At 41.2% G+C, this 72,089-nt stretch overlaps 1 long non-coding RNA gene across 1 annotated transcript; it reads left to right on the top strand.

The window, feature by feature from the left end:
• Positions 1 to 42,322: 42,322 nt before the first annotated feature.
• LOC148000975 (uncharacterized) lies at positions 42,323 to 54,081 on the top strand. Its single transcript, XR_015639125.1, has 5 exons — positions 42,323 to 42,512; positions 42,930 to 42,982; positions 47,325 to 47,449; positions 48,834 to 48,956; positions 51,656 to 54,081. It is a non-coding gene; the product is annotated as an uncharacterized LOC148000975 (long non-coding RNA).
• The last annotated feature ends 18,008 nt before the right edge of the window (positions 54,082 to 72,089 follow it).

The raw sequence follows: 72,089 nt of genomic DNA, 5'->3' as shown, positions 1-72,089 counted from the left end.
GGCACTCTACAGATCCGATTGTGAAAGGTTAAACTGTCAGGTGAATGGGACATGCCGAGATGGCTGGACTCTGTCCAAGAGTACCTGGAGCAGCTGTCAACCCAATTAAGCCAGATGTGCGTTCAATGTAAACGGACCTCCCAGGGGGAATAATAACAGATTTCAGTCTCTGGCAAAGGACTAAAGGTGGGGGTAGGGATGGATTTGAGAAAGGGGAAATTAAGATCTGTGGAATGTTTCTCATGTCAATGTCATTCTTAACAAGTCCTTAGTGGCACCTTGACTGAACCTGGTTGAAACAGTCCTACAGGTAGACGATGGATGTCTCTCTGTGTAAGTGAAGTCTGGCTTAGTTTTCATGTTCAGTAATGTGGAATATCTGCTAAAACTCTTTCATCTTGCCTACAGACATACACACAGTTTATAGCTAGTGCACACACACACACACACACACACACACACACACACACACTCACATAACCTTAGTCTGACTTTAAGTCCTGAGTTATTTAAAAAATGGCATTTAAGTCATGCCAACTTTAACAGACCTCAAGTGAGCATGCAAACTACCAACCAAGAAAAGGACATCATTTGGACGTCCTCAGATCATACGCCACTCATAGCTAAAGGCATGGCTGTCCTAACATTACTGTTTAGCACAACCACTTTGCAAACTGAAAGGTGCAATGCACAACAGTAAGTGTTATGTTAAACATACACACATGCACATTGCACAATGCACACATATACACGTACATGTACAATACACACACACACACACACACACACACACACACACACACACACACACACACACTCCCAGGCAGTTTTTTTCCACCCGTGCTATAAAATGTCATACCTCCAAAACAGACGTGTCCGAGAGGCAGACCTTTAAGCTCAGCCAGGAAAATGCTTCTCAGAGATTTTTCCTTCATGTTGCTGAATTTAGAAACTATCTTGACGAAACCAGTCTGAAGTTGCCACATCTGTATGAAAATCAGAAGAAACAATCTCTACCCTTTGGGCTCTTGACAGATACAGAAAAATCCCTCAGTTCTGATTAACATGAAGAACTATTTATTTAACGACTGTGAAGAAAGAATTAATTTTGAACAGGAGTGCTTGGAGTACCTTATAAATAACAATTTACTGACTGCTCATAACAACACTGTGCTGTAGGTGGCCTGGGTACCTTTATTTTTCAAAGGAAGAAATACAAATCCAGAATGTTAACTGTTTGCTAAATCCAGACAGCGACAGTCTTAGCGTTCAGAAGTATCTGGTCTATAAGGTTCATCTCTTATAAGAGAAGTCAGACAAAAAAGTGAGTTGAGAGATGTTAAGGTGTGGGTTTAACCAGAAACGGTGGACTCCTATCCCAGTGGCTATAGTGGGTGGTATGGTCAGACAAGGTCTTCTGGGGACTTCACAAATGAATGATCCAAAAGAACGCCCAGTGCAATGAACATCGGTTTTGTGAAAAACAGAAGACTGGGAGATTGAGTCTGAATCTTAAATTTCTCTCAAATAAAGTAGGAGTCAATTAAAGTACTTATGTAAATATTAAGACTAAAACTGGTCCCATTTAGCAGTTAGTGAGGGAGGGCCTCCACATGCTCATGTGACCCTCCAAGTACTGGACACTCAGAGCTGTTGGGACTGCAAAGATGGATTGGTACATTGTAGTCATGAAATGTTTCTCTCCCTCCCTCCCTCCCTCCCTCCCTCCCTCCCTCCCTCCCTCCCTTCCTTCCTTCCTTCCTTCCTTCCTTCCTTCCAGTAGTGTTTGTTTTCACCCTGGACCTCCAGGATATTGAGTCTCTGGGTCATAGTTACTTTAGCAGTATCTGGTATGGGCTTCTTCTCATGGCATGAGCCTTAGGTTGAACCAAACATTGATCGGCAACTCCCACAAGTTCTGTGCCATCATTGTTCTAGCACATTTTGCAGACAGGACAGATTGTAGGTCAAAGGTTTTGTGGCTGGGTTGGTGTTCACACTTCTCTTCCTGTGGAGAACTTTTCCTGCACCAAAGACACTAGAGCACAGGGGCGAAGTCTTCACAGGGGCGAAGGCTCCATATAGGCTCCAGTCCCACTGCTCCACTTTCAATGAGTCGTGTGGGTGTTGTCTTTGACCATTCCACATTCTACCCCCTCCCCCCACAGTTTGCACAGAGCAACCCTTTGTTTTAGCATCAGACTGGGCTGTTTGGGGATTTCAGGGGATCCCTTTGGCCAACAACTCAACTGAATGCTGAATGTTATGTAGTCCAGCCACTGGAAGCCTCTCCTGGCAATAAGAGAAGACCAGTTGGGATTCCATATTCCCAATACTAGGAGTCTTCATTAGGATCACCTTCAGAGATTTCAGGCAGTTTCCTTTGTACTGTTTCTATACCATCCCCCCTAAAGCACCCCAATTCTAGCCACATCTACTCTCACTCTCTCCTTCTACCTCACCTCCGCAACTATGACCCAGAGACTCTCTTCCTGCTCCTGTCCCCACCAGCTTCTAGTCCACCATAAAATCTATTTTATTTCCTCTACATTTGTTTCCCAGATCCCTTCTATTTACCTAATCTTTCTTGTCTGTGGATTATAGCTTGCTTAACATTTACTTAATGGGGTGTGTGTGTGTGTGAAGGGATGACTCAGTTAAGAGCATGACTGCTCTTCCAGAGGTCCTCTGAGTTCAATTCCCAGCAACCACATGGTAGCTCACAATCATCTGTAATGGGATCTGATTGCTCTCTTCTGGTGTGTCTGAAGACAGCTACAGCAAACTCATAATAAATAAATAAATAAATAAATAAATAAATAAATAAATAAATAAATCTTTAAAGAAAAAAATTTGGGAAGAATCCAAGGAGTTGGAAGATGCCATGGGTTTTGGTTTTTTGACTAAACTGCTTTTGTTAACATGTCCAATAAAGAGCTGAACCTGTAAAAAAAAAAATAAAAGAAAAAACATTTACTTAATGGTTAATATCCACTTAGAATTGGATACCCATCATATTTATCTTTCTGGATCTAGGTTACCTCACTCAAGATGTTTTTTTCTAGTTCCATCCATTTACCTGCAAATTTCATGTTATTTTTTTTAACAGCTGAGTACTATTCCATTCTGTAAATGTATTTTCTTTATCCTTTCATCTGTTGAGGGGCATCTAGGTTGTTTTGACTTTCTGACCACTATTAATAAAGACACAGTGAACATGGTTGAGTAAGTGTTCTTATGGTAGGGTAAGATTTCTTTTGGGTTTATGCCCAAGAGTGATATAGTTGTCTCTTGAGGTAGATAAGCTCCCAACTTTCTGAGGAACCACCTTATTGATTGCCATAGTTTCTGTGCAAGTTTGTACTCCCACCAGTAATGGAGTAGTGTTAACCTTGCTCCACATAATTGTCAGCATGAGCTGTCACTTGTATTATTGTTCTTAGCCATTCTGCCAAGTGCACTGGATGAAACTCCCAAATAATAAAAATATTATGCTGAGAGTAAAAGGATGGAATCTCAAAGTAGTTCTGATTTGCATTTCCCTGAAGGATCAGGATATTCAACATTTCTTTAAGTATTTCTCAATTATTTTAGGTTTTTTCTCTTGAGAATTTTCTAATTTAGATCTATATTTCATTTTATTGGATTTTTTGATATTTAATTTATTGAGTTCTTTATATATTTTGGATATTGGTCTCTATCAGATGTAGACTTGGTAAAAATCTTTTCCCATTCAGTAGGCTTTGACTTTGTCTAACTATAAGTGTTCTTTGCCTTATGGAAACATTTTCATTTCATGAGGTTCATTAATTGATTGTTGATCTTAGTACCCACACTATAGGTGACCTGTTCAGAAAATCGTATCCTGTGCCAATGCATTCAAAGCTATTTCCCACTTTCTCTTCTATCAGGTTCAAGATATCTGATTTTATGCTGATCCTTTTAGACTTGATTTTTGTGTAGGCTAATAAGTATGAATCTATTTGGGTTGTTCTACATGTAGACATTTACTTTGACCACCACCATTTATTGAATATGCTGTCTGTTTCCAAGTGCTTATTTCTTTATAAAGCAATCAGGTGTCCGTATGTGCATATATTTATGTCTGGGTCTTTAGTCGAATTCCATTGATCAAGGTGTGTATTCTTATGCCAATGCCATGTGGTTTGTTACTATTCCTCTGTAGTACCTGGAAATCAGGGATGTGATACCTCTAAAAGTTCTTTAATTGTATAGGATTGTTTCCGATACCCTGGGTTCTTATTTTTTTTTTTTCATATAAAGTTGAGTTTTAAGATTTGTAAAAAATTGTGTTGGAATTTTAATGGTGATTGCTTTGAATATGTAGATAGCTTTTGGTAAGATGGCCATTTTTATCATATGACTCCTACTGATCCGTGAGCATGAGAGCCCTTTCCATGTTCTGCTGTCTTTAATTTCTTTCTTCAGAGACTTGACTTTTTTTTTTATTAACTTGAGTATTTCTTATATACATTTCGAGTGTTATTCCCTTTCCCCCTCCCCCTCCCCTTTCTTATCGTTGTTCCCCTCCCCATCCTCCCCCCATTGCCGCCCTCCCCCCAACAATCTAGTTCACTGGGGGTTCAGTCTTAGCAGGACCCAGGGCTTCCCCTTCCACTGGTGCTCTTACTAGGATATTCATTGCTACCTATGAGGTCAGAGTCCAGGGTCAGTCCATGTATAGTCTTTAGGTAGTGGCTGAGTCCCTGGAAGCTCTGGTTTCTTGGCATTGTTGTACATATGGGGTCTTGAGCCCCTTCAAGCTCTTCCAGTTCTTTCTCTGATTCCTTCAACGGGGGTCCTATTCTCCGTTCAGTGGTTTGCTGCTGGCATTCATTCGCCTCTGTGTTTGCTGTATTCTGGCTGTGTCTCTCAGGAGCGATCTACATCCAGCTCCTGTCGGCCTGCACTTCTTTGCTTCATCCATCTTGTCTAATTGGATGGCTGTATATGTATGGGCCACATGTGGGGCAGGCTCTGAATGGGTGTTCCTTCTGTGTCTGTTTTAATCTTTGCCTCTCTATTCCCTGCCACGGGTATTCTTGTTCCCCTTTTAAAGGAGTGAAGCATTCACATTTTGATCATCCGTCTTGAGTTTCATTTGTTCTAGGCATCTAGGGTAGTTCAAGCATTTGGGCTAATACCCACTTATCAATGAGTGCATACCATGTGTGTTTTTCTGTGATTGGGTTACCTCACTCAGGATGATACTTTCCAGTTCCAACCATTTGCCTACGAATTTCATAAAATCATTGTTTTTGATAGCTGAGTAATATTCCATTGTGTAGATGTACCACATTTTCTGTATCCATTCCTCTGTTGAAGGGCATCTGGGTTCTTTCCAGTTTCTGGCAATTATAAATAAGGCTGCGATGAACATAGTGGAGCACGTGTCTTTTTTATATGTTGGGGCATCTTTTGGGTATATGCCCAAGAGAGGTATAGCTGGATCCTCAGGCAGTTCAATGTCCAATTTTCTGAGGAATCCCACCAACAATGGAGGAGTGTTCCTCTTTCTCCACATCCTCGCCAGCATTTGCTGTCACCTGAGTTTTTGATCTTAGCCATTCTCACTGGTGTGAGGTGAAATCTCAGGGTTGTTTTGATTTGCATTTCCCTTATGACTAAAGATGTTGAACATTTCTTTAGGTGTTTCTCAGCCATTCGGCATTCCTCAGCTGTGAATTCTTTGTTTAGCTCTGAACCCCATTTTTTAATAGAGTTATTTGTCTCCCTGCGGTCTAACTTCTTGAGTTCTTTGTATATTTTGGATATAAGGCCTCTATCTGTTGTAGGATTGGTAAAGATCTTTTCCCAATCCGTTGGTTGCTGTTTTGTCCTAACCACAGTGTCCTTTGCCTTACAGAAACTTTGCAGTTTTATGAGATCCCATTTGTTGATTTTTGATCTTAGAGCATAAGCCATTGGTGTTTTGTTCAGGAAATTTTTTCCAGTGCCCATGTGTTCGAGATGCTTCCCTAGTTTTTCTTCTATTAGTTTGAGTGTATCTGGTTTGATGAGGAGGTCCTTGATCCACTTGGACTTAAGCTTTGTACAGGGTGATAAGCATGGATCGATCTGCATTCTTCTACATGTTGACCTCCAGTTGAACCAGCACCATTTGCTGAAAATGCTATCTTTCTTCCATTTGATGGTTTTGGCTCCTTTGTCAAAAATCAAGTGCCCATAGGTGTGTGGGTTCATTTCTGGGTCTTCAGTTCTGTTCCATTGGTCTATCTGTCTGTCTCTGTACCAATACCATGCAGTTTTTATCACTATTGCTCTGTAATACTGCTTGAGTCCAGGGATAGTGATTCCCCATGAAGTCCTTTTATTGTTGAGGATAGTTTTAGCTATCCTGGGTTTTTTGTTATTCCAGATGAATTTGCAAATTGTTCTGTCTAACTCTTTGAAGAATTGGATTGGTATTTTGATTGGCATTCCATTGAATCTGTAGATCGTTTTGGTAGAATGGCCATTTTTACTATATTAATCCTGCCAATCCATGAACATGGGAGATCTTTCCATCTTCTGAGGTCTTCTTCAATTTCTTTCTTCAGAGTCTTGAAGTTCTTATTGTACAGATCTTTTACTTGCTTGGTTAAAGTCACACCGAGGTACTTTATATTATTTGGATCTATAATGAAGGGTGTCGTTTCCCTAATTTCTTTCTCGGCTTGATTCTCTTTTGTGTAGAGGAAGGCTACTGATTTATTTGAGTTAATTTTATACCCAGCCACTTTGCTGAAGTTGTTTATCAGCTTTAGTAGTTCTCTGGTGGAACTTTTGGGATCACTTAAATATACTATCATATCATCTGCAAATAGTGATATTTTGACTTCTTCTTTTCCGATCTGTATCCCCTGGATTTCCTTTTGTTGTCTGATTGCTCTGGCTAGAACTTCAAGAACTATATTGAATAAGTAGGGAGAGAGTGGGCAGCCTTGTCTAGTCCTTGATTTTAGTGGGATTGCTTCAAGTTTCTCTCCATTTAGTTTAATGTTAGCAACTGGTTTGCTGTATATGGCTTTTACTATGTTTAGGTATGGGCCTTGAATTCCTATTCTTTCCAGGACTTTTATCATGAAGGGGTGTTGAATTTTGTCAAATGCTTTCTCAGCATCTAATGAAATGATCATGTGGTTTTGTTCTTTCAGTTTGTTTATATAATGGATCACGTTGATGGTTTTCCGTATATTAAACCATCCCTGCATGCCTGGGATGAAGCCTACTTGATCCTGGTGGATGATTGTTTTGATGTGCTCTTGGATTCGCTTTGCCAGAATTTTATTGAGTATTTTTGCGTCGATATTCATAAGGGAAATTGGTCTGAAGTTCTCTTTCTTTGTTGGGTCTTTGTGTGGTTTAGGTATAAGAGTAATTGTGGCTTCATAGAAGGAGTTCGGTAGTGATCCATCTGTTTCAATGTTGTGGAATAGTTTGGATAATATTGGTATGAGGTCTTCTATGAAGGTTTGATAGAATTCTGCACTAAACCCGTCTGGACCTGGGTTCTTTTTGGTTGGGAGATCTTTAATGACTGCTTCTATTTCCTTAGGAGTTATGGGGTTGTTTAAATGGTTTATCTGTTCCTGATTTAACTTCGGTACCTGGTATCTGTCTAGGAAATTGTCCATTTCCTGCAGATTTTCAAGTTTTGTTGAATATAGGCTTTTATAGTAAGATCTGATGATTTTTTGAATTTTCTCTGAATCTGTAGTTATGTCTCCCTTTTCATTTCTGATTTTGTTAATTTGGACACACTCTCTGTGTCCTCTCGTTAGTCTGGCTAAGGGTTTATCTATCTTGTTGATTTTCTCAAAGAACCAACTTTTGGTTCTGTTGATTCTTTCTATGGTCCTTTTTGTTTCTACTTGGTTGATTTCAGCTCTGAGTTTGATTATTTCCTGCCTTCTACTCCTCCAGGGGGTATTTGCTTCTTTTTGTTCTAGAGCTTTTAGGTGTGCTGTCAAGCTGCTGACATATGCTCTTTCCTGTTTCTTTCTGCAGGCACTCAGAGCTATGAGTTTTCCTCTTAGCACAGCTTTCATTGTGTCCCATAAGTTTGGGTATGTTGTACCTTCATTTTCATTAAATTCTAAAAAGTCTTTAATTTCTTTCTTTATTTCTTTATTGACCAGGTTATCATTGAGTAGAGAATTGTTCTATTTCCACGTATATGTGGGTATTCTTCCCTTATTGTTATTGAAGACCAGTTTTAGGCCGTGGTGGTCCGATAGGATGCATGGGATTATTTCTATCTTTCTGTACCTGTTGAGGCCCGTCTTTTGACCAATTATATGGTCAGTTTTGGAGAAAGTACCATGAGGAGCTGAGAAGAATGTATATCCTTTTGCTTTAGGATAGAATGTTCTATAAATATCTGTTAAGTCCATTTGGCTCATGACTTCTCTTAGTCTGTCTATGTCTCTGTTTAATTTCTGTTTCCATGACCTGTCCATTGATGAGAGTGGGGTGTTGAAATCTCCTACTATTATTGTGTGAGGTGCAATGTGTGTTTTGAGCTTCAGTAAGGTTTCTTTTATGTATGTAGTTGCCCTCGTATTTGGGGCATAGATATTTAGGATTGAGAGTTCATTTTGGTGGATTTTTCCTTTGATGAATATGAAGTGTCCTTCCTTATCTTTTTTGATGACTTTTAATTGAAAATTGATTTTATTTGATATTAGAATGGCTACTCCAGCTTGCTTCTTCTGACCATTTGCTTGGAAAGGTGTTTTCCAGCCTTTCACTCTGAGGTAGTATCTGTCTTTGTCTCTGAGGTGTGTTTCCTGTAGGCAGCAGAATGCAGGGTCCTCGTTGCGCATCCAGTTTTTTAATCTATGTCTTTTTATTGGGGAGTTGAGGCCATTGATGTTGAGAGATATTAAGGAATAGTGATTATTGCTTCCTGTTATATTCATATTTGGATATGAAGTTATGTTTGTGTGCTTTTCTTCTGTTTTGTTGCCAAGACAATTAGTTTCTTGCTTCTTCTAGGGTATAGCTTGCCTCCTTATGTTGGGCTTTACCATTTATTATCCTTTGTAGTGCTGGATTTGTAGAAAGATATTGTGTAAATTTGGTTTTGTCATGGAATATCTTGGTTTCTCCATCTATGTTAATTGAGAGTTTTGCAGGCTACAGTAACCTGGGCTGGCATTTGTGTTCTCTTAGGGTCTGGATGACATCTGTCCAGGATCTTCTGGCTTTCATAGTCTCTGGTGTAAATCTGGTGTGATTCTGATAGGTCTGCCTTTATATGTTACTTGACCTTTTTCCCTTACTGCTTTTAATATTCTTTCTTTATTTTGTGCGTTTGGTGTTTTGACTATTATGTGACGGGAGGTGTTTCTTTTCTGGTCCAATCTATTTGGAGTTCTGTAGGCTTCATGTATGCCTATGGGTATCTCTTTTTTTAGGTTAGGGAAGTTTTTTTCTATGATTTTGTTGAAGATATTTACTGGTCCTTTGAGCTGGTAGTCTTCACTCTCTTCTATACCTATTATCGTTAGGTTTGATCTTCTCATTGAGTTCTGGATTTCCTATGTTTTGGACCAGTAGCTTTTTCTACTTTACATTATCTTTGACAGTTGAGTTAATGATTTCTATGGAATCTTCTGCTCCTGAGATTCTCTCTTCCATCTCTTGTATTCTGTTGGTGAGGCTCATATCTACAGCTCCTTGTCTCTTCTTTTGGTTTTCTATATCCAGAGTTGTTTCCATGTGTTCTTTCTTGATTGCTTCTATTTCCATTTTTAATTCCTTCAACTGTTTGATTGTGTTTTTCTGGAATTCTTTCAGGTATTTTTGTGATTCCTCTCTGTAGGCTTCTACTTGTTTATTTATGTTTTCCTGTGTTTCTCTAAGGGAGTTTTTCATGTCTTTCTTGAAGTCCTCCAGCATCATGATCAAATATGATTTTGAAACTAGATCTTGCTTTTCTTGTCTGTTTGGATATTCCGTGTTTGCTTTGGTGGGAGAATTGGGCTCCAATGATGCCATGTAGTCTTGGTTTCTGTTGCTTGGGTTCCTGCGCTTGCCTCTCACCATCAGATTATCTCTAGTGTTACTTTGTTCTGCTCTTTCTGACAGTGGCTAGACTGTCATATAAACCTGTGTGTCAGGAGTGCTGTAGACCTGTTTTCCTGTTTTCTTTCAGCCAGTTATGGGGACAGAGTGTTCTGCTTTCGGGCATGTAGTTTTTCCTATCTACAAGTCTTCAGCTGTTCCTGTGGACCTGTGTCTGGAGGCGTGTCTGCCTCTCTGAAGGTTTAGCTCTCCCTCCCACGGGATTTGGGTGCAGAGAACTGTTTATCCGGTAGGTCCCTTCAGGTTCTGGCGGTGTCTCAGATGCAGCGGTCCTGCTGCTCCTGGGCCCTCCTCTACGGGAACCCAGAGGCCGTATACAGTTTCCTCTTGGGCCAGGGATGAGACTTGACGTTTTTATCATACAGCTCTTTCACTTGTTTGGTTAGAGTTACTCCAAGATATTGTATAGTATTCATGGCTACTGTGAAAGGTGTTGTTTCCCTGATTTCTTTCTCAGCTCTTTTGTCATTTGTATTTAGGCGGGAATACAGTTTTTGTTTTTGTTTTTATTTGTTTGTTTGTTTTTATGAATCTTGTATCCAGCCACTTTGCTGAAGGTGAAGGGATTTATCGGCTGTAGGAGTTTCCTGCTAAAATTTTGTGGGTTGTTTTATGTATACTATCATATCGCCTAAAAATAGTGATACTATTACTTCTTCCTTTCCCATTTACATCCCTCTGTACTCTATCAGTTGTCTTATTGCTGTAGCTAGAATTGCAAATACAATATTGAAATAGATGTGGAGAGAGTGACAAACATCTAATTCCTGAGTTTAGTGGAATTACTTGAGTAACTCTTTGTTTTATTGATTTTCTTGTATTCTTTCCCCTTTGATTTCATCCCTCAGTTTTATTATTTCCTGTTGTCTACTAGTCTTGGGTATACTTACTTTTTTTTGTTCTAGAGCTTTCAGCTATGCTGTTAAGTTGCTAGTCTGAGATTTCTCCAATTTTTAATTTTTAATGTAGGCACTTAGTGCTGTGAACTTGTCTCTTCACACTAACTTCCATTGTGTCCTCTATGTTTGGGTATGCTGTATATTCATTTTCATTGAATTATAGAAAGTCTTCAATTTCTTTCTTATTTCTTTCTTGGTCCATTTTTCATTCAGTAGAAAGTTGTCCAGTTTCTATGAATGTGTAAGCTTTCTGTTGCTTCTATTGTTGATATTCAGCTTTAGCCTATGCTGGTCTGTTAGGAGGTAGAGAGTTTTTTCAATTTTCTTCTCTCTGTTGAGATTTGCCTTATGTCTCAGTATGTGGTCAATTTTTGAGAATGTTCCATGCGGTGCAAAGAAGAAGGGATATTCTTTTGTGTTCGGATGAAATGTTCTGTAAATACATTAGATCCATTTGGTTTAAAATATCTGTTGGATCCAGTATTTCTCTGTCTGGTTTTTGTCTGGATGACCTGCCCATTGGTGAGAATTGGGTATTGATGTCTCCTGTTCTCAGCGTATGAATCAATACATGACTTAAACTGTAGTAGTGTTTGCTTTACAAACTCTAGTGCTCTTGTGTTTGGAGCAGAGATGTTAAGATAAGAATTGAAACAACTCTTTGATAAATGTTTCCCTTGATGAATATGTCCTGTTCTTTCCTCTCTTTTAATTAGTTTTGATTTGAAATCTATTTTGTGAAATGCTAAAAATGGTTACATAGCTTGCTTCTTAGGTGCATTTTCTTGGAATTTTATTTTTACAACCCTTAACCCTGGGCAATATGTATATTTGATATTGAGATGTGTCTCTTGGATGCAGCAGAAGGATGGATCCTATTTTCACATACATTCTGTTAATCTTTGTCTTTTGTTGGGGGAATTGAGACCATTGTTACTGAGAGATATTAAGGAATGTGTGTGTGTGTTTGTGTGTGTGTGTGTGTGTGAGAGAGAGAGAGAGAGAGAGAGTGAGAGAGAGAGAGAGAGAGAGAGAGAGAGAGATATGCTCCTGTCTTTTGATTTTGATAGTGTGAATTACTTATTTCCAGAATTTTCATGGGTATAGTTAACTCCCTTTGATAGAAGTTTTTTTCTAGTACCTTTTTGTAGGGATGGATTTGTAGGTAGAGTCTCTTTAAATTTGACTTTACCATGGAATATCTTGCTTTCTCCATCCATGGTCATTGAACATTTTGCTGGGAATAATAGTTTGGGCTGGCATCTGTGGTCTCTTAGAGTCTACAGTATATCAGTTTAGGCCCTTCTAGCTTTCAGAGTCTTCATTGAGAGGTCAATGTAGTTCTCAAAGATCTGACTTTATATATTATTTGGACTTTTTCCTTTCAGGTTTCAAAATCTTTCTTTGTTCTGTATGTTTAATGTTTTGATGATTATGTGGCAAGGGGATTTTTTCTCCAGTGCAATCTGTTTGGTGTTCTGTATGCTTCTTGTACCTTTATAGGCATCTCATTCTTTATGTTAAGAAAATTCTCTTTTATGCTTTTATGATTTTGGAAAATATTTTCTGGGCCTTTGATCTGGATTTCACCATCCTTTGTGCTTATTGCTCCTCCTCCTCCTCCTCTCCTCCTCCTCCTCTCCTCCTCCTCCTCCTCCTCCTCCTCCTCCTCCTCCTCCTCCTCCTCCTCCTCCTCCTCTTCTTCTTCTTCTTCTTCTTCTTCTTCTTCTTCTTCTTCTTCTTCTTCTTCTTCTTCTTCTTCTTCTTCTTCTTCTTCTTCTTCTTCTAATAGTGTTCCAGATTTCCTGGAAGTTTTGTGTTAGATTTTTAGATTTAACATTTTCTTTGACAGATTTTTTAAAAAATTTCTTCTATCATAGCTCCAACACCCAAGATTATTTCTTCCATCTTTTGCATTTTGTTTGTTAAGCTTTGTCTGAGGTTCTTGTTCAAATTCCTAAATATTCCATTTCCAGAACTCTTTGTGTTTTCTTTATTGATTTTATTTCCATTCTCTTGTCTTGGTCTTTTATTCCTTTCTTTCACCTGTTTGTGTTTTCTTTTTCTTTAAAGGGTTTATTCATTTCCTCCAGGTTTTTGATTGTGTGTTTTCCTGACTTTCTTTAAGGGATCTCCCTTTCCTCACACTTTGTTTGTATTTTCCTGGATTTCTCTAAGGGATTTGTCCATTCCATCTTTAAGGACCTCTATTATCTTCATATAATTGGTTAAAGTCTTTTTCTTGTGCTTTTCTTTTTCAGCTGTGTTGGAATATTCAGGGCATTAGTGGAGACATATTGGCCTGGCTCTTTTTACACAGGCATCTGTGTTTGAATGGTTTTAGGTTTAGGTGCTGATTTTGTGATTCACCTTTGTTGGTACGTGTTTTGTTTTTTTGCTTTATGTTACCTTCCTGGATTTAAGAGAGTGTGATGGCTGTATGTTGCCTGTTTTCCTGGCCTACTCAGCTGATGTGTTCACAGAGAATGCCTGGTGGCATTGGTGTGTAGAAATACCGGGATGAGATGAGGGAAGGAAGGTTATTGGAGTGGGTCTTTGGATTCTTTGGGGATGGAATCAGTGAGGAAAGAGAGACCACAGCAGATTTCTTGCTACAGATCTGAGGATGGAATGGGGGACTCCATTTCATGAGCTGTAGAAGGGGTGTGACTCCACCTTCAGCCTATTTGTTGCCCTCGGAATAGTGGCTCTTGGGTTAGAAGGGAGTGCCTTCTTGATTTTTGACAAAGGAGCCAAAACCATCAAATGGAAAAAAGATAGCATTTTCAGCAAATGGTGCTGGTTCAACTGGAGGTCAACATGTAGAAGAATGCAGATCGATCCATGCTGTAGAAAGCTTAAGTCCAAGTGGATCAAGGACCTCCACATCAAACCAGATACACTCAAACTAATAGAAGAAAAACTAGGGCAGCATCTCGAACACATTGGGCACTGGAAAAAATTTCCTGAACAAAACACCAATGGCTTATGCTCTAAGATCAAGAATCGACAAATGGGATCTCATAAAACTGCAAAGCTTCTGTAAGGCAAAGGACACTGTGGTTAGGACAAAACGGCAACCAACAGATTAGGAAAAGATCTTAACCAATCCTACAACAGATTGAGGCCTTATATCGAAAATATACAAAGAACTCAAGAAGTTAGACTGCAGGGAGACAAATAACCCTATTAAAAATGGGGTTCAGAACTAAACAAAGAATTCACAGCTGAGGAATGCCGAATGGCTGAGAAACACCTAAAGAAATGTTCAACATCTTTAGTCATAAGGGAAATACAAATCAAAACAACCCTGAGATTTCACCTCACACCAGTGAGAATGGCTAAGATCAAAAACTCAGGTGACAGCAAATGCTGGCGAGGATGTGGAGAAAGAGGAACACTCCTCCATTGTTGGTGGGATTCCTCAGAAAATTGGACATTGAACTGCCTGAGGATCCAGCTATACCTCTCTTGGGCACATACCCAAAAGATGCCCCAACATATAAAAAAGACACGTGCTCCACTATGTTCATAGCAGCCTTATTTATAATAGCCAGAAGCTGGAAAGAACCCAGATGCCCTTCAACAGAGGAATGGATACAGAAAATGTGGTACATCTACACAATGGAATATTACTCAGCTATCAAAAACAACGACTTTATGAAATTCGTAGGCAAATGGTTGGAACTGGAAAATATCATCCTCAGTGAGGTAACCCAATCACAGAAAAACACACATGGTATGCACTCATTGATAAGTGGGTATTAGCCCAAATGCTTGAATTACCCTAGATGCCTAGAACACATGAAACTCAAGACAGATGATCAAAATGTGAATGCTTCACTCCTTTTTTTTTCTTTTTTTTTTATTAACTTGAGTATTTCTTTTTTTTTTTTTCTTTTTTTTTTTTTTATTAACTTGAGTATTTCTTATATACATTTCGAGTGTTATTCCCTTTCCCGGTTTCCGGGCAAACATCCCCCTCCCCCCTCCCCTTCCTTATGGGTGTTCCCCTCCCAACCCTCCCCCCATTGCCGCCCTCCCCCCATAGACTAGTTCACTGGGGGTTCAGTCTTAGCAGGACCCAGGGCTTCCCCTTCCACTGGTGCTCTTACTAGGATATTCATTGCTACCTATGGGGTCAGAGTCCAGGGTCAGTCCATGTATAGTCTTTAGGTAGTGGCTTAGTCCCTGGAAGCTCTGGTTGCTTGGCATTGTTGTACTTTTGGGGTCTCGAGCCCCTTCAAGCTCTTCCAGTTCTTTCTCTGATTCCTTCAATAGGGGACCTATTCTCAGTTCAGTGGTTTGCTGCTGGCATTCGCCTCTATATTTGCTGTATTCTGGCTGTGTCTCTCAGGAGCGATCTACATCCGGCTCCTGTCGGTCTGCACTTCTTTGCTTCATCCATCTTGTCTAATTGGGTGGCTGTATATGTATGGGCCACATGTGGGGCAGGCTCTGAATGGATGTTCCTTCAGTCTCTGTTTTAATCTTTGCCTCTCCCTTCCCTGCCAAGGGTATTCTTTTTCCTCATTTAAAGAAGGAGTGAAGCATTCACATTTTGATCATCCGTCTTGAGTTTCGTTTGTTCTAGGGATCTAGGGTAATTCAAGCATTTGGGTTAATAGCCACTTATCAATGAGTGCATACCATGTATGTCTTTCTGTGATTGGGTTAGCTCACTCAGGATGATATTTTCCAGTTCCAACCATTTGCCTACGAATTTCATAAACTCGTTGTTTTTGATAGCTGAGTAATATTCCATTGTGTAGATGTACCACATTTTCTGTATCCATTCCTCTGTTGAAGGGCATCTGGGTTCTTTCCAGCTTCTGGCTATTATAAATAAGGCTGCGATGAACATAGTGGAGCACGTGTCTCTTTTATATGTTGAGGCATCTTTTGGGTATATGCCCAAGAGAGGTATAGCTGGATCCTCAGGCAGTTCAATGTCCAATTTTCTGAGGAACCTCCAGACTGATTTCCAGAATGGTTTTACCAGTCTGCAATCCCACCAACAATGGAGGAGTGTTCCTCTTTCTCCACATCCTCGCCAGCATCTGCTGTCACCTGAGTTTTTGATCTTAGCCAATCGCACTGGTGTGAGGTGAAATCTCAGGGTTGTTTTGATTTGCATTTCCCTTATGACTAAAGATGTTGAACATTTCTTTAGGTGTTTCTCAGCCATTCGGCATTCCTCAGCTGTGAATTCTTTGTTTAGCTCTGAACCCCATTTTTTAATAGGGTTATTTGTTTCCCTGCGATCTAACTTCTTGAGTTCTTTGTATATTTTGGAAATAAGGCCTCTATCTGTTGTAGGATTGGTAAAGATCTTTTCCCAATCTGTTGGTTGCCGTTTTGTCCTAACCACAGTGTCCTTTGCCTTACAGAAGCTTTGCAGTTTTATGAGATCCCATTTGTCGATTCTTGATCTTAGAGCATAAGCCATTGGTGTTTTGTTAAGGAAATTTTTTCCAGTGCCCATGTGTTCCAGATGCTTCCCTAGTTTTTCTTCTATTAGTTTGAGTGTGTCTGGTTTGATGTGGAGGTCCTTGATCCACTTGGACTTAAGCTTTGTACAGGGTGATAAGGATGGATCAATCTGCATTCTTCTACATGTTGCCCTCCAGTTGAACCAGCACCATTTGCTGAAAATACTATCTTTTTTCCATTGGATGGTTTTGGCTCCTTTGTCAAAAATCAAGTGACCATAGGTGTGTGGGTTCATTTCTGGGTCTTCAATTCTATTCCATTGGTCTATCTGTCTGTCTCTGTACCAATACCATGCAGTTTTTATCACTATTGCTCTGTAATACTGCTTGAGTTCAGGGATAGTGATTCCCCCTGAAGTCCTTTTATTGTTGAGGATAGCTTTAGCTATCCTGGGTTTTTTGTTATTCCAGATGAATTTGCAAATTGTTCTGTCTAACTCTTTGAAGAATTGGATTGGTATTTTGATGGGGATTGCATTGAATCTGTAGATTGCTTTTGGTAAAATGGCCATTTTTACCATATTAATCCTGCCAATCCATGAGCATGGGAGATCTTTCCATCTTCTGAGGTCTTCTTCAATTTCTTTCCTCAGTGTCTTGAAGTTCTTATTGTACAGATCTTTTACTTGCTTGGTTAAAGTCACACCGAGGTACTTTATATTATTTGGGTCTATTATGAAGGGTGTCGTTTCCCTAATTTCTCTCTCGGCTTGTTTCTCTTTTGTATAGAGGAAGGCAACTGATTTATTTGAGTTAATTTTATACCCAGCCACTTTGCTGAAGTTGTTTATCAGCTTTAGTAGTTCTCTGGTGGAACTTTTGGGATCACTTAAATATACTATCATGTCATCTGCAAATAGTGATATTTTGACCTCTTCTTTTCCGATCTGTATCCCTTTGATCTCCTTTTGTTGTCTGATTGCTCTGGCTAGAACTTCAAGAACTATATTGAATAAGTAGGGAGAGAGTGGGCAGCCTTGTCTAGTCCCTGATTTTAGTGGGATTGCTTCAAGTTTCTCTCCATTTAGTTTAATGTTAGCAACTGGTTTGCTGTATATGGCTTTTACTATGTTTAGGTATGGGCCTTGAATTCCTATTCTTTCCAGGACTTTTATCATGAAGGGGTGTTGAATTTTGTCAAATGCTTTCTCAGCATCTAATGAAATGATCATGTGGTTCTGTTCTTTCAGTTTGTTTATATAATGGATCACGTTGATGGTTTTCCGTATATTAAACCATCCCTGCATGCCTGGGATGAAGCCTACTTGATCATGGTGGATGATTGTTTTGATGTGCTCTTGAATTCGGTTTGCCAGAATTTTATTGAGTATTTTTGCGTCGATATTCATAAGGGAAATTGGTCTGAAGTTCTCTTTCTTTGTTGTGTCTTTGTGTGGTTTAGGTATAAGAGTAATTGTGGCTTCATAGAAGGAATTCGGTAGGGCTCCATCTGTTTCAATTTTGTGGAATAGTTTGGATAATATTGGTATGAGGTCTTCTATGAAGGTTTGATAGAATTCTGCACTAAACCCGTCTGGACCTGGGCTCTTTTTGGTTGGGAGACCTTTAATGACTGCTTCTATTTCCTTAGGAGTTATGGGGTTGTTTAACTGGTTTATCTGTTCCTGATTTAACTTCGATACCTGGTATCTGTCTAGGAAATTGTCCATTTCCTGAAGATTTTCAAATTTTGTTGAATATAGGTTTTTATAGTAAGATCTGATGATTTTTTGAATTTCCTCCGAATCTGTAGTTATGTCTCCCTTTTCATTTCTGATTTTGTTAATTTGGACACACTCTCTGTGTCCTCTCGTTAGTCTGGCTAAGGGTTTATCTATCTTGTTGATTTTCTCAAAGAACCAACTTTTGGTTCTGTTGATTCTTTCTATGGTCCTTTTTGTTTCTACTTGGTTGATTTCAGCTCTGAGTTTGATTATTTCCTGCCTTCTACTCCTCCTGGGTGTATTTGCTTCTTTTTGTTCTAGAGCTTTTAGGTGTGCTGTCAAGCTGCTGACATATGCTCTTTCCTGTTTCTTTCTGCAGGCACTCAGCGCTATGAGTTTTCCTCTTAGCACAGCTTTCATTGTGTCCCATAAGTTTGAGTATGTTGTATCTTCATTTTCATTAAATTCTAAAAAGTTTTTAATTTCTTTCTTTATTTCTTCCTTGACCAGGTTATCATTGAGTAGAGCATTGTTCAATTTCCACGTATATGTGGGCATTCTTCCCTTATTGTTATTGAAGACCAGTTTTAGGCCGTGGTGGTCCGATAGGAAGCATGGGATTATTTCTATCTTTCTGTACCTGTTGAGGCCCGTTTTTTGACCAATTATATGGTCAATTTTGGAGAAAGTACCATGAGGAGCTGAGAAGAAGATATATCCTTTTGCTTTAGGATAGAATGTTCTATAAATATCCGTTAAGTCCAATTGGCTCATGACTTCTCTTAGTCTGTCTACATCACTGTTTAATTTCTGTTTCCATGATCTGTCCATTGATGAGAGTGGGGTGTTGAAATCTCCCACTATTATTGTGTGAGGTGCAATGTGTGTTTTGAGCTTTAGTAAGGTTTCTTTTACATATGTAGGTGCCCTTGTATTTGGGGCATAGATATTTAGGATTGAGAGTTCATCTTGGTTGATTTTTCCTTTGATGAATATGAAGTGTCCTTCCTTATCTTTTTTGATGACTTTTAGTTGGAAATTGATTTTATTTGATATTAGAATGGCTACTCCAGCTTGCTTCTTCTGACCATTTGCTTGGAAAGTTGTTTTCCAGCCTTTCACTCTGAGGTAGTGTCTGTCTTTGTCTCTGAGGTGTGTTTCCTGTAGGCAGCAGAATGCAGGGTCCTCGTTGCGTATCCAGTTTGTTAATCTATGTCTTTTTATTGGGGAGTTGAGGCCATTGATATTGAGAGATATTAAGGAATAGTGATTATTGCTTCCCGTTATATTCATATTTGATGTGAGGTTATGTTTGTGTGCTTTCATTCTCTTTGTTTTGTTGCCAAGACGATTAGTTTCTTGCTTCTTCTAGGGTATAGCTTGCCTCCTTATGTTGGGCTTTACCATTTATTATCCTTTGTAGTGCTGGATTTGTAGAAAGATATTGTGTAAATTTGGTTTTGTCATGGAATATCTTGGTTTCTCCATCAATGTTAATTGAGAGTTTTGCTGGATACAGTAATCTGGGCTGGCATTTGTGTTCTCTTAGGGTCTGTATGACATCAGTCCAGGATCTTCTGGCCTTCATAGTTTCTGGCGAGAAGTCTGGTGTGATTCTGATAGGTCTCCCTTTATATGTTACTTGACCTTTTTCCCTTACTGCTTTTAATATTCTTTCTTTATTTTGTGCGTTTGGTGTTTTGACAATTATGTGACGGGAGGTGTTTCTTTTCTGGTCCAATCTATTTGGAGTTCTGTAGGCTTCCTGTATGTCTATGGGTATCTCTTTTTTTAGGTTAGGGAAGTTTTCTTCTATGATTTTGTTGAAGATATTTACTGGTCCTTTGAGCTGGGAGTCTTCACTCTCTTCTATACCTATTATCCTTAGGTTTGATCTTCTCATTGAGTCCTGGATTTCCTGTATGTTTTGGGCCAGTAGCTTTTTCCGCTTTACATTATCTTTGACAGTTGAGTCAATGATTTCTATGGAATCTTCTGCTCCTGAGATTCTCTCTTCCATCTCTTGTATTCTGTTGGTGAAGCTTGTATCTACAGCTCCTTGTCTCTTCTTTTGGTTTTATATCCAGGGTTGTTTCCATGTGTTCTTTCTTGATTGCTTCTATTTCCATTTTTAATTCCTTCAACTGTTTGATTGTGTTTTCCTGGAATTCTTTCAGGGATTTTTGCGATTCCTCTCTGTAGGCTTTTACTTGTTTATTAATGTTTTCCTGTGCTTCCCTAAGTGTGTTCAGGTCTTTCCTGAAGTCCTCCAGCATCATGATCAAATATGATTTTGAAACTAGATCTTGCTTTTCTGGTGTGTTTGGATATTCCATGTTTGTTTTGGTGGGAGAATTGGGCTCCGATGATGGCATGTAGTCTTGGTTTCTGTTGCTTGGGTTCCTGCGCTTGCCTCTCGCAATCAGATTATCTCTAGTGTTACTTTGTTCTGCTATTTCTGACAGTGGCTAGACTGTCCTATAAGCCTGTGTGTCAGGAGTGCTGTAGACCTGTTTTCCTCTCTTTCAGTCAGTTATGGGGACAGAGTGTTCTGCTTTCGGGCGTGTAGTTTTTCCTCTCTACAGGTCTTCAGCTGTTCCTGTGGGCCTGTGTCTTGAGTCCACCAGGCAGCTTTCTTGCAGCAGAAAATTTGGTCTTACCTGTGGTCCCGAGGCTCAGGTTTGCTCGTGGGGTGCTGTCCAGGGGCTCTCTGCAGCGGCAGCAACCAGGAAGACCTGTGCCGCCCCTTCCGGGAGCTTCAGTGCACCAGGGTTCCAGATGGTCTTTGGCTTTTTCCTCTGGCGTCCGAGATGTGTGTGCAGGGAGCAGTCTCTTCTGGTTTCCCAGGCCTGTCTGCCTCTCTGAAGGTTTAGCTCTCCCTCCCACGGGATTTGGGTGCAGAGAACTGTTTATCCGGTCTGTTTCCTTCAGGGTCCGGTGGTGTCTCCGGCAGGGGTCCTGCCGCTCCTGGGCCCTCCCCCACGGGAGCCCAGAGGCCTTATACAGTTTCCTCTTGGGCCAGGGATGTGGGCAGGGGTGAGCAGTGTTGGTGGTCTCTTCCGCTCTGCAGCCTCAGGAGTGCCCACCTGACCAGGCGGTTGGGTCTCTCTCTCACCGGGTCTGGGAGCATAGAGCAGAGTATTTCTTATATACATTTCGAGTGTTATTCCCTTTCCCGGTTTCCGGGCAAACATCCCCCTCCCCCCTCCCCTTCCTTATGGGTGTTCCCCTCCCAACCCTCCCCCCATTGCCGCCCTTCCCCCACAGTCTAGTTCACTGGGGGTTCAGTCTTAGCAGGACCCAGGGCTTCCCCTTCCACTGGTGCTCTTACTAGGATATTCATTGCTACGTATGAGGTCAGAGTCCAGGGTCAATCCATGTATAGTCTTTGGGTAGTGGCTTAGTCCCTGGAAGCTCTGGTTGCTTGGCATTGTTGTACATATGGGGTCTCGAGCCCCTTCAAGCTCTTCCAGTTCTTTCATTGATTCCTTCAACGGGGGTCCTATTCTCAGTTCAGTGGTTTGCTGCTGGCATTCACCTCTGTATTTGCTGTATTCTGGCTATGTCTCTCAGGAGCGATCTACATCCGGCTCCTGTCAGTCTGCACTTCTTTGCTTCATCCATCTTGTCTAATTGGGTGGCTGTATATGTATGGGCCACATGTGGGGCAGGCTCTGAATGGGTGTTCCTTCTGTCTCTGTTTTAATCTTTGCCTCTGTATTCCCTGCCACGGGTATTCTTATTCCCCTTTTAAAGAAGGAGTGAAGCATTCACATTTTGATCATCCGTCTTGAGTTTCATGTGTTCTAGGGATCGAGGGTAATTCAAGCATTTGGGCTAATACCCACTTATCAATGAGTGCATACCATGTATGTCTTTCTGTGATTGGGTTAGCTCACTCAGGATGATATTTTCCAGTTCCAACCATTTGCCTACGAATTTCATAAAGTCATTGTTTTTGATAGCTGAGTAATATTCCATTGTGTAGATGTACCACATTTTTTGTATCCATTCCTCTGTTGAAGGGCATCTGGGTTCTTTCCAGTTTCTGGCTATTATAAATAAGGCTGTGATGAACATAGTGGAGCACGTGTCTCTTTTATATGTTGAGGCATCTTTTGGGTATATGCCCAAGAGAGGTATAGCTGGATCCTCAGGCAGTTCAATGTCCAATTTTCTGAGGAATCCCACCAACAATGGAGGAGTGTTCCTCTTTCTCCACATCCTCGCCAGCATTTGCTGTCACCTGAGTTTTTGATCTTAGCCATTCTCACTGGTGTGAGGTGAAATCTCAGGGTTGTTTTGATTTGCATTTCCCTTATGACTAAAGATGTTGAACATTTCTTTAGGTGTTTCTCAGCCATTCGGCATTCCTCAGCTGTGAATTCTTTGTTTAGCTCTGAACCCCATTTTTTAATAGGGTTATTTGTCTCCCTGCGGTCTAACTTCTTGAGTTCTTTGTATATTTTGGATATAAGGCCTCTATCTGTTGTAGGATTGGTAAAGATCTTTTCCCAATCCGTTGGTTGCTGTTTTGTCCTAACCACAGTGTCCTTTGCCTTACAGAAGCTTTGCAGTTTTATGAGATCCCATTTGTCGATTCTTGATCTTAGAGCATAAGCCATTGGTGTTTTGTTAAGGAAATTTTTTCCAGTGCCCATGTGTTCCAGATGCTTCCCTAGTTTTTCTTCTATTACTTTGAGTGTGTCTGGTTTGATGTGGAGGTCCTTGATCCACTTGGACTTAAGCTTTGTACAGGGTGATAAGGATGGATCAATCTGCATTCTTCTACATGTTGCCCTCCAGTTGAACCAGCACCATTTGATGAAAATGCTATCTTTTTTCCATTGGATTGTTTTGGCTCCTTTGTCAAAAATCAGGTGCCCATAGGTGTGTGGGTTCATTTCTGGGTCTTCAATTCTATTCCATTGGTCTATCTGTCTGTCTCTGTACCAATACCATGCAGTTTTTATCACTATTGCTCTGTAATACTGCTTGAGTTCAGGGATAGTGATTCCCCCTGAAGTCCTTTTATTGTTGAGGATAGCTTTAGCTATCCTGGGTTTTTTGTTATTCTAGATGAATTTGCAAATTGTTCTGTCTAACTCTTTGAAGAATTGGATTGGTATTTTGATGGGGATTGCATTGAGTCTGTAGATTGCTTTTGGTAAAATGGCCATTTTTACTATATTAATCCTGCCAATCCATGAGCATGGGAGATCTTTCCATCTTCTGAGGTCCTCTTCAATTTCTTTCCTCAGTGTCTTGAAGTTCTTATTGTACAGATCTTTTACTTGCTTGGTTAAAGTCACACCGAGGTACTTTATATTATTTGGATCTATAATGAAGGGTGTCGTTTCCCTAATTTCTTTCTCGGCTTGTTTCTCTTTTGTATAGAGGAAGGCAACTGATTTATTTGAGTTAATTTTATACCCAGCCACTTTGCTGAAGTTGTTTATCAGCTTTAGTAGTTCTCTGGTGGAACTTTTGGGATCACTTAAATATACTACATGTCGTCTGCAAATAGTGATATTTTGACCTCTTCTTTTCCGATCTGTATCCCCTTGATCTCCTTTTGTTGTCTGATTGCTCTGGCTAGAACTTCAAGAACTATTTTGAATAAGTAGGGAGAGAGTGGGCAGCCTTGTCTAGTCCCTGATTTTAGTGGGATTGCTTCAAGTTTCTCTCCATTTAGTTTAATGTTAGCAACTGGTTTGCTGTATATGGCTTTTACTATGTTTAGGTATGGGCCTTGAATTCCTATTTTTTCCAGGACCTTTATCATGAAGGGGTGTTGAATTTTGTCAAATGCTTTCTCAGCATCTAATGAAATGATCATGTGGTTCTGTTCTTTCAGTTTGTTTATATGATGGATCACGTTGATGGTTTTCCGTATATTAAACCATCCCTGCATGCCTGGGATGAAGCCTACCTGATCATGGTGGATGATTGTTTTGATGTGCTCTTGAATTCGGTTTGCCAGAATTTTATTGAGTATTTTTGTGTCGATATTCATAGGGGAAATTGGTCTGAAGTTCTCTTTCTTTGTTGGGTCTTTGTGTGGTTTAGGTATAAGAGTAATTGTGGCTTCGTAGAAGGAATTCGGTAGGGCTCCATCTGTTTCAATTTTGTGGAATAGTTTGGATAATATTGAGGTCTTCTATGAAGGTTTGATAGAATTCTGCACTAAACCCGTCTGAACCTGGGCTCTTTTTGGTTGGGAGACCTTTAATGACTGCTTCTATTTCCTTAGGAGTTATGGGGTTGTTTAACTGGTTTATCTGTTCCTGATTTAACTTCGATACCTGGTATCTGTCTAGGAAATTGTCCATTTCATGAAGATTTTCAAGTTTCGTTGAATATAGGTTTTTATAGTAAGATCTGATGATTTTTTGAATTTCCTCTGAATCTGTAGTTATGTCTCCCTTGTCATTTCTGATTTTGTTAATTTGGAAACACTCTCTGTGTCCTCTCATTAGTCTGGCTAAGGGTTTATCTATCTTGTTGATTTTCTCAAAGAACCAACTTTGGGTTCTGTTGATTCTTTCTATGGTCCTTTTTGTTTCTACTTGGTTGATTTCAGCTCTGAGTTTGATTATTTCCTGCCTTCTACTCCTCCTGAGTGTATTTGCTTCTTTTTGTTCTAGAGCTTTTAGGTGTGCTGTCAAGCTGCTGACATATGCTCTCTCCTGTTTCTTTCTGCAGGCACTCAGCGCTATGAGTTTTCCTCTTAGCACAGCTTTCATTGTGTCCCATAAGTTTGGGTATGTTGTACCTTCATTTTCATTAAATTCTAAAAAGTTTTTAATTTCTTTCTTTATTTCTTCCTTGACCAGGTTATCATTGAGTAAAGCATTGTTCAATTTCCACGTATATGTGGGCATTCTTCCCTTATTGTTATTGAAGACCAGTTTTAGGCCGTGGTGGTCCGATAGGAAGCATGGGATTATTTCTATCTTTCTGTACCTGTTGAGGCCCGTTTTTTGACCAATTATATGGTCAATTTTGGAGAAAGTACCATGAGGAGCTGAGAAGAATGTATATCCTTTTGCTTTAGGATAGAATGTTCTATAAATATCCGTTAAGTCCATTTGGCTCATGACTTCTCTTAGTCTGTCTACATCTCTGTTTAATTTCTCTTTTCATGATCTGTCCATTGATGAGAGTGGGGTGTTGAAATCTCCTAGTATTATTGTGTGAGGTGCAATGTGTGTTTTGAGCTTTAGTAAGGTTTCTTTTACATATGTAGGTGCCCTTTTATTTGGGGCATAGATATTTAGGATTGAGAGTTCATCTTGGTGGATTTTTCCTTTGATGAATATGAAGTGTCCTTCCTTATCTTTTTTGATGACTTTTAGTTCAAAATTGATTTTATTTGATATTAGAATGGCTACTCCAGCTTGCTTCTTCAGACCATTTGCTTGGAAAGTTGTTTTCCAGCCTTTCACTCTGAGGTAGTGTCTGTCTTTGTCTCTGAGGTGTGTTTCCTGTAGGCAGCAGAATGCAGGGTCCTCGTTGCGTATCCAGTTTGTTAATCTATGTCTTTTTATTGGGGATTTGAGGCCATTGATATTGAGAGATATTAAGGAATAGTGATTATTGCTTCCCTTTATATTCATATTTGGAAGTGAGGTTATGTTTGTGTGCTCTCATTCTCTTTGTTTTGTTGCTAAGACGATTAGTTTCTTGCTTCTTCTAGGGTATAGCTTGCCTCCTTATGTTGGGCTTTACCATTTATTATCCTTTGTAGTGCTGGATTTGTAGAAAGATATTGTATAAATTTGGTTTTGTCATGGAATATCTTGGTTTCTCCATCAATGTTAATTGAGAGTTTTGCTGGATACAGTAACCTGGGCTGGCATTTGTGTTCTCTTAGGGTCTGTATGGCATCAGTCCAGGATCTTCTGGCCTTCATAGTTTCTGGCGAGAAGTCTGGTGTGATTCTGATAGGTCTGCCTTTATATGTTACTTGACCTTTTTCCCTTACTGCTTTTAATCTTCTTTCTTTATTTTGTGCCTTTGGTGTTTTGACAATTATGTGACGGGAGGTGTTTCTTTTCTGGTCCAATCTATTTGGAGTTCTGTAGGCTTCTTGTATGTCTATGGGTATCTCTTTTTTTAGGTTAGGGAAGTTTTCTTCTATGATTTTGTTGAAGATATTTACTGGTCCTTTGAGCTGGGAGTCTTCACTCTCTTCTATACCTATTATCCTTAGGTTTGATCTTCTCATTGAGTCCTGGATTTCCTGTATGTTTTGGACCAGTAGCTTTTTCCGCTTTACATTATCTTTGACAGTTGAGTCAATGATTTCTATGGAATCTTCTGCTCCTGAGATTCTCTCTTCCATCTCTTGTATTCTGTTGGTGAAGCTTGTATCTACAGCTCCTTGTCTCTTCTTTTGGTTTTCTATATCCAGGGTTGTTTCCATGTGTTCTTTCTTGATTGCTTCTATTTCCGTTTTTAATTCCTTCAACTGTTTGATTGTGTTTTCCTGGAATTCTTTCAGGGATTTTTGTGTCTCCTCTCTATGGGCTTCTACTTGTTTATTTATGTTTTCCTGGAATTCTTTCAGGCATTTTTGCGATTTCTCTCTGTAGGCTTCTACTTGTTCTCTAAGGGAGTTCTTCACGTCTTTCTTGAAGTCCTCCAGCATCATGATCAGAAATGATTTTGAAACTAGATCTTGCTTTTCTGGTGTGTTTGGATATTCCGTGTTTGCTTTGGTGGGAGAATTGGGCTCCGATGGTGCCATGTAGTCTTGGTTTCTGTTGCTTGGGTTCCTGCGCTTGCCTCTCGCCATCAGATTATCTCTAGTGTTACTTTGTTCTGCTCTTTCTGACAGTGGCTAGACTGTCCTATAAGCCTGTGTGTCAGGAGTGCTGTAGACCTGTTTTCCTCTTTTCAGTCAGTTATGGGGACAGAGTGTTCTGCTTTCGGGCGTGTAGTTTTTCCTCTCTACAGGTCTTCAGCTGTTCCTGTGGGCCTGTGTCTTGAGTTCACCAGGCAGCTTTCTTGCAGCAGAAAATTTGGTTTTACCTGTGGTCCCGAGGCTCAGGTTCGCTCGTGGGGTGCTGCCCACAGGCTCTCTGCAGCGGCAGCAACCAGGAAGACCTGTGCCGCCCCTTCCGGGAGCTTCAGTGCACCAGGGTTCCAGATGGTCTTTGGTGTTTTCCTCTGGCGTCCGAGATGTGTGTGCAGAGAGCAGTCTCTTCTGGTTTCCCAGGCTTGTCTGCCTCTCTGAAGGTTTAGCTCTCCCTCCCACGGGATTTGGGTGCAGAGAACTGTTTATCCGGTCTGTTTCCTTCAGGTTCTGGCGGTGTCACAGGCAGGGGTCCTGCCGCTCCTGGGCCCTCCCCCACGGGAGCCCAGAGGCCTTATACAGTTTCCTCTTGGGCCAGGGATGTGGGCAGGGGTGAGCAGTGTTGGTGGTCTCTTCTGCTCTGCAGCCTCAGGAGTGCCCACCTGACCAGGCAGTTGGGTCTCTCTCTCTCATGGGGTCTGGGAGCAGAGAGCGCTTCACTCCTTCTTTAAAAGGGGAACAAGAATACCCGTGGCAGGGAATACAGAGGCAAAGATTAAAACAGAGACAGAAGGAACACCCATTCAGAGCCTGCCCCACATGTGGCCCATACATATACAGCCATCCAATTAGACAAGATGGATGAAGCAAAGAAGTGCAGGCCGACAGGAGCCGGATGTAGATCACTCCTGAGAGACACAGCCAGAATACAGCAAACACAGAGGCGAATGAATGCCAGCAGCAAACCATTGAACTGAGAATAGGACCCCCGTTGAAGGAATCAGAGAAAGAACTGGAAGAGCTTGAAGGGGCTCAAGACCCCATATGTACAACAATGCCAAGAAACCAGAGCTTCCAGGGACTAAGCCACTACCTAAAGACTATACATGGACTGACCGTGGATTCTGACCTCATAGGTAGCAATGAATATCCTAGTAAGAGCACCAGTGGAAGGGGAAGCCCTGGGTCCTGCTAAGACTGAACCTCCAGTGAACGTGATTGTTGGGGGGAGGGCGGCAATGGGGGGAGGATGGGGAGGGGAACACTGATAAGAAAGGGGAGGGGGGAGGGGGATGTTTGCCCGGAAACCGGGAAAGGGAATAACACTGGAAATGTATATAAGAAATACTCAAGTTAATAAAAAAAAGGGGGGGAGTGCCTTCTTGGGTTTGGGTCTGGGACAAAGTCACATATAAGTGAGAGGAAGGTTAGAAGGGGAAAATCTGTAGGATTCACAAGAGGTAGGTGAATATCAAAGGTGTTTTGCTGCAGAACTGGGGATGAAAATGGGGCACTAGATCCGGGGGGTACAGAGGGAGAAGAGACCTGTGGATAGTCTACCTGATTTTCTGGAAGGAGTGGAAGGGGATGTCTGTTGAGTTGGGGACTATGATACAGCAATGAGTCAGGGGAGGGATATTAAGGAAGGGGTGGTTTGTGGGATCCACAGATGTTAGGGGCAGGTATGAAGGAAGACTGCCGCACTAGGAATGAGACTGGGGCATTAGATTTGGAGGGGAAGAAGGAATGGTGAGATTCTTCAGTTGGATTACCTGTTTCCCTGTTCTGCTTGGCTGGTGTGTCTGCTGGTGTTGGAGGCTGGGATAATGGAATGAGTTGGGGGACGGAGGGATTGGAAAGGAGTAAGAGAGGAAAGCAATTCTTGAATATTCTTGGTGATTTTACCTAATGGTCTCTGAAATTAGGTTTGGAAGCAATTTAATCAAACAAAATTAAGAAATTCGGTGAGGGCTGGGGATTTAGCTCAGTGGTAGAGCACTTACCTAGGAAGCGCAAGGCCCCGGGTTCGGTCCCCAGCTCCGAAAAAAAGAACCAAAAAAAAAAAAAAAAAAAAAAAAAAGAAATTCGGTGAATCTCAAACAACGGTGTCAGGTAATGTGTTCAGCTTCTCCCATGAAGTTCCACTCAAGGTAAAGCAATTTTAACTAAAGTAAGAGTGACGAATTTGGAGAGAATCACTACAAAATTGAATCCTTAAGAGTTGTGGAAAGATGTGATTCGGCAGTTCCCCCTTTCTCACAGAACTCTCTGTTTTCACATTAGCATAAATATGCATAATTCAAGTCATTACTTATTTCTGCAATAAAATCACATCCCTGGGGTTGGGGATTTAGCTCAGTGGTAGAGCGCTTGCCTAGCAAGCCCAAGGCCCTGGGTTCAGTCCCCAGCTCTGAAAAAAAAAAATCACTTCCCAAGTTCTCTGTACTCATGAAGCTTCCCTAACTTATGTTGCTCCATAGACCCTGTTGCCTCAACATAGAGGTAGCGGGAGTGCTCAGGCTTAGCTGTCTAAGCTGGTAGGTTCATCTGGGAATAAGTCTATATAGTTAAATGTTACGTAGAGATAGAATCTCAGGTCCAGCCTGTGTAGTCACTTGATGACATTGTGCTATTGCAGAAATGCTTAAATAACCAGCTTTAACTCAAGAGTTCTTTTGGATCAAATACTGTCCTAGGAAGGAAGACAGAGGCATACAGTATCTTTATGTTGACTTTAGCCGCCTGGTATGTAAGCTAATATCCTTTCCAAAGCCCAACAATAACTGTATATTTGTGTAGGTTCTTATCATTGTGTGTGAGGGAAGATGTTGACCTCTTGAATTGGCAACAAAGCATTTAATAAAATCAGGAGATTAGAAGGGATCCAAAGAAGATAGTTTATCCACCCTGCAGTCTCAAAAAAATGTTACTATTCCAAAAAACAAGACAAAACAAAAAAAAAATCCAGAAAAATGCCAACAATGAATTATTGGACAGCTGGAATTTTGTTTACTTATCTCCGAGAGGCAAGTGCTGAGAGTAGAATCTTCCCTGGATAAATACTTGTAGGATGATATAATAGATTGCCTAAAAGCTAGATGGGCTAGGAGGCGATCCCACTAAAGCCGAGCCCTCATCACCTTTCTCTGGAATAGAAACTTTTCTGGATTTACAACAGGGACAACTCTTTTAACTTTATCTATCTGGAGCCTGGCTCTCTTGACACTACTGAAAGTCTTGGTTTTCATCGGCTTTGCTGTTTGATGGCTATTTAAAGGTCTTTGAGTATCAAACTCCAACTTGTAAGCTGTTTTTAATCATTCTTAACTTGCTATAGTAACCCGGAAGAGTATTTGGTCTAAGACTCACCATCCCCATCTCCAAGGACAAATGTACAAATAAAAAGCTCAAATTCTTCTGCGTTGATCATGTCTTCTGTAGTACACGCCTGCTGTTCAACACTTCACAAGAAAGTTCCAGAGAGACCAACTAGTTTTCTGAAGAATTCCCAATTTCTAATGTACAATATACTTCTTTCTTTTTTGCTTGAACTTCTGTCTTTTATTGAGAGTAGATTTTCTTCTCACTTCATATATCTTGATTATGTTGTCCTCTCCCTCTGATCCTTTAGTTCCTCCTCAGCTCCCTTCCATCCAGATCCTGTCCCTGTCTGCCTCTTATTAGAAAACAAACAGGCTTTTAAAGGAACATTATACTATAATATATTATATTATGTGATACCTAATATATCAGGGTTGGACAAGACAAACAAATAGCGTGAAAAGAGCCCAAGAGAAGGCACAAGAATCAGAGACCCACGTATTCGCACATTCAGAAGTTGCATAAGAACATTAAACTGGAAGCCATGTGCATATAGAGGACCTGGTACAGAGCCTACAGACCCTGTGCACACTGCTTACCTCTGTGGGCTCATGTAAGCTTTGCTCATGTTGATTTAGAGGGCCTTGTTCTCCTGATGTCCTCCATCTCTTTCTGGCTCTTACCTGCTCTCTGTCTTTTCTTCTGTGGAGTGCTCTGAGCTCTAAGTGGCGAAATTAGATGGAGATAGCCCATTTAGAGCACTGTATCCCAAGGTTTCTTACTCTCTGCATATTGTCTGGCTTTGGATCTTTGCATTTGTCCTCAGTGCTACAGAAAGAAGCTTCTCTGAAGATGGCTGAGCAAAGCACTGATGGAATCCCTTTTCCAGTTTCAAAGAAAAACCTGCCATTTTGTTTGTGCTATGACTGCACACTGAAGAGTCACAGGACCAAAGCTTTCTAAATGGAACCATCAGGAAACAGTTTTATGGCTATTTGGTCTCTTACTTGTTTGTTTGTTTGTTTTTCTCTACTACTCAAATTTTCACTAGAGGATACGAATTGGTTTAACTAGTTACTGTTTGAAAATTGCTACTCCAAATAGGATGGTCTACCTTCAGATGCTATTACTTGTTGGATGGTTTATGCTAACACAACTAAGAATGAAAATGGAGTACCCTCAGGGTACCAGTCAGTTTAAACTGTTGACATCACAAGGTAGAAAATTACCTGAGGATGGGAGTCAACGGTCGGCCTCTAGGTATGTGGAGGTGGAGAGGTTCACGTGTGAAGACTCAAGCTCAAAATGGGAGGCACTTACTTCTTGGATTTGAGTTGTGGGGTGTATAAAAAGGAGAGATCAAATCAAGGAACAGGCATGAAGCAGTCCTCTGCCTACTCTCCACACCCTGGATGTTACCTGCTAGTTTGAGGTGCTGTGCCCTGGTTTCTCTTCAGTGAACTGGGAAGCACGAGCCCAATAAGTCCTTTCTCCCTAAAGTTGCTCTTGTTGGGTTATTTTATCACAGAGACAGAAAGGAAAATCAGGGCACCTGGAGAGCTAGATTCTAACTCATATTTCTTAAACAAAACCTGGTAGGTGTACTAACCAAGAAGGAAGATTCCCCTCAGGTTTTCACTCTGTATTCAACCTAGATAGGGATTAAATCAACCTTAACAGTTTTCAAAGAGAGCACAGCAGGGTTAGAGAGCTCAGCAGAAGCCTACTGCTTACGCAGTCCCCACCTTGACTCCCCCTCTTTGTCCTCAGGGCTCCTCTGACCTAGGGCCTCCACCTGCTGAAATCCTCCTGTACATCCTGAGACTTGACTTTGTGACCTATGTCATTAGCCAACAGGTTTTTATTCTCATTTAACTTTTACATATTCCATGAGCTCTCTTCCACTGAGTGGCCCATTTCTCTTCCTTTGGAGGTTATAATCATTCATTGAATATTTTCAATGCATTTTGGGAAGGAAAGAGTATAGTGTTGAAGTTCTGCATTGGTCAGGATGAACTAGAGGAAGGTGCTGTGCGACATCTGACCTGGAGCAATCCCTACCACTAAAAGACCTGTTTGTCTCTAACAATGTGGGCTCCCTACTTTGCCTGTGTTTTTCTCAGGAACTGCACAGGTCAGCCCCATGCTCATGTGATGTGTTAGTGTTCAGTAATTCCTGGCTCTTGGAATCAAGGATCGTGTTTAATCGTTACCTCTTCTGTGGATGGAAACTGTGATTTATATCTAAGAAAATCTCACAAAGATGGCAGGAGCTCCTTTTTCTAATTAAGCTCCATCAAGTGGAAATGGTGAAGGGGTGCCTCTTTTGAGGTTACTTTATGTCATGAGGGGATGGCATTCCTTATATTACATTTGACACACTTTCTTTTCCTTTTAAAAGAATTCAATTGACAGGCAGCCTTTTTTTTTTTTAATTAACTTGAGTATTTCTTATTTACATTTCAAATGTTATTCCCTTTCCTGGTTTCCAGGCAAACATCCCCCTAATCCCTCCCCCTCCCCTTCTTTATGGGTGCCCCCTCCCCCACCCTCCCCCCATTGCCGCCCTCCCCCCAACAATCACGTTCACTGGGGGTTCAGTCTTAGCAGGACCAAGGGCTTTCTCTTACACTGGTGCTCTTACTAGGATATTCCTTGCTACCTATGAGGTCAGAGTCCAAGGTCAGTCCATGTATAGTCTTTAGGTAGTGGCTTAGTCCCTGGAAGCTCTAGTTGCTTGGCATTGTTGTTCATAAAGGGTCTCGAGCCCCTTCAAGCTCTTCCAGTTCTTTCTCTGATTCCTTCAATGGGGGTCCTATTCTCAGTTCAGTGGTTTGCTGCTGGCATTCGCCTCTGTATTTGCTGTATTCTAGCTGTGTCTCTCAGGAGAGATCTACATCCGGCTCCTGTCGGCCTGCACTTATTTGCTTCATCCATCTTGTCTAATTGGGTGGCTGTTTATGTATGGGCCACATGTGGGGCAGGCTCTGAATGGGTGTTCCTTCTGTCTCTGTTTTAATCTTTGCCTCTGTATTCCCTGCCACGGGTATTCTTATACCCCTTTTAAAGAAGGAGTGAAGCATTCACATTTTGATCATCCGTCTTGAGTTTCATGTGTTCTATGCATCTAGGGTAATTCAAGCATTTGGGCTAATAGCCACTTATCAATGAGTGCATACCATGTGTGTTTTTCTGTGATTGGGTTACCTCACTCAGGATGATATTTTCCAGTTCCAATCATTTGCCTACGAATTTCATAAAGTCATTGTTTGTGATAGCTGAGTAATATTCCATTGTGTAGATGTACCACATTTTCTGTATCCATTCCTCTGTTGAAGGGCATCTGGGTTCTTTCCAGCTTCTGGCTATTATAAATAAGGCTGTGATGAACATAGTGGAGCACGTGTCTTTTTTATATGTTGGGGCACCTTGTGGGTATATGCCCAAGAGAGGTATAGCTGGATCCTCAGGCAGTTCAATGTCCAATTTTCTGAGGAACCTCCAGACTGATTTCCAGAATGGTTTTACCAGTCTGCAGTCCCACCAACAATGGAGGAGTGTTCCTCTTTCTCCACATCCTCGCCAGCATTTGTTGTCACCGGAGTTTTAGATCTTAGCCATTCACACTGGTGTGAGGTGAAATCTCAGGGTTGTTTTGATTTGCATTTCCCTTATGACTAAAGATGTTGAACATTTCTTTAGGTGTTTCTCAGCCATTCGGCATTCCTCAGCTGTGAATTCTTTGTTTAGTTCTGAACCCCATTTTTAATAGGGTTATTTGTTTCCCTGCGGTCTAACTTCTTGAGTTCTTTGTATATTTTGGATATAAGGCCTCTATCTGTTGTAGGATTGGTAAAGATCTTTTCCCAATCTGTTGGTTGCCGTTTTGTCCTAACCACAGTGTCCTTTGCCTTACAGAAGCTTTGCAGTTTTATGAGATCCCATTTGTCGATTCTTGATCTTAGAGCATAAGCCATTGGTGTTTTGTTCAGGAAATTTTTTCCAGTGCCCATGTGTTCCAGATGCTTCCCTAGTTTTTCTTCTATTAGTTTGAGTGTATGTGGTTTGATGTGGAGGTCCTTTATCCACTTGGACTTAAGCTTTGTACAGGGTGATAAGGATGGATCGATCTGCATTCTTCTACATGTTGACCTCCAGTTGAACCAGCACCATTTGATGAAAATGCTATCTTTTTTCCATTGAATGGTTTTGGCTCCTTTGTCAAAAATCAGGTGCCCATAGGTGTGTGGGTTCATTTCTGGGTCTTCAATTCTGTTCCATTGGTCTATCTGTCTGTCTCTGAACCAATACCATGCAGTTTTTATCACTATTGCTCTGTAATACTGCTTGAGTTCAGGGATAGTGATTCCCCCTGAAGTCCTTTTATTGTTGAGGATATTTGTAGCTATCCTGGGTTTCTTGTTATTCCAGATGAATTTGCAAATTGTTCTGTCTAACTCTTTGAAGAATTGGATTGGTATTTTGATGGGTATTGCATTGAATCTGTAGATCGCTTTTGGTAAAATGGCCATTTTTACTATATTAATCCTGCCAATCCATGAGCATGGGAGATCTTTCCATCTTCTGAGGTCTTCTTCAATTTCTTTCTTCAGAGTCTTGAAGTTCTGATTGTACAAATCTTTTACTTGCTTGGTTAAAGTCACACCGAGGTACTTTATATTATTTGGATCTATAATGAAGGGTGTCATTTCCCTAATTTCTTTCTCGGCTTGTTTCTCTTTTGTGTAGAGGAAGGCTACTGATTTATTTGAGTTAATTTTATACCCAGCCACTTTGCTGAAGTTGTTTATCAGCTTTAGTAGTTCTCTGGTGGAACTTTTGGGATCATTTAAATATACTATCATATCATCTGCAAATAGTGGTATTTTGACTTCTTCTTTACCAATCTGTATCCCCTTGATTTCCTTTTGTTGTCTGATTGCTCTTGCTAGAACTTCAAGAACTATATTGAATAAGTAGGGAGAGAGTGGGCAGCCTTGTTTAGTCCCTGGTTTTAGTGGGATTGCTTCATGTTTCTCTCCATTTAGTTTAATGTTAGCAACTGGTTTGCTGTATATGGCTTTTACTATGTTTAGGTATGGGCCTTGAATTCCTATTTTTTCCAGGACCTTTATCATGAAGGGGTGTTGAATTTTGTCAAATGCTTTCTCAGCATCTAATGAAATGATCATGTGGTTTTGTTATTTCAGTTTGTTTATATAATGGATCACATTGATGGTTTTCCGTATATTAAACCATCCCTGCATGCCTGGGATGAAGCCTACTTGATCATGGTGGATGATTGTTTTGATGTGCTCTTGGATTCGGTTTGCCAGAATTTTATTGAGTATTTTTGCGTTGATATTCATAAGGGAAATTGGTCTGAAGTTCTCTTTCTTTGTTGGGTCTTTGTGTGGTTTAGGTATGAGAGTAATTGTGGCTTCGTAGAAGGAATTCGGTAGTGCTCCATCTGTTTCAATTTTGTGGAATAGTTTGGATAGTATTGGTATGAGGTCTTCTATGAAGGTCTGATAGAATTCTGCACTAAACCCTTCTGGACCTGGGCTCTTTTTGGTTGGGAGACCTTTAATGACTGCTTCTATTTCCTTAGGAGTTATGGGGTTGTTTAATTGGTTTATCTGTTCCTGATTTAACTTCGATACCGGGTATCTGTCTAGGAAATTGTCCATTTCCTGCAGATTTTCAAGTTTCGTTGAATATAGGCTTTTATAGTACGATTTGATGATTTTTTGAATTTTCTCTGAATCTGTAGTTATGTCTCCCTTGTCATTTCTGATTTTGTTAATTTGGAAACACTCTCTGTGTCCTCTCGTTAGTCTGGCTAAGGGTTTATCTATCTTGTTGATTTTCTCAAAGAACCAACTTTTGGTTCTGTTGATTCTTTCTATGGTCCTTTTTGTTTCTACCTGGCTGATTTCAGCTCTGAGTTTGATTATTTCCTGCCTTCTACTCCTCCTGGGTGAATTTGCTTCTTTTTGTTCTAGAGCTTTTAGGTGTGCTGTCAAGCTGCTGACATATGCTCTCTCCTGTTTCTTTCTGCAGGCACTCAGAGCTATGAGTTTTCCTCTTAGCACAGCTTTCATTGTGTCCCATAAGTTTGGGTATGTTGTACCTTCATTTTCATTAAATTCTAAGAAGTCTTTAATTTCTTTCTTTCTTTCTTCCTTGACCAGGTTATCGTTGAGTAGAGCATTATTCAACGTCCCCGTATATGTGGGCGTTCTTCCCTTATTGTTATTGAAGACCACCTTTAGGCCGTGGTGGTCTGATAGCATGCATGGGATTATTTCTATCTTTCTGGACCTGTTGAGGCCCGTTTTTTGACCAATTATATGGTCAATTTTGGAGAAAGTACCATGAGGAGCTGAAAGAAGGTATATCCTTTTGCTTTAGGATAGAATGTTCTATAAATATCTGTTAAGTCCATTTGGCTCATGACTTCTCTTAGTCTGTCTACGTCTCTGTTTAATTTCTGTTTTCATGATCTGTCCATTGATGAGAGTGGGGTGTTGAAATCTCCTAGTATTATTGTGTGAGGTGCAATGTGTGCTTTGAGCTTTAGTAAGGTTTCTTTTACGTATGTAGGTGCCCTTGTATTTGGGGCATAGATATTTAGGATTGAGAGTTCATCTTGGTGGATTTTTCCTTTGATGAATATGAAGTGTCCTTCCTTATCTTTTTTGATGACTTTTAGTTGAAAATCAATTTTATTTGATATTAGAATGGCTACTCCAGCTTGCTTCTTCAGACCATTTGCTTGGAAAGTTGTTTTCCAGCCTTTCACTCTGAGGTAGTGTCTGTCTTTGTCTCTGAGGTGTGTTTCCTGTAGGCAGCAGAATGCAGGGTCCTCATTGCGTATCCAGTTTGTTAATCTATGTCTTTTTAGTGGGGAGTTGAGGCCATTGATGTTGAGAGATATTAAGGAATAGTGATTATTGCTTCTTGTTATATTCATATTTGGATGTGAGGTTATGTTTGTGTGCTTTTCTTCTCTTTGTTTTGTTGCCAAGACGATTAGTTTCTTGCTTTTTCTAGGGTGTAGCTTGTCTCCTTATGTTGGGCTTTACCATTTATTATCCTTTGTAGTGATGGATTTGTAGAAAGGTATTGTGTAAATTTGGTTTTATCTTGGAATATCTTGGTTTCTCTATCTATGTTAATTGAGAGTTTTGCAGGATACAGTAACCTGGGCTGGCATTTGTGTTCTCTTATGGTCTGTATGACATCTGTCCAGGATCTTCTGGCTTTCATAGTATCTCCGAAAAGTCTGGTGTGATTCTGATAGGTCTGCCTTTATATGTTACTTGACATTTTTCCCTTACTGCTTTTAATATTCTATCTTTATTTTGTGCATTTGGTGTTTTGACTATTATATGTCGGGAGGTGTTTCTTTTCTGGTCCAATCTATTTGGAGTTCTGTAGGCTTCATGTATGCCTATGGGTATCTCTTTTTTTAGGTCGGGAAGTTTTTTTCTATGATTTTGTTGAAGACATTTACTGGTCCTTTGAGCTGGGAGTCTTCACTCTCTTCTATACCTATTATCGTTAGGTTTGATCTTCTCATTGAGTCCTGGTTTTCCTGTATGTTTTGGACCAGTAGCTTTTTCTACTTTACATTATCTTTGACTGTTGAGTCGATGATTTCTATGGAATCTTCTGCTCCTGAGATTCTCTCTTCTATCTCTTGTATTCTGTTGGTGATGCTTGTATCTACGGCTCCTTGTCTCTTCCTTTGGTTTTCTATATCCAGGGTTGTTTCCATGTGTTCTTTCTTGATTACTTCTATTTCCATTTTTAATTCCTTCAATTGTTTGATTGTGTTTTCCTGGAATTCTTTCAGGTATTTTTGTGATTCCTCTCTATTGGCTTCTACTTGTTTATTTATGTTTTCTTGGAATTCTTTCAGGGATATTTGTGATTCCTCTCTGAAGGCTTCTACTTGTTTATTTATGTTTTCCTGTGTTTCTCTAAGGGAGTTCTTCATGTCTTTCTTGATGTCCTCCAGCATCATGATCAAATATGATTTTGAAACTAGATCTTGCTTTTCTGGTGTGTTTGGATATTCTGTGTTTGCTTTGGTGGGAGAATTGGGCTCCGATGTTGCCATGTAGTCTTGGTTTCTGTTGCTTGGGTTCCTGCGCTTGCCTCTCACCATCAGATTATCTCTAGTGTTACTTTGTTCTGCTCTTTCTGACAGTGGCTAGACTGTCGTATAAGCCTGTGTGTCAGGAGCGCTTTAGACCTGTTTTCCTGTTTTCTTTCAGCCAGTTATGGGGACAGAGTGTTCTGCTTTCGGGCCTGTAGTTTTTCCTATCTACAGGTCTTCAGCTGTTCCTGTGGGCCTGTGTCTTGAGTTCACCAGGCAGGTCGCTTGGAGCTGGAAGGTTTGTCTTACCTGTGGTCCCAAGGCTCAAGTTTGATCGTGGGGTATTGCTTATGAGCTCTCCGCGGCGGCAGCAACCAGGAAGATCTGCACTGCCCTTTCCGGGATCTTCCGTGCACCAGGGTTCCTGATGACGTTTGGTGTTTTCCTCTGGAATCAGAGATGTGGGCCGAGTGTAGACTCTTCTGGTTTCCCAGGCGTGTCTGCCTCTCTGAAGGTTTAGCTCTCCCTCCCACGGGATTTGGGTGCAGAGAACTGTTTATCTGGTCGGTCCCTTCAGGTTCCAGCAGTGTCTCAGACACAGCAGATTTCCTGCTCCTGTGCCCTTACCCAAGGGAACCCAGAGGCCGTATACCATTTCCTCTTGGGCCAGGGATGTGGGCAGGGGTGGGCAGTGTTGGTGGTCTCTTCTGCTCTGCAGTCTCAGGAGTGCCCACCTGTCTCGGCGGTGAGCTCTCTCTCCCCGATAGGCAGCCTGTTTTGATTTTTGTGTTTCTTCATGTTGAGTAATTTTCTTATCAGCGGAGTCTGGAGGATGGCACATGTCCTGTTCTGTCACTCTCCACCTTATTCAGTTGAATCAGTCTCTCACTTAACGTGAAGCTATTCCACATCAAACCCAACATTCTGTACTTTAGATTTTAGAAACCAAATAATCCTAGTACTGTATTAGTTACTCTTTCCATTACTACAGACAAATAGCTGATAAGATGTGAAAAATCAGTGGAGGAGAGAATTATTTCTGCGCATAGTGTGAGAGTTTGGTTCACCATGACGTGAAGGCGTGGAGGTAGGAGTGGCTCCCAGCTGGACTGCATGAAGCAGCTCGGCCATCATCTCTGCAGATCAGGAAGCAAAGTATGGACATTCCTGGCGATGATCAGGCATATCTTTTTATTCCTTTTATTAAGTCTTGAACTCAAAGCCACAGGATCATACTACCCACAGTCAGGGCAAGTCTGGGAAAACACCATTACAAACCTACTCAAAGGTGAGCTTCACGAATACCCTGAAGATTCCTTAATGCAATCGGGTCGACACCAGGAGTGCTTTAGAAGGCACCCTGGCATTAGTCTGCCTTTCCTAATGTTTTCCAATGATCAATACTGACTGCCAATCTTTGCACACAATGCATTCCCTTGTCCTTTCTTGTAGTTTTCTGGTGGTTTGTTTTCAGTTTAGTGTGTTTTTTGTTTATTGATTTTTCCCCCTTTTTCTGGTGTGTGTGTGTGTGTGTGTGTGTGTGTGTGTGTGTGTGTGTGTTGCATGCCTATGAGCGCTTGTGTGTGCATACATGTGGAGGCTAGAGGTTGCTGTTAGGAATCAGCACTGCTATCCTAACAGCTATCTTCTATCCTATTCACCAAGGATTTCTCAGTCAAACCCACAGCTTTCAGCTCTGGCTGGTCTTGGTGGTCCTTGCTTTGTCTAGACTATCTCTACAGTTTATATGGGCTCTGGAAATCTTTACACTTTCACAGCTTTGACTGTGTTATCTCTCCAGTCCTGAGATGAATATATTTTTAAATGTGTTAAGTTTTTGACTGATATGTAAAAGTTGTCTATATTGGTGGGGTACTTTGTGATGCTTCAGTACCTGAATATGTTGTACTGAATATCTACCTTCTTTATAAAAAAACATTCAAGATCATATCTTTTAGTATTAAAAAAAATCTACAGCTATAGTTAGCTGGGAGCACGATGCTCGAATAAATATGTTGTAAAATGCAGTGTGGACATAGGCCCTGTATTTGCTGTAGGTGTCTTGCCTATCTCACCTACTGTTTGCCTGTTTATTTTCTATATGTAGCTTCTGGTGAGCTACTTTAATTCTGAAGAAATTTAAATAATCAATTTCTCTAAGTCTCTTTTTGGGTGGTTTGAGTTATATCCTCTCTAAGAAATATATTTTTGTGGCTGGATCTCAGGGAGAAATTTTCTCAATTGAAGTTCCTTCTTTTCAGATAACTCTAGCTTGTGTCAAGTTGACATAAATTAGCCAGCACACATGTTAGTAAAAATCATACTTAGTATTATACACAAAAAACAGTAGTCATGCCAAAATGATAATTGTTTATAGGAATACAAAATTTATTTAACATTTAAAAATCAAATGACCATTAACTATCAATGGGGGAGGTGTTAGCTCATTGTGAGTAGTGCTATCCCTGGGCTGGTGGTACTGGGTGCTATATCAAAGCAGGCTGAGCAAGCCATGGGGAGCAAACCAGTATGAAGCACCCCTCCATGGTCTCTGCGTCAGTTCCTACCTCCAGGTTCCTCCTATCACTGCTTGGATGGTGAATGTTATATGGAAATGTAAGTGAAATAAACCCTTTCCTCCCTAAGCTGCTTTTGGCCATGGTGTTTCGAAAGCGATAATAACCCTTACTAAGACAATATGTGAACAGAGAACACAGATGCCTCTGACATGGTTCTATGTCAAGTGACTGGCAGGCATTCCCACCTAGTAAGCAAACACTGATATTTGCTAGCTGTTCACTATGTACTCCTCTGTGGCACAGAGAAGCATAGCAAATGTGGCTTCTTTCTAATGCACAGAAGCTACCTTCTAATATAAAAGGTTGTTGAATGAATCTTAAAAACTTTAAACTCAATTTATATGGAGACTCTATAATTATTAATGTGTAATTCTTCATCGCGAAATCCACAGGGTGTGAAGCATTTAGCTTTATTGATGGGGTCGTCAAGTTCTGTTGCAAAGCTAAGAATATCTAGGCCTCATGCTTTGTTTACATTACTGTTCTGGCTAATTTACCAAGTCCCACAGAGTGTTAGATTTTTTCTTCTGTTTCTTCCTGTTCCTTTGTTTCACTGGTTTATACCACAGCTGCCGCTCAGAGAAAGGGTCCTTTCTCTCTTCAGCTTTCTTAGTTGGTATCACCACTGATTTCCTGGAAACTTTGAAAGATAAATTCACATTTATTATAGCTTATTGTCTCTCAACTCAAACAACCTTCAGAAATACAGAGATATTATGTTAATACCAGAACCTTCTACTTACTGGGGCAAAGCAGACAGGTCATTACAACTGGGATTATTTAAATAAAAGGGGCAAGTGTCACTGTCTTCACTGAGGGTGATTCCCATCTGCCAGGAGGTCCACCTCACTGAAGTCTGACAGGAGTTTAGGCTCCTCTTGGTGAAGGTGACCAAGACAATAGAGGAATGATGAAAGAAAGAAGGCAGAATGAAAAATTCAAGAGAGAGCAAGTACCAGGCTGCATCAATGAGTCTTGAAGGTATTAGCTGGGTACTCAGTCTGCAAGCACCAGGACTGACTTACTGAATTTCATGTCCTGAGATTCAGGACACAGTCATAGTGCATAGAGGTTCCATGTAAAGGTCTGCCTTTGAGAAAAAAACACAGCCCCAAGCACATACTATTCCAAGAGCAAATCATTGGACAAACACTCTTGCTTCCTCTATGGCTGAGTGCCATTCTAGTCATTTAATGAACTACCTGTTTCCTAAGTCTTCATAGAACACACGCACATATGCAGAGGGAAAGCCATGTATCTGCTCACATATAAAACCAAGCCAGACCCTGTGCGGAAATTAATGAGAAATTCACACCAAGATCTAGAATGGGTATGTTTCTTTTTTAGGTGGAACAGTGTACTACAGATTTAAAAATCAAATCAGGCAATTCTTCCCAACTCAGAAACAGCCAAAGAGAGACACCAAGACATAGACAAGTTCTCACCATTTATCCAAACAACCTTCAAGTGAATGGTCCAAGATCTTATTTGAAACAGTCTTCCCGGCCATGTTCTACCAGCCGTACATGACTCCATGGTAAGATCATTCGTAGATTGCTACTCTTCTCATTTCTCTTCCTTCAGCAATGGCATGTGCTGCAAATACATTAGGAGTACATGATCCTATATGCCAGATAGCTAAACCCTCCAGTTCACTTCCTACAATTAAACACAAGAGAAAATATATGACAAATGTTTTTGAGTTATACCAATATCCTTTTTCCTTTCCCTAGGATATGAGAGTGGGGGAAACTGTTTTGCTTTGGTTCTATTGTTTAAATGTAGCTATAACCATCTACTAAAAGCAAATTTTGCTTATTTCATTTCTTGTCTGACAGTGACTATGGGAAGATAATAATACTTCTGAAAAACTGTGTAAACATTTGTATAAATTACAGACATTTGGCATTTGATATTTTCTAATCATCAATGTTTAAATCCATGTCTTTTGCAGACTGTGTTTGCATATCAATAGTAGCAACAAAATTGATGTTTATTTTGCCAGCTGTGAGTATCCATTACTATTTGATATTTATTTATGATATTGATTTTAATACTTAATATTATAAAATATTTTCAGCATAAAGATGTAACTAAATACTCCATATAGAATAAAAGGATACTGGAGGGGCCTTAATAGGAGATCAATTGTTTCTCCTACTGGAGTCTACAGTACTGTGGGGGTGACATGCTCAGTGCATTGCCTAACCTTTCATTCTGAAATTCCTCCAGTTAATATTGAAGCTAAACTTCCATGCCACTTTTAGTCTGAGCAAGCTGTCACCATCAACTTCAGATACCTGCCAGCACCCTCACTGTCCACTATCCAAAGCAACCCTCCCTAGATCAAGCCCACCACTAGGTTGATAGGCATTCCACCGAAGCCAGTGTCCTCCTTTCACAGCAGGGTTGTCTGGGAATCCTGATGCCTCTGGTGTCTACAGGTGGGGCCTCTAGTCTCTGCATAAGTGCTTCCCTAAAGTCTCTCCCTGGAGGTAGACTATAGTGTCTTGGAAAGTCATAGGCCTGCAGATAAACAAAAGACTCAGAGTTCTTTGGGATAGAATGTGGTTTGAGAGTTTGTGCATACCTCAAGCATCTGTGCAAAAATCTTTGCAGCAGGAGTGAGGAAGGTCAGCGTGGCTACTTTCATCTATATGACTCTGAACTTAAATTCACACTCCAGTCATCTTTAAAGTGCTTTATGGAGAGTAGATCATATCTCCTCCTCCCCCTCCTCCCCCTCCTCCCCCTCCTCCTCCCCATTTTCTCATTCTTCTTCCTTTCTTTGGTTGTATGTGTGTGGGATTTGCTGGTGTCCATGTCCATATGTGAAATACCCATGGAGTTCAGAAGAGGGCATCAGATCCCCTGGAACTGGAATTACAGACAGTTATGAGCTACTATGTAGATGCTGGGAGCTGAATCCAGGGTCTTCTGGAAGAACAACTAGTGTTCTTAACTGCTGAGCCAACTCTCCAGTCAAGATCATATGTTCTTAGTGTGCTAGCATGACTTCAAGTTTTTTAGTATTTAGAACATAGTAGGGAGATTTCTCTCCAAACTTTTACCTTGGACTTCACAAAAAGAAGGTCCCAATTAGTTTTGAGAATACATATTTTATCCACAGTAACCTTCTCAACTCATCTAAATTCAAGTGTTTATTTTAAACCTAATTTAAATGTTATGGGTTTGGCCTACTTAATTCATTCCTTCCTTTAGGGTACTAAGGTATTTATTCTCTACACTAAAACTCTGCATGGCAAACATCTAGTTTTGTTTTGTATTTTAAGATTATTTAAATAGCTTCTACAGTAATTTCTTGTCATAGGCTATTATGTAATATCCCCTTTTAAGGGTCCTTAAGTAATATCATAAGCAAAGAGCTTCAGTGGGAGGACCTCATACAAGCTGGGATTCATCCCTAGATGTTAAGTTACTGCTTTATTGAAATATACAATACATCTACTAAAACCCAGGCAAGCACGGTTATGAATTATATTATATAAATAGTGTGTTCGTGGATTAATATTGCTTATTTTACCACACATAGGCAGTTTCTATTTTCCCATAGAAACCGAGATTTGTGCTTACCTAGACTTGCTGGTTTCATGGCAGTGCTGATGGCAGAGGTGATGGTGAAGTGGTGCTAACTATGGCTATTACAGTGGGTATGATAGTGTAATGATGTTGATCATGATGGTGGTATTGATGTTGGTGTTTATTCTGATGATGACTGTAGTCGTGGTTATGGTAATTATGATATTGATGGTTGGTTCTAATGGTAGTGATGGTGATTGATAACATACTGGTGGCATGATAGTCATGAGGTGGTTGATGATGGTGGGTGCAGCGGTTATTATAGTGGTGTGGGGTTTTAAAATATTTCAAATTTATTTTATTGCATGTGTATTTGTGTGTGTGTATGAGAGAGAGAGAGAGAGAGAGAGAGAGAGAGAGAGAGAGAGAGCGCAAATGTCATTGTATGTATGTATAGGTTAACACACGTGCTGGTTAGTTTTTCCTCAATTAGCATAATCTAGGGTATTCTGGGTAAAGGGGACCTTAACTGAGAAAATGCCTCTATTAGATTCACCTCATTAACCTGCAGGCAAGACTATAGGGTACTTATTTGATTAATGATTGATGTGGGAGAGCCTGGCTCACTACGGGAGCTCACTATGGGTAGTAAAACTCCTGGGTAGGTAGGTGGCCCTGGATTGTATGAGTTAGTAGGTTGAGCAAAGCTACAGAGAGCAAGTCAGTGAGCAGCACTCCTCCATGGCCTCTATTTCAGTTCTTGCCTTGAGTTCCTGCCTTGACTTCTCTCACTGCTGGGCTGTGATCAGGATCTCTGTCCCAGAAAAAATAAAGCTCTCCTTTCCTATGTTGCTTTGGGTCATGGTGTTGACCATAGCAGTCAAAAGCAATCTGAAACATAGGACAACTCTCGGCGTTTGGCGGTCAGTTCTCCCATACTGCCGTGTGAGAGTTGGAGGTTGGACTCCAGCCATCATGCCTATATGCCAGGCCTCTACCTGCTAAGTCTTCTCACCAGCCTCAGTGATGTGAGTTTCAATCTATAACAGCATCTCCTCTTGATCCTTTAAACACATATTTTGCTACCAAGCCTGATCTTCTCAATTAGAAAAAAAATATTTGGGATATAAGAAATTTGTTTTATACTATTTAAGTCTAATGCCTAGAATGTTATTCTACATCTAAAGAGGCACTTGTTAAAGATATTAATAATGAGAATGGTGGATCAGTGTCTCTGCATTGCTGGTAGGCAAAGGTTTAGGGCAGGTGAGGGGGGAAAACAGATTTAGGGTTTGGCAATGTACACTGGCCATTTTGTTAAAGCAGAATAAGTGATCAATGGCATTGAGCTTGTGTTAATTTAATATCTAAGAATATTTATTGACTACTTATCATATACCATGTGTGTTTGAGGTAATATCTATGAATGAATAGAGGAAATTCTTTGAGGCTTCCATGTCAGCATGGTGGGGAGATAGTTATCAATGGCCACCGACACATAAAACTTGCTAAATTTTGGTATGTTATGGGAAAGGATACATTATTTCAGAAAAGGGAGAAGGGCTGTGAAGGTTAGGGTGAGGAATGGAATACATCCTTCAATAGATGGGTTGGGGAAGGATACACAGAGAAGGCAACACTTGAGAAGTCTTTAATACAGTGAAGGATTTAGCTGTCTGGATGTGGAGGTAGAGATTATTTATAAGAATGGATCAACCAGTTCCAAGACCACAAGTTATGAGTGGGCTTGGACAAGCTAGAGATGAATGCATGATTGGTAAGTGGAGGGAAATGATGCCAGGGCAGAAGTCTGAGGAGGGATCATGTCACATAAACTGCAAAGACTTTGGGCTTTATTTGGAAGACTATAGGGTTGCACAGAGTAGCTTGTAGCAGGGGTAGTCTCTGTCTTTCATTATTTCAAAGAGCAACTCTGGTCACTGAATTATTTAACAAAGAAGGTAAAGACACAATCAGTGTGCTGGCTAAGTTTTGTGTCAACCTGACACAAGTGAGAGTCATCCATGGGGATGGTACCTTAACTGAGAAAATGCCTATATCACACTGGCCTATGGGCAAGCTTGTGGTGCGTTTTCTTTATTTATGATTGATGTAGGAGAACCTACCTCTTTATGGCAGTGCCACCTTGTGTAGGTGGTCCTGGGATGTGTAAGAAACCAGGCTGAAGGACTCAGAGGAGCAAGCCAGTTAGTATCACTTTGCTTCCAGGTTTCCAACTTGAGTTTTCACCCTGGCTTCCCTCAGTCATGAAGTGTGATCTGAGAGTTGCATGCTGAAATAAAACTTTCCATCCCAAGTGTTGGTGTTGGTGTTGGTGTTTTAAGACAATCAGTAAGAATAGTACTACCCTTTTGGGAGGCCATTTGACTTATGTATGAGTAGGGAATGGTTACAACAGTGTGTATGGGAGATGCAATAAATCATCAAACTTTGTATATATGACAAAAATATGATGAGTATGGTTCCTACCAGACTGGATTTAGAGTTGAGCATATGGTACACCCTCTCATTGAGAAGGCTCAGCTATCTGGTAATTCGTTTCTTAAAACATAAGACTTCTACAAACAATTATTGCTTTTAATATTTAAAGGTACATGTATACATATGAATAAATAAAAGTATCTGTAATATAAAATTACAAGTAAAACTAGAAATAATATAGAATAATAAAATTATAACTTTAAATTTTTAAAACTGATATCTGTAAGGGGGATATAATTCATTGAAAGGGTAAGAGTTCAGCGAGGTAAAATAGTCACAAACCACTGTCTTTTTCCTCATGTTGTAGATAAAGTGGGGAGATGGATCTGGTATTTGGAAGTAGTGACTAGAAATATCACTCCACAAGAAAGAAAGGTGTTTCCTGAACACAAGATGAAGTTCAGAGGAGCAGGTTAAAGGTTAGACAGCCTGGTAAGCATGTTGGGAATCAGAGCTGAAGGGTTTGAAATTTGGACATGGATTTTGTATATATTTTCTATTAGTCTTTAAAAAGGCAAATGAAGGAAGTAAATTTCTTTTCTTTCTGTGACAAGAAATAAAAAAAACCCACAAAAACTGTCAGATACAAACCAAGGGGCTACTTATTTAGACTCACAGTTCTAGAGTTCTATGACTGGTTGGCCCATTGCTTGGGCAGACCATCATGGTTGGAGGAGCATGTGCTGGAAGAGAGTGGCTGACTTCATTGTGGGAGAGAAAGACACTCAGAAGAGCATTATAACATACAGAGACATGCTTCCAAATAGGCCCCACCTCCCAATGTTTCTAAAATTTTGCTAAATGGAACCACCAAGAAGCAACCATTTAACACATGGACCTGTGTGGGTCCTTTCATTTGATACCATGACTTGGGTCATGAGAAGCAAGAATAAGATATGAAAGTGCAGAAAGCATGGTGGTCACTTTGTGCCTATGTTGTGTTGATGCTGTATTTCTTCTCAGATCCGTGCCAATCATACCCGCAGCTGAGGCCCTTGTAGATCTACTGTGGAGACAAATGACCTGTGCACAGAAGCATCATTAATGTGCCAGTCACGGGAAGATATCCCACCACCTAGAAATCGATTTAGAGGGAAAACTGGGGGGAATGAGCAGAGCAGCTAGGGAAGAGACTAGAATTTTGATATACTATGGTGTAATATAACACTACAATATAATATAATAAATATAACAAATGTACTTTTTTGGCTTTATCTTTCCATCCTAAGACTGAAACTCCAGGCCAGAAGCATGCCAAGAAAGTGCTCTGCTACACTGAACTATATCCCCAGACCTTAGGTATATGTTTTAAGATTAGAAAAAATAACATCTTATTGTGTTGAACATAATGAGAATTTTTAAAAAGGTAAAAATTTAAGGAAAAAAATGGTCCATGGTTTTACCACAGAGCTCAGGCCTTTAGAGAGATTGAAACTATCGCTGAGCACATAGGTTTCTGGGCCGCCAATGCTTGTGAGTGGCTCCTTGAAGCTATATTTTGACTGAATTAATTAGTCTGTTTTGACTACACACATGGAGTGGAAACCACCTTCAGGAGTGTTGCTGCCCAGCACTTTCTACTGTATTCAGCACACTTTATTATGCCAACGCAGCCCAGTTTGGTCTCGAGGCTCTCTGTTCTTCCACGGAATAGCCACAAATAGACACGACATACGTAAGCACCAAAACCATGCATCTGGATTTCTGATTTAGCTGAAAGATGTGTAAAAATGCGTGGAACCACATCTGAAGAAGGAAACGAACACTTTTCCCCCAACCATCAGTGTGATTTATGATCCCTGAACTGTTTCCCCAGCCCTTATTTGAAAATTGGCTTGAGCAAGAATGGAAGAAACCCAGATCTGAGGCTCTGGTGTGCTTGGAAAATGGGTATTAGTGGATCAAATGCTTGGCATGAGTTCTGCTGTCAGCACCTCAGGTGTGTAATGCATTTCAAATTTTCAAGAGACGACTTTGATTTTGACATAATTCACACTCAAGTATTTCTTTAGATCAGCCTGAGTAATAGCCAAACACAAAGAAAGATATTACCTGGAATGAGTTACAATACCCTTTCCAATATTTCCAACTAACGCTAATAGGAATGTAATTTTTCCATGGCTCTGATAAATACAAACTAAAAAAAATGTTTTAAATGATCTTATCCCTGGTATGTGCCAGGATGACAAATGGAGCCCCAACCTTCAATAGCACATAATGATGTTTTGAAAATGGACAATGGGCGGAAATGAAGGTCTCTTGTGCACTTCTTTTGCTGTGCCATGTGTTGGATACATAGTGCTTCTGGGGGTGCTCTCACAACCCACAGATTGACAGCAAATGAAAAGGCATCCCTGACCTCCAATTTGAAATTCTTTCTCCTGCAACAGAGTCATCCTCTGTAAAACTAGTACAGTACTTGTAAGCACAAGTGAATGCTATCCATGTTTAGAACTGGTCACCATGAGGAATACTTCCTCCTTTTCCACTAGTCAACGTGGTGGAAGAGTGGTCTAGCCTGCCTTTGACCTAAGCCCAAGGATGCTAGCTGATCCAGGGATTCATTTCTAAAGACTCCAAGCAGCTTAGGTGTTTGTGGCTCCAAAACACTTTTTTTTTTTAAACAGAAGCACTGTTCAAGGTTTTCAGGCTCCCACAGAAGCCTAAGTAATGGTGGTGGCACTTGGATCTAGATGATGGCTGTTCAGTTATGAGAAAGTAAGAAGTTCTAGACAGAGACAATCTGAGATAGAGTGTACACATGTGAGAACATGCAGCATTCCCCTCAGGTCTTGTCACAGCCCATTGGTGTGGTAGTTAATTCCACCCTAACCTATATCTTACCTGCGCAATAGCTGGCACTCAAACACTCTCAAAAGCGAATTCCCTTTTCACATAGCAACCAGGAATCCCAACTTCCCTCACATTAGTAACTCCAACCTCTGGTCTTCTAATAACCTGAACCTTAACCTCATGCTATCAGATAATCCTGATGAGCCGAAATAGTCCCTTCAAGAGGAGCTGACCGGGGTTGGGGATTTAGCTCAGTGGTAGAGCGCTTGCCTAGGAAGCGCAAGGCCTTGGGTTCGGTCCCCAGCTCCAAAAAAAAAAAAAAAAAGAGGAGCTGACCGATAACCCAAAAGATCAACTTGGGGTCATACTGGCCCCATTAATCAATTGGTTCTTGTCAGAGACACTAAGTCTATTTAAAATCAATTCAGAAGAAATGTCCTAGTGAAATGGAAGGAACCAGTGACTTCTGCCATGGTACACAATAGTACACAACCAGGCCATGCTTTCCTGTATGGACAAAGTGCTTGTAGTCGGTTGACATCTATAAACTTACTCTATGTAAGATAGATGCTAGAGGCCTGCAAAATTTTACGGTGATTACACTTCTAGGTTACTACATTTCCATAAAAACAAGCTTCTAAAATGAGGTGTCATAAGCTCACATATAAAACTCCCCAAAGTGACAAGTAGGATGGCCCCTGCTGCACAGGACACTGACTACAGCTCTCCTAGAGCCACCTCAGTTTCTTGGTTAGTTTACACACATGTAGGAGCCCGGCAAATGAATCTAAGCCCATTCATCAGGGTGACTACAGAGAATCAGGCTTTGCTTTCTTAACTAACCAAGGTTTAATTCAAACGGAGTGAACACTTTTGTTACATTTGTGTACTGCAAGGCGAATAGGTCCATGCCTAAGCTGATAAACACAACTGGGGTTCCAAAGTACACTCAGGAGCTGGGGGTGGGGCTTAGTGGCAGCTTGCTTGCCTAGCATTTATGAGACTCTCAGTTCTACCCTTTGCATGGCAAAAGGGGATGTCTAAGCACACCAGGAACCAAGGAGAGGGCTGAATGTGTCAGAACATTTGCGTTCTTGCTTAAGGACATGAATTCAAACCCTAGAACTCACATACATGGTTGTAACCACAGCTGTTGGGTAAAAAGAGTTAAGACAACTGCAGAGTCCCAGCCGAGCTCCAGGTTCAATGAAAGACCTTGTCCTAAGGGAACAGGTGGAGAAGAATTGAGTGGCTGCTCAGCATCTGCATATGACACAGATGTATACACCAATACACATACCCTAACCACACACACACACACACACACACACACACACACACACACACACACACACCAATCACACTCATACAGAAGCATACACATAACAAACACACAACCAAAACATACATATGAACCTCACATCATAAACACACACATACAACATGCATACATAATATATATAAATAACACATGCACACAGCACACACACACATATAACACACCACACATTCATATACAATGACATGCACACACAACAAACACACACACCATCCTTGGACAGGACTTAACCTAAGGAGTGATGCTTTTGCTTTTCCCCTGTAAATGCTTCTGTTGCAGTCAACTCAGTCAGCTCACACAGTCAGCTCACACAGTCAGCTCACACCCTCTAAGACTCTGCAGTGCTGCTGGGCAACAATCACCACAGCAGGAGATCCAGCAAACCTCCTGGGATGACAGAAATGCCTCTTACCCTGTGACACACTGAGTGTGGTTAACAATGCATTGTTAGCAGTGCTAACCATGTGAAGGACATTCGTTTTGTGTTTGCCTCTTTCCACATCCAGGCATTTGTGGAGAAGACAAAACTCTTCATGCCTTCTGGGATTCGGACTGATGCTCACAGCTGGGCACTGGTGCTTTTTGTTCAAGTACAAACCACTCTGTGACCATGGAAGAAACACTTCGTAAGCAAGTCAGTTGGCAGAAAGACATGTCCACTGTTAATGCCACACCACGTGATCAGGCACCCCTTTTCCTGCCCACTACTAACATGTTCAACCACAGTCACCCCCATTTGCTGGCAACATCCTCTCTGAAACAACTGTCCAATTCTCTATATTCTTCCTCCAATCAACACAGCAAATGTTTTTCTAATAGCCACTCATGGTGCATGTTTTCCCTCATAATAACTATATGAAGCTAGTTTACTGCTGCTGCCTTCCAGTGGGCCCTGGCTAGAGGCAGGGAGAAAATTTCCTCTGTTCTCTAAGAATGAAACTTGGGAATTTTCATCATGAAAAAGGAGGGCTGGATTTTCAGTCTGAGGTTGGACAGGGTCTCTGAGGGTGCAGGAAGGACCAAGGGCAGGACATGGGGAATCTGGAAGTTCTTGCAAGGGGAGATGCTTCTCTAGGATGCCCTATTTCTTACTCCCTCCCCCCTCACCCCCCCCCCCCGTGGATGGTCACCCTCCTGGAGTATGAAACCATTCTTTAAAGAGTAGTTCAAAACCACAACTAGAGTGAGTTATGAAAGACACTAAATTGGTTCCGAAAAGCAGTTACAATGTATTGGAAATGTAGGAGATTTCAAAAGAGAAGGATGCTCCCAGGGTGACCTCTGAGGTTCTCCTGAAAGAGAAGCTCATAGAAGTGTCTCTTACATCATTTTAAAAGCACATTTTTGAGGAACCCACAAAAGGGCATTTCTGAGAAAATAGACATAACTAACACTTGCTCTCCTAAAGCATAGTCATGTGTGACAGAACATGAGGACCAAAATGATGGTATTCCTGAAGCAACATTCTGTGACCTCTAGGACATGTCAGTCATGTGGGTCTTCTCTGTTCAGTACTCAGTGAAGAATTGCAACTGAGAGTGCCTTCCCCCTCTATAGTATTTCTTTTTTCCCATTTATTCATTTAATTCATTCATTTATTCATTCGTTCACTTTACATCCCAATCACAAGCCCCCCTATCAATCTCTTCCTCCTATAGGCACTCCCCACCACTCCCCTTCTCTGAGAAGGTGGAAGCACCCCTGATGTGTTAACCCATTCTGGCACATCAATTCACTGCAGGACTAGGTGCATTCTCTCCCACTGAGACCAGACAAGGCAGCCCAGTTAAGGGAACAGGATCCACAGGAAGTCAATGAGTCAGGGATAGCCTCTGTTCCAGTTGGGGAACCCACATGAAAACCAAGCAGAACAACTGCTACATATGTGGGTGGAGGCCTACGTTCAACTCATGTATGCTCTTTTGTTGGTGTTTCAGTCTCTGGAAGCTACCAAAAGCCCAGGTTAGTTGATTCTGTTGGTCTTCTTGTAGAGTTTCTATCCCTTCAAGGTTCCTTAATCTTTCTCCCAACTCTTCCACAAGACTCTGTGAGCTCCATCTAATGTTTGCTTGTGGGTCTCTGCATCTGTTTCAGTCAACTGCTGGGTGGAGCATCTCAGAGGACAGTTACGCTAGGCTCCTGTAATGTAAGCACAACAGAGTATCATTAACAGTGTTAGGGATTAGTTCTTGCTCAGGGGATGGGCTTCAGGTTGGGGTAGTCATTTGTTGTTTGTTCCCTCAATCTCTGTTCCATCTTTGCCCTGCAGTTCTTACAGGGAGGATAAATTTGAGTCAAAGGTTTTATGGGTGGGTTGGTGTCCTTATCCCTCCACTGGGAGGCCTGCCTGGCTACAGGAGGTGGCCACTTCAGACTCCATATAGGAGTCTCAGCTAGAGTCATCCTCATAGAATCCCTGGAGCCTCCCCCTTCTCAGGTCTCTGGCATGTCCTAGAGACCCCCCACTGCCAATTTCTGTTTACTCTTTTCCCCTCTCACAGTTTTCCCTACGCCTGATCCTCCCCATCCATTCCCCTCCCTATTCCCTCTCCCACCCAGTTCCCTTCCTCTATCCACATCCGGTGTCCCATTCTGAATGAAATTCAAGCATCCTCCCTTGGAGCCTCCTTATTATTTTGTTCCTTTGGGTCTGTGGGTTGTAGCATGATTATCTTGTACTTTATGGTTGATATCTACTTATGAGTGAGTACATACTATGCATGTCTTTTTGGGTCTAGGTTACCTCACTCAGAATGATATTATCTAGTTCCATCCATTTGCCTGTAAATTTCATGATGTCCTTATTTTTAATAACTGCATAATATTCTATTGTGTAAATGAACCACATTTTCTTTATCCATTCCTCACTTGAGAGATATCTGAGTTGTTTCCAATTTCTGGCTATTATAAATAAAGTTGCTATGAACATAGTTGAACAAGTCTCATTGTTGTATGGTGACTTGCAACTGGTAGTATCTCTTATTCCTCCAGTTTTGGGGCATGACCACGGGTTTGGACTTTGCAACATAAAGCATTCCTTCACCTGACTATCTGACACCATGTTCTGGGTAGAAGTGTTCTGTGGTACTTCTGGGGCATGCATCCAGCAGGCCTCATGGTGTGCCATCCACTCTAGGTGGAGTCTCAAAACTGAGGACCAATGAAGGTGAAAGGACTGAATATCTTGGCTAGTGTTCTGCTAGAAGAGTTGAATTTAAGTAAAGATATTCTGGGATGCATGACTAGGTATACTAAGACCTCTTTCTGTGAGGTAGATAGCCAGTCCCAGCTACCTCTTACCCAATTTCCTGAGGTTAGGAGATGAAGTGGAACAAGCCCCTGTTTTGTGATGAATGCCCAGTAAGTTACATCATGGAAAGAATGTTTACAAGTCCCATAGAATAGACTTCCAGGAGCTAGCAGAGAAAGAGAAACAGAATGGGAATTTTCTGAGCTCCTCTATCCTGCCTGCATCCAGAGCTTTGTGAGAGGTGATCAGCAGGGTCCCTAAGAAGACCATCCCATGCTGGGCATTCCCTCGGCTACAATACTCTACCTGGCACAGCTAGGGGAATTAGCTGTGTTACCCCAGGCAAGTTGATTACATCTTAGTTCACAAAGGCCTGAAACACAAAACCATTCATTCCTCCTACCTCTTACATAGAGGAGAGCTGTAGGTAACAGTGGCTGAAAGTCAAGAAGACAGCTTCCATTATTCCCAGAGAGTGGAGAGACAGAGTGACAGACAGCATTTGACTACACATTTGTTCTCACTTTGAGAACAGTAAGCAGAGCCTATCATACTTCTATACATTCAAATGTCTGCCTTCTCTGGCTTTCTCCCTCCTCCTCCTACTCTTTCTCCTGCTCCTCCTCCTCTCTCCCTCATCTTTTCCCCTCATTCTTGTCCTCCTCCTTCATTACTCTTTCAGAAACCTTGGAGCTCTAATGCTTTTTCTAAGGAAACTTAATTCCAGCAGGGGGTGAGTTTTCAGTCACCACATCCATACAGTAGCTATCATGACTCTGGGTCAAAGACCATGCTCCCTGGAGTTCTGCTGACAGGCTCATTAACTTTCCTCAAAATAGTATTCATTTCTCCTTGTTCTGGGTTAATAGTAATGAAAGAGTACGGTTGCCTTCTTTTCTGCATTCCTATAGCATTTCACCCTCATGCTTCCTATAGAAGTAGGAAGAGGGCTGCTGGTGTTAATTCTGTCACTTAGCCCTTACCCCTAAATCCGTTGGCATGCATAGGTACAGAAACACATTTTATAGATACACATGTTCATCTTAGACACTCACTATCAGCAATAATATATTTTATTTACAAAAACATTTCATGCAGTGCCAATTTTACACTTTTTAATAACGTTTTCAAAATAAAAGTTAAAATATAATCAAAGCTTGAGGAAACCTGTGAGTTGAGTAGCCACTGAAAGTACCACTGTGTGCTTTGTATTTTACACACTCCATGCTAAATTTTAGGACTTTAGGGTTGTCAAGACTACAAACGCTTCCTTAGTGACCTTAAAGCACAGATTTGAGTTGGTAACAACTGCAAGGGAGGTTTTAAAATTCCAGATGTTAGATTTAGCAAATTCAGCAACACAGGCATTCCAGGATCACTGCTCACTCTCCCTACCACCTTCTTCACAATCGCAGGACACATGTGAGCAACTTATTAACATCTTTTGGGATGCTACACATCAACATATGAGACCAAAATATAATTCCTCTTTGTTTCTTTTTTTTTGTATATACATCCTAAAATCATATGCATACAGGAAATAAGGAAAATCATAATTAAGTCATTAGAAATGTTTCTCCACAGCATGGTGGTAGGTGATTGACCATTCTGTGATAGTTGGTTTGAGATCAACGTTCTACAAATTAGAATCACTTAAGTGGGCCTCAATTGAAGAGCTTTCTTAATTGCCTTAACCAATGAAGGAAGACCTACCTTGAATGTGGTATCTTCAGGTAGCAGCCTAAATAAGAGAGGGCAACATGCAAAAGGAAGATTATTCTCCTTTTCTCATGGGCCTTCACTCTTGCCAGGCCTGTCTTTGCTTTGCTGATGAGTTATTTGCCCTGTTGTTGCTGCCTATTCCAGAAGACCCCATGCTTCCTTTGCAAGCTATGGTCAGCCACTCTCCAGCAACCTTCCAGGTTTTCCTTGCCAGATAGGGTCTGCCCACTTATCAAGCTTGGTGAACTGAGCAACTACTGGGTTGTTATATGAAACAGCCAGGGTGGGATACTCATGCTATTGCAGTATTGGGAATCCTGAGATAATTGTTATTATAATGTAGGCAGATTTAATCCATTCTGTTGATATAAAAGAGTTTCTCTGACATGTGGCTGTCACTCACTATTTCCATTACACGTTTGTGAACTTCTCCTTTTATGATATCTTGTCAGATCAGATCAACAATTGATAAAACAAACATCACCCCCACTTCACCTCAGTATGTCAGGTTGGAGCAGCCCCTGTTTTACTTGTTCCTAATTTTCTCAGCACTACCAGAATGTCAGAAGCGCAGAGATGTTGGGAAAATTTACAAACATGACATTCCCAATACTTTCATATTTCTTCTTTTATTGGCTATTTTCTTTATTTACATTTCAAATGTTATCCCCTTTCCCCATTTCCCTTCCGGCAACCCGCATCCCATTCCCTCTCCCCCTGCTTCTATGAGGGTACTCCCCTACACACCCATCCACTCCTTCCCTCCTTCCTGCCATGGCATTCTCCTATACTGGGGCATCAAACCTTCACAGGATCAAGAGTGTCCCCTCCCACTGATGTCCTACAAGGCCATCCTCTGCTACATATACAGCTGGAGCCATTGGTTGCTCCATATGTACTCTTTGGTTGGTGGTTTTAGTCCCTGGAAGCTCTGAGGTATCTGGTTGGTTAATGTTGTTGTTCTTCCTATGGGGTTGTAAACCCCTTCAGCTTCTTCAGTTCATTCTCAAACTCCTCCATAGGGGAATTTGTTCTCAATGGTTGGTTTTGAGCATCCACCTCTGTGTTCTTCAGGTTCTGGCAGAACCTCTCAGGTGACACCTATATCAGGCTCCTGTCAGCATGCACTTCGTGGCATCCACAATAGTGTCTGAGTTTGGTGACTGTATATGGGATGGATCCCCAGTCTCTGGATGGTCTGTCCTTCAGTATCTGTTCCACATTTTGCCTCTGTGTTTCCTCCTGTGAGTATTTTGTTCCCCTTTTAAGAAAGACTGAAGCATCCACACTTTGCTCTTCCTTCTTCTTGAGCTTCATGTGGTCTGTAAATTGTACCTTGAGTATTCCAAACTTTTGTGCTAATATCCATTTATCAGTGAATGCATACCATGTTTGTTCTTTTGTGATTATATTTCCTCAAATCCGGATGATATTTTCTAGTTCCATCCATTTGCCTATGAATTTCATGAAGTAGTTGTTTTTGATAGCCGAGTAGTACTCCATTGTGTAGATATACCACATTTTCTGTATCCATTCCTATGTTGAAGGGCATCTGGGTTCTTTCCAGTGTCTGGCTATTATAAATAAGGCTGCTATGAACATAGTGGAACATGTGTCTTTGTTGAATGTTGGAGCATTATTTGGGTATATGCCCAAGCGAGGTATAGCTGGGTCCTCAAGTAGTCTCCCTTTTCATTTCTGATTTTGTTAATTTGGATGCACTCCCTGTGCCCTCTGGTTAGTCTGGCTAAGGGTTTATCTATCTTGTTGATTTTCTCAAAGAACAAGCTCCTGGTTTTGTTGATTCTTTGTAGAGTTCTTTTTGTTTCTACTTGGTTGATTTCAGCCCTGAGTTTGATTATTTCCTGTTGTCTACTCCTCTCGGGTGTATTTGCTTCTTTTTGTTGTAGAGCTTTTAGGCGTGCTGTCAAGCGGCTAATGTATGCTCTCTCTAGTTTCTTTTTGGAGGCACTCAGAGCTACGAGTTTTCCTCTTAGCACTGCTTTCATTGTGTCCCATAAGTTTGGGTATGTTTGCCTTCATTTTCATTAAATTCTAAAAAGTCTTTAATTTCTTTATTTCTTCCTTGACCAAGTTATCATTGAGTAGAGCATTGTTCAACTTCCATGTGTATGTGGGCTTTCTGTCATTTTTGCTGTTATTGAAGATCAGCTGTAATACATGGTGATCTGATGATCTTGCACAATGGTGAGCAAATTACTCTTTGAAAAGGGTTGGGAGGCAGATGTGGAAAGAGGTGTTGAGACAAGGTCTCATGTATTCCAGAGTAACTACATACTCCCTGGGCAGCCCAACCTGACCTTGAACTCCTAGTTATCTTACCTACTTTCTTTTTTTAAAATATGTATTTATTTATTATATATAAGTACATTGCATCTGTCTTCAGACATACCAGTAGAGGTCATCAGACCTCATTTCAGATAGGTCATAGACCTCATTTCCCATGTGGTTGCTGGGATTTGAACTCAGGACCTCTAGAAGAGCAGTCAGTGCTCTTAACCACTGAACCAGCTCTCCAGTCCCATTTTCTTACTTTCAAATCCCAAGTGCTGGGGTTATAGGCAGGTGCCATCACTTGGTTCCTTACAATAATGTGTGGAAGTAACCATTGCAAAACAGTAGCATGTTTTCTAATTTCTTTCGGTGTATATATCAAAAGTCAGCTGCTTTAGAAAGATATGACACCCCCCCCCTCTGGCTCTGAGGTGAAATGGGTTTGCTTTGTCACATTATCTCACAGTGATGCTTGGCCATGGTTAACCAATTATGATTCTTTAGAACAGGTACGCACTAAAATAATCCTTTTTATTTGATCCTCTCCAGTCGAGAGATGCCTGCAATATGATGCTATAGAATCACTTGCTTAGCCTTACTCCAAACTGTGGGTACGAAGCAGCAGCTTTGACACATGAGTGGTGATGGTGATGGTTGAACTGCTAGAGGCAAAGACATAGATATTGAAATAACAGAAGTTAATCAAAAGCATTAGCAGGATGACTCCGATAACCATGATTTCAGCATCAGTGACATTGTGACAGATGTACCCAGTCCTGACTGTAATAAGACACTAGTCAGCTTGCTCAGTCTCAAACACTTGCCATATGTTGACTTCCTTCATGCTCACATCAGTCATTAGAATTTGTCCAACATGTTTTACAAATGGCACAAGTGCAGAGATGGGTAATCACTTCATAGTAGAAAGCACCAAGAAATGTAACCATGCACCAAGACCAACTGACTTCAAAGTCATGTTCTTGAACCCCACTCTCTCTCAAGGGCAAATCAGCTCATTTAAGAAAATACATCAGAAATCCTGACTTACATAATATTGAGTAAATACAGGCTGGGAGTGATGTTGTGTAGTTGAACTCCCAGCATTCAGGAGGCAGAAATAAGATTTGGAGTCATGTCCAGCTACATAGAAGCAAATTTACAGTCAGCCCGAGCTACATGAGATCCTGTTTGGCTTTGTCTGTCAACTTGATACAAGCTAGACTCATCTAGGAAGAACCCCAATTGAGAAAATGTCTCCATCTGATTACCTGTGATGGGCAAACATGTAGGCATTTTCTTGACTAATAATTGATATGGGAGGGCCAGCTGATGGAGGGCAGGGCCACCCCTGGGCAGGTGATTCTACAGTGTAAGTAGGTAGTCCTAGAAAGCCTCGGGGAGCAAGCCAATGAGCAGTGCTTCACAGTTTTTCTCCAGTTCCTGCCATGTGTCCTTGTCTTGGTTTCTTACAGGTTTATGAACCTGCAAGTCAGATGAACCCTTTCCTTCCAAAGTTGTTTTTGCTCACTTATAACAGCAGTAAAAAGCAGACAAGGGCAGACCCTTGTCCGACTCTCCTCACCAAAACTATAGTAAATAAATCTGACTTCTTGTTAAAGAATTGTTAAAGTTGCCTCAGAGTCAAAGAGATTCATATGGGTCTGTAATGATGGCATTGGTGACATGCTGAACACTGAACATGAGAAACACTCAGGCAGCCCTTTGATTACCTAAGCATAGCAACACATCTGCATGTGTGCATATGTACAAATACATATGCGTATGTTCTGTATGTATGTTTGTAAACAGTTAGGTATTTATGTACTTAGATAAATAATACATAAATTCATAAACATAAGCATGTGTCTCTCTGTTGCCTTCCCATCCCAGGCTAGATGGACTTTCTTCACTGGTGAGTTGGGATATTTTTTGAGATAATCTGGGATTTCATCCAGGCAAGCACACTACTGTGCTCTGTTTTCTTGCCAGAGTGGCTGCTCTGTTTGTGGCCACACCCCCTGCCCTGAATGCATCAGATCTAGGGTGGCTGCTTCAGCAGTGGCAGTCTGTTAACCTTCCAATATTCAAAGAAGTAAGTGTCCAGGAAGGAAATAGCTTCACAGAGGCCTGCTGAGCTGTGCTTACATCCCCCTGGTCTGAAATTAACTGTACCTCCTATTATCAACTGAAAGCTGAGTAGGGGCCAACCTTACTGGGCACTATGGGACATGAATGGCAAGGTAAAACATAAGTGCTAGAATGTTAGAATGTGCACCCTCCCCCTTTCCTGCTTCCTTCCTTTTTGTTCCTTCTCTTTTCCATTCCTTGTTTTTTATTTTCAGTATCCTGGGATCAAACCCAGAGCCTTGCCCATGCTAGGCTAGTGTTCTACCACTGAGCTACATCCCCCACCCTGGTGGTTAGTATTCTTGTCTAGGAACTTTTTCAACTTTAGCCTTAAATATACAATTATGCCATTAATAACTTTGCTCTACATTAGTAGATGTAATAATCTACTTGTTAATAAGTCAGAGGTCACTGTTAGATATTTATATAGTTATAAATATATAGTTACATATATTCATATAGTTAGTTTCTTTAGTGACTGTGACACACACCTGACAGAGCCACAATACAGAATAGATGATTTCTCTGGGCTCACCTTTTCAGAGGTCTTAGTTCATGTCTGCAGCTCTGTGGTCTCTCGTGTAGTGAAGGAGTGGAAGGGTGGAGCTGCTCATTTCAAGGCTGTCAGGAAGCAGAGGAAAACAGAGGTGTCCAGACAAGTGCTGACTCAGCGATGCTCTTAGAGACTACATTCCTCTTGAGAACCTCTAGACCGGTGAATGATAGCAACACACAGAGGACCATGACTTAAAAACCACGCATTTGGGGTGGTACTCTGTATCCAGACCACAAAAGTATTTTAAAATTTAATCAGATTGATTTAATTTAAACTCGTAAATTCAGTATACTATTAAAATCATGAATAAGACTTATAACAAAAAGTTCTACTTTTAAATTAAATGCATTCTCAGGATATAAATAACACATATCTATAATAATTTATCAATTCTTTTTGAAACATTTACTTTTGAGGGGCTAGTGAAAGAGTTAAGAACACTTGCTAATTTTGCAAAGGACCAGAGTTTGGCTGTAGGTCCCATGTCACTGGCAGCTCACATCTGTCTCTAATGCTGGCTGCAGGGTCTCTAATGCCCTCTTCTGGCTACTTCAAGCACCTGCATAAAACACACACACACACACACACACACACACACACACACACACACACACACACACACTTCAAAACTTAGTTTTCCTACAGCAAAATGTTTAGCTTGTTTCAAAATGTTGGAAATAATGTTTTTAAAAATGTTGTATAAAAGGAAAAGCAAAATAGTTGATACTTTGTGTATCTTGCAGAAGGGAAAAGATCCTTGAAGCCACTGAATGCAGTAACTGGCGTGGTCAGATGAACTTTCTCATGAAGCTGGGTGACAACAGCAGACAAGAATTCATACATACATATATAACCTATGTTGTGTCTGTTAGACTACAGCTCCCCAAATTCTAGCGCCCCTGCCCTGTTCTTTCCACAGAGGCTCGAATGGAAGCCAGCTCTTCCTAGACATTACCTAAAGGCCACTGCCCTGCGCATGCCTGGCTGCTGAGTGCACACGTCCTATGGAGTGATTGCCCCAGATCCCCCATTCCAGCCTCACAGCCTTGCCTGTCCTTCTGCAGCTAAGACACTGACATCACTGGAATGGAAGTGCTTATAATCAAACGGCATATTTAGCACCTCATTAAAATCAGAGAAAGAACTGAGTCCTTTGCTTCCATCCTGAATAGACCAGGCTCCATCCAGGGGCAGGTTTATCAGCACAGCCAGAAGGAGCTGCAACCTCACTGGGGTTAATGGAAGTGTAAATTTGATTCCCCAGGGCTCCTTTGTGAGATAAGCCCCAGGACTCTATCTAGTATCCCCTGCTGGCTGTGTGTGCTACCACTGTGCTCCTGGGATACCAGCACAGTCAGGGCTTTCCTGGATGTTTAGATGTCCAGGAGCCCAAGATTCTGCAGAGCCACCAAAAGCTTCTGTTTCCGTTTTCTATGTCTCTGTCCCTTGACTCCCCGGAGAGCAGTTCTTTCTCCTAGCTTCTTTGCTTTCGAGAATGAGCTGGTAGATTCACCCTCAAGTGGGACATCATAGACTAACTGTATTCTCATTTCTAGGCTACTGGACACACTTGACAGATACCGTAAGAACAGCTCGATGTTTAGTTTTTAGGAGTAGGTGCTAATATTAGAATTTCTGGCACCAATGGGTTTGTATTTAAAACAAATGTGGGCGTCAGTTTAGGGAGCACACAGATAGTCTTCTACATATAAAAATAGGACCCCTAAGACTGTAACCAGATGATTTCTAATTTTATGAAGTTCTTGTTGTTATGTGGTCTTCTGTAAGATGGGTAAGAATGTTTAGCCTAGAAGCATTGTAGTATACTGTAGGACACTGGCGAAGTGCTAGTCTCTTGTGTGGTGTCTCTTGTGTGGTGTCTCTTGTGTGGTGTCTCTTGTGTGGTGTCTCTTGTGTGGTGTACTCTGTGTACTCATAGCTCTTGGTTTTACCTGCAGAATAAAAGCACATGGAGGCTAAGTGAATGACCTTATGTCTCCTCATTTAAGGTAAGACCAAGACTTAGGTGAGCCTGCCTGTTTTCTGCAGCATTCAAAATAGACAGTTATGAAGACTGATTTAAAAGGTTTTGATTTCACAATTGGTCAAAAGTCACAGTCATAAGAAACACACTTGCAATTCTGAATTGGGACCTTCCCCCTCTACTGGTAGTAAAGGGCTCCATTGCTCATGGCTGGGTCATTGGCAATGACTAGAGCCTCTAGTCAGTCTCTATCACAAGGAGAAAGGCTTCACTGTAGAGCTGGTTTGTCAGGAAGGTCAGGCCAAGCTGGTACGTTTTTGACTTTTGGTTTATACTTATAAATGGAAAAACTGGTAGGAGTGACAGCCTCTCTATCAAAAGGAGTCTTGTGCAAAGGTAAGATCAGATCCAAAGCTCAGTGAATAAGTCATGATCGGATGAATCAAGGAGCACTAGATGGGAGACCCCGGGGTTTTAGCTCCTAATGTAATTCCTCTCCATTCTCACTAATTCAAAAGTTCTCAGAAAGCTGCTGTGGAGCTGAGAGGATTGGCTTGGGGAACCCCACTTTGGTTCAAGAGAGGCAATGGGAGGTTGCATTCTTCATTGTTGTCTGATTTATAACAGCTCTTCCTGACCGCTTGCTGGGTAACGTCGATGTCTTGTTAGCAGTTATGACTGGTAGTGAGAACCTTGCTTTTCCATTGAATAGAGGAGAACCTAACATATACATGCAATTATACAACAATATAATTTAAAAATAACACTTACAAACACCTAAACGGGAATACTCTTTAAGTCCCCAAACTAATTAAAATACTTCCGGCTCACCTCTTCTTCGGCATAAAAGAAGAAAAAATAACACTTATATAGCACTTCACAAGGCCAGTTAATGACAGATATGTTAGTCATTGACAGTTGGGAGTCATAAGTACTGATGCTAGTGAGTTTGTTTCATGTAAATTTGTAAGTGTTTACTGCAAAATAGTAAATTTTCTCTAGAAAATGTAATTAGACATTTGAACCCTTTCAAGAAGGGCTCTGTACAAAGCACACATGCTGTCCTGGGAGACAGCCTGAGTCTCCTGCCTCTCTCCTCGGTGTGCCTGGGAAAGTGAGACACAGTAATAAAAGTAAGTGCCTGGCCTGTCAGCTAAAATTTATTGTACGAGAGTATCTAACTCAAAACTTTCCTACCCCAGATTCCTGGTGGAGCGCCAAACGTGGGCTTGAAGTATTAGGAAATCAAAAATATGCAGGTTGGTGAGAGCCAATGGGCCCTTATGGGGGTCTTTTCTTCAAAGAAGGTATTTTTCTACAATGTAAAGGATTGTTTCAACAGGATCATGTCGCTATCTGCAATAATTCCTTTCCATGGCCTCATTATTAAGTTTCTTGAATTCCAGAGCAGATTCAGGGTGACTGAAAATTTGATTAAAAATTCCAAGGACTGAAGTAGAACATCCAGTCCAAATGCCTTTCTTCCTCAGTCCCTCATGACAAGGGTTGGGTCTCCTGTACCCACTCATGTCCTCTCCACAGAGACATGGGCAAGGCAGAGCTCAGGAACTGGACGAGAGGAGGGGCGAGTAGTTATTTATGGTGGAGGGCTACTTGAGGTGACATCTGCTGTTATACTACCTCCCATTTAATCAGTGATGGCTCAGAAATAATTAAGTCAACTACTCTCACTGCAGCTGATGACCTGCTGGGGTCTCAAGTCTGAGTGACGTGAAGATTAATGGATCCATTATCAGGAGCCCACACAACACCACTAGAACATCTGATCAGCTATGTTTATAGCCACAAGTTGCTGTTTTTCAAATGGAAACAAACATGTCACACATAGGAAGATGGATTTCTCTATGTAAATAGCACTGTGCCTTCCAACCTGGACGATCACTATCTCGAGGTACCACTGAACAGCACGGCTTGGCCTGGGCAACAAGAAGGATCAGAAAACATGCCTGTGTTCTTCCCATTGTGTTTTACACTTTGCTGGAACTCAGCGCAAAGAAGTGATGAAAGGCAGAGCTATTCTAAGAAATCTGGAAGAACATGTCTGGGGAAGGAATGAAAGACTACTTCTTGACGATATTGAAATGGTTATTATTGATACAATGAAAACAGCTAAAGGTCATGGCTTTGTATGTGTGTATGTGTGTGTACATTTATGTGAGATGGATATACATATGTGTGTATGGCTAGTGTGCTGAGGAAGGATTTGAGACTTAAAACTGAAAGAAGATAAAAGACAGAAGAACAAGTCCAGCTACAGCTTCTGCTTGTCACACCCTAGCAATCCTGTGCTCACCAGTCCTAGGGAAGTAGCCTTGATTGAAACAGTCCCTCCAGGCAGGAGGGAGTCAGAGACTCAGAAGACTCAGGAGTAAACAAACTTCAAAGGCTTGGGAAAGCAGAAATTTTCAAGAGTCATGAGGATCCCTCCCCAGGATTATACTGCTGGGACAGTAGACGCTCGTCCACTATTTCTTCCTTCCTTCCTTCCTTCTTCCTTCCTTCCTTCCTTCCTTCCTTCCTTCCTTCCTTCCTTCCTTCCTTCCTTCCTTCCTAATCTTGAGTTCCATTTCTGGGGTAAGGGGTGTGTGTGTGTGTGTGTGTGTGTGTGTGTGTGTGTTTCTCTCTCTCTCTCTCTCTCTCTCTCTCTCTCTCTCTCTGTGTGTGTGTCTGTGTGTGTGTGTTTCTCTCTCTCTCTCTCTGTGTGTGTGTCTGTGTGTGTGTGTGTGTTTCTCTCTCTCTCTCTGTGTGTGTGTGTCTGTGTGTGTGTGTGTTTCTCTCTCTCTCTCTCTCTCTCTCTCTGTGTGTGTGTGTGTGTGTGTGTGTGTGTGTGTGTGTTTGTCTGTGTGTTGTACCACCCAGGACAAGTCTCTGGTTTCTAAGGCAGTGGTTGAAAGGTATTAGAAGGATTAGAACATAGGTAGAGCTTTTAGAGATTTTTAACATGTAAGGTTAGACCATGAAGAGAAAACCAAAGCAGTTTCCAGCTCTGGTTTTGGGCTGGGAAGCAAATTTCCTTCCCCTGCCTTCTGTGTTCCTTCTGTGATGAAGTGCTGCGCAGCTCAGAGGCCAGGTAGAAGCCCAGGACTTGGGAGTCCAGGCATTCACTCAGCCAGAGCCACCAGGGCACATAGCATCTAGCCAGACGGTGGCATCTTGAGTTGGACAAAGCTATGATAATGCATGGAGTGTTTAAACAATTTTTTTTCAGAATCTGTTTATTCTGGGCAGTGTCCTGTGACCATTACCAGATTTGGATTGTCTGTGGCTGTGAAGCACAGGCCATGTGTCACTTTGGACAAGATGTGCTGGCAATCACTCTTCCTCTCTGTTTGTCTTCTCAGGACTTTCCTTCCTTCTGGTAAGTCAATCAAGTGTATAACAGCTCACAGCAACTGGAAAAAGAAAGTGTGTGTGTGTGTGTGTGTGTGTGTGTGTGTGTGTGTATGTGTGTGTGTGTTCTATGTTGTCTTCTTACTGCCCCTCTCATTTTTCCTTATTTAAAATTAAACCAATATCTGCTCCCTCAAAATCCCCAATGCCAAGGCCCTACATTGAACTCACTGTTCTAAGAGGCCAGCTATTTGGAGATTGCAGAAAAGCAGCTGACCCCACTTACCCAGTGGTTGGAAAAAGAGACGAAGACCCACAGTTTCAAGATCAGCCTATCTAGGAACCATAGCTAATGGAATGCCTCAGCCCCTAGATATGACACCCCAGCTTGAAGCATACAATCCGCAATGTCTCAAACTCTGGTTACCGTGTTCTTGGGTCCTACACCCTCATCACAGTGCAGCCAGATCTGAGACTCCACCTCTCAGATAAAGTCGGTCTAGCTGGTGAGGTCCTCTAAACTATCACCCTTTATTTCTTCCTGTTCATTTAAGTCTTACAGAATAAAGAGCACTTGCTCCCCGATGACGTATGGCTTTGGGGCCAACCCATTCCGCATCTTCATGAAAATTTCGTTTACCTCCAACTTTACAGTGATTGGAACTTCCACAGAGACTGCCATGTTGGTCAGAGTCCTGCAGGGATGGGATAACTATCAAATTCTCTGACAAAAAAGGGAGAGAGAAATGCAATGATGGAGAGTTTTAAGAATCAGTCATCCAATGCTGAGAAAGTCCCTTGGTATGAGATGTGCAGGATAGTGTAGATGTGGGGACTGTGAGCATGAGCTTTTGGAAGAGATGCGGTATTTGGGTAGACAGCACGGGAGCAGCCCAGATTGGAGGCTCCATCACATCCTCCCTAGAAATCCCTCTTGTTATTGTTTTCCTATTCTATCTTCTATTGTGCATTCAATGTAACACCCACAACATACTGTTTGCTGCTTTTACACTACCCTCCCATCTTCTCAGCCTTAACCCCAAGCTGAATGCTAAGAGCCTAATGTGATTCCATGAATGACAGATCATTCTAGAGTAGGGGTTCTCAACCTTCCCAATGCTGTGATCCTTTAACACAATTCTTTATGTTGTGGTAACTCCTAACCATAAATTATTTTCACTGCTAATTTACAACTGTAATTTTGCTAATGTTGTGAATCATAACAGTATCTGTATATTCCAATGGTCTTAGGTGACCTGTGAGAGGATCAGTCAACTCTTCAAGAGGTCTCAGTCCATAGGAAAACCATTGATCTAGGGGGCTTTTTCCACATCTATGGCCCAAGTACCCCAGGACAGTGCTTGACTTTATGCTGGTAGTGGGTGGCACAGGATCCAGTCATCCAGGTAGCCCTTTCTGTTCCACCCTTTTGGCTTTCAACTAATTGGTCTCTTAGTCGATTCGTGAGAATTCCTCTTGATGATGTTCTTCAACTCACACATGATCAGCAAAATTTAGCATTGATAGTGTAGTAATTAGAAAGAGAATGGCCGGGTTGGCGATTTGGCTCAGTGGTAGAGCGCTTGCCTAGCAAGCGCAAGGCCCTGGGTTCGGTCCCCAGCTCTGGAAAAAAAAAAGAAAAGAAAGAGAATGGCCTCCATAGGTCTATATGCTTGAATGCTTGGCTCCCAGTTGATGGAACTACTTGGGAAGGATTAGGATGTGCAACCTTCTTAGAGGAAGTGTCATTGGTGGTAGGCTTTGAGGTTTCAAAAGACCATTCCCAGTCATTCTCTGCCTCCTGCTTGCAGATTGCCATGTCTTTGCTGTGCCATCATGTAATTTACCCCTCGGAAACTGTAAGCTCCAAGTGGAATGTTTTCTAAGTTGCCTTGGCCGTGGTGGTTGGTTTGTTTATTTATCACAGCAGTAGAAAAGTACCCAAGACAGACACTAACACCATACATTTTCTACCATTGAATTTTTATTAGGGAGACAAAGACTCTGAGTGGATCCAGGACTTGGAATGTCCTATACATCAAACTTTCACAAAGAATTGAACTTGCCCCCTCTGCCAAGAAAATCTTAATGCTTTAAAATATTTTGCCTCGATGGGTCAGCAAGTTCACAGTCTCAGAAGGAAGAACAATGAAAATTAGGAGCTGACACATGTACTTGGGGTTAAAAGACGTCCAAAAATGTATCTAATGTTTACACATCTAATGGAAAAAGGTCGAATGTTCTGTTCTTTCCTATAGAGATAATGACCAGCGCCTGCATTTAGCAGCTGCAAGCATTCTTCCTAAACGTTTAGCTACATGATTAGCAGCAAGCAGACCCTGAGCAGCTCCTCTTCATTGGATGCTGTGTACGTGGTCTCACTTTAGACCATGAAGTTGCACTTAGGGTCAGATTCAAGGTCAGTTACCTGCAGCTTGAGGTGCTGGTCGCATGATCTATAGGGACTCCCCTGCTTTCAGTTAGCTTGCCTGGCTGGTATGTGAAAGTCAGGCATGTGAAGACATGTGACATCTACTTCTAGCTTAGTGTATATTAATATCTATTGTTTGGATCACAAAGGTAGGTAGCATTTTGTGATTGCCCTAGATGTCCATCGTTGTTTTGAGTTTGGCTGCATAAGTATATAATGGATTACTGGTAATTCCAAATACCTTTATTTACTAATGGTTAGTAATAATTGCATATGCCTTCTTTATTTAGGAAGCTTATTTCCTTAACTGTGAAGAGTGATTTATTGATTGTTCTTTGGTCACACGCGTGTGCACACACGCACGTGTATATTGAGTATCCAGAAAAGTTATCAGGCTCTTTGGTTGATCTCTTAGGTGAAATGTGAGCTGGCCACAGACTCTGAGTTTCAACGTTGGAATGTGTTTAATACTCTGAAATCCCAAACTAGCCTGTTTGTTCCTTGCTTCTTGAAGGGAGCTCTCCACCTCTCAACCAGAGCCAAGAGTGAAGCAAAGAACAGCTCTAGTGGAGGTCACTATGTGCCATGGAGAGCTGGGGTGACTTACCCAGGCCACCCACGGCCAGAAAAGCACACCGGGAAGGAATGTAACTTAAGAACCTGGGATAAGCCAAGTAGCATTAAAAACACTCTGCCTAGGGGAGCTACTGAGTCCTGTGCTTATTCCTAGTACTTTTCTGAACCTGAAACACTGCTGCCAAGGCTAGACGTGGATGAGGGTGGTGGTTCCTTGGAGCCTGCTCGGAGATAAAGTTACCTGGAGAACACATGGCCGCTCCACAGCAGCAGGCTGTCCTAAGGCCAGGGGCCACCAACATCGTATGGGAGGAGGTGACAGGTCTGTGATGAGCGGGGAGGACACAGCCCACAACCACCTACGTGGCAGGGGGAAACATTACATAGCTCGCTGTGGCTATTGGACACAGTGACTGTTTGTCACAATAGAGTAATGGCAATATATTCTGAAGAAAGTTGGCTGCTATGTGCCCTGTGCTCAGAACAGTCATCTGAAGCCAGAAACCTAGGTGTGCATTGCATATGGCCACATTCCTTTGATGTATATAAATTTAAGACCTACAGCATGAGGTGTTGGTATAAAAGCAAAAGTACCCTTCAGTTCTTTAGCTTATTATTGATTGACAGTTTTTTTTATGTTTTGTTTTTGTAGCTCTTTGTATACTCATGCTATTAAGTCCTTGTCTGACATATGGCTTGCAAAAACTGTGTCATTCTGCAGGCTGTGTTTTTGAGCTACGGATACTTTCCTTTGCTGGGTGGAAACTTTTTAAAGTGTGCACCCATTTTACCATTGTTCTGTTCACAGTAGCCACCCCCCCAAACAAAAGGAATCACCCTGCTTGTTCACCAATAGATGAATCGATAAAAAATGTGATTGGTGTATAGAATGGAATTCTCTTCCTCTGTAAAGAAAAATCAAATTATGAAACTTGTAAGAAAATGAATTGATGGATTCAGACTTAGAAACGCAAACATTTTATGTTCTTATTCATGTGGTTCCTAGCTTTTAATTTACATAATTTGTCACGTGTGTGTGTGTGTGTGTGTGTGTGTGTGTGTGTGTAGTGTAGGTAGGTAAGGAAGCTAGAAAGAGAATTATGGGGGGAGATTTTTGAGGGAGAGGGAGGGTCATAGGACATATGGGCCATGAAAAGGGGAAGGGGACTTCTAGGCATGGAAGTGTACAGTGGGCTTGGGGAATGGGGAGAAAAAAGGGAGATGGAATAGTAAAAACAAATTATGAATATTCAGGTTGTAGTGAAACCTATTGCTTTGTAACACTAATTGGAAAAGAAAAACAGAAAAATAATCAGGAAAAAGTACTGCATCATCCCATCCCTGAGTAGAATCTGAAATATCCAGCATGTAGACATGGACAAAAAATGAGTGTAGCCAGGGTGGGAGGAAGCAGGGTTGATGGGTCACAGGCTTGCATTCATGTTGGTTAAGTTCAGAGAGCCAACATTTACCAGGACAGCTACCATCAACGTATTGCATGCTGAAATGGTGGAAATTCTAGGAATGTATTTAATTTATGGAATTTTTTAGAATAAAAATTGCTAATGTTTCCTTAGCATATTTTTGTAGCTCTGACTGGTTCTCTCCTGCATCACTGTTATTTTGAAGACAAGCTCATGTATCATCAGGAAGTGACTTAGGACAGCCAGTCAGCACTGACACCCAGGGTGAGAAACTGCTCTGAATCTTTGAGAAAGGCTCAGTTCACTGCCTGTGTTTCACTCCAGACTGGGCAGGAAAAGAGGGCAAATGGCTTTAGTATCTCAGCAATAGGCCTCTGGTGTTTCAGGAATGGTTAATTTTTTTTTTATGTTAAAACCCACAACTCCTGTGATTGTTTGGTCATTCATTACAGGAATCAAAGCAAAGCAAACCCGAGATTCTGCTGTATTGTGAAGTTTGGCCCCTTCTTTTGGAAAAATCTTAATGATCAAGAAAGCATGTGTTTTTACTCAGATATGTTTTATGACATAGCCGTAAAATCTTGTCTCAAATAGACCTACCGCAGGCCCGCATTGTTCCGCAGACAGTAATGGGGCTTTGCTTCTAAAGCGCCTTTTTGTTCAGTCAAAACTACTGATGAAAACTGGAACACTTCACACGGGAATTATTTACGGCCCCTTTGTTACCAAACTGCCACGGAGCAGAAAATACTGTGTGCTCGCCCGAGTGTTGGCCTTAAGCTGGGAGAGATTCTAGCATGAGGTGTGACACAGTTCAAAGGCAGCCCGTCTGGGTCACCATCAGCAACCGAGTTTAAAGGGTTTTTACTTGGCACAGATGAAATTCCAGAAGGAAGAAAGTGTGACACATTGGCTGTCCTTGCGCAGAGATTATTTTTCAGAATAGTTAAAGGGGACAAAAGAAAAAAAATGTTTTCACAGAGACCCTCTGCTGCAGAGGAATATGAAGGAGAGGACCACAAAGATCTGTATGCTGTGACCAAGGGAGCATTTTCATCTACTGGTGGGTTAATCTCTGGTCAAGACACACCAGACATTTTAAAGCACAGAGCCACCCTTTAACTGTGCCCCGGACTACCCTACCCATTTAGCAAGACTGATTTTTCTTAAGGAATTTTCAAAAGCTTTCTCTCGGGGAGAAGGTAGATGGAATCAACACAGGTG

Source organism: Rattus norvegicus, chromosome 15 (genome assembly GCF_021556685.1).
Source record: "Rattus norvegicus strain SHRSP/BbbUtx chromosome 15, alternate assembly SHRSP_T2T, whole genome shotgun sequence".
Classification (NCBI taxonomy): Eukaryota; Metazoa; Chordata; class Mammalia; order Rodentia; family Muridae; genus Rattus; species Rattus norvegicus.
The sequence above is the reverse complement of the archived record's forward strand: the minus strand, read 5'-3'. Positions and strand labels throughout refer to the sequence as shown.